This window comes from Miniopterus natalensis, chromosome 4 (assembly GCF_054644295.1).
Source record: "Miniopterus natalensis isolate mMinNat1 chromosome 4, mMinNat1.hap1, whole genome shotgun sequence".
Classification (NCBI taxonomy): domain Eukaryota; kingdom Metazoa; phylum Chordata; class Mammalia; order Chiroptera; family Miniopteridae; genus Miniopterus; species Miniopterus natalensis.
The window spans coordinates 77595181-77658306 of NC_142084.1; the positions used below are offsets into that span (position 1 = coordinate 77595181).

At 50.7% G+C, this 63126-nt stretch overlaps 1 protein-coding gene and 1 long non-coding RNA gene across 4 annotated transcripts; both read left to right on the forward strand.

Annotated features, from left to right (window-relative positions):
* The first annotated feature begins 23095 nt into the window (after nucleotides 1-23095).
* Nucleotides 23096-27734, forward strand: LOC107529873 (uncharacterized). Its single transcript, XR_001602489.2, has 3 exons — nucleotides 23096-23256; nucleotides 23841-23876; nucleotides 27554-27734. It is a non-coding gene; the product is annotated as an uncharacterized LOC107529873 (long non-coding RNA).
* An 8919-nt stretch (nucleotides 27735-36653) lies between these two features.
* ADAMTS10 (ADAM metallopeptidase with thrombospondin type 1 motif 10) lies at nucleotides 36654-57081 on the forward strand. Of its 3 annotated transcripts, none has more exons than XM_087816865.1 (26): nucleotides 36654-36709; nucleotides 38914-38992; nucleotides 40251-40437; nucleotides 40678-41024; nucleotides 41371-41527; nucleotides 42548-42765; nucleotides 44645-44728; nucleotides 44822-44967; nucleotides 45352-45395; nucleotides 45544-45649; nucleotides 45737-45883; nucleotides 46080-46221; nucleotides 49065-49172; nucleotides 49514-49659; nucleotides 49747-49810; nucleotides 50745-50847; nucleotides 51104-51237; nucleotides 51327-51450; nucleotides 52244-52324; nucleotides 52398-52561; nucleotides 52655-52781; nucleotides 52868-52997; nucleotides 53365-53569; nucleotides 53831-54007; nucleotides 54082-54241; nucleotides 54985-57081. In XM_087816865.1, exons 3-26 carry the CDS (start codon nucleotides 40350-40352, stop codon nucleotides 55092-55094), a joined length of 3312 nt encoding a protein of 1103 aa, XP_087672991.1. In that variant the 5' UTR covers nucleotides 36654-36709; nucleotides 38914-38992; nucleotides 40251-40349; the 3' UTR covers nucleotides 55095-57081. The 3 variants fall into 3 exon arrangements, with proteins under 3 accessions (XP_087672991.1, XP_087672992.1, XP_016058950.1); XM_087816866.1 differs by having other exon boundaries at nucleotides 52872-52997; nucleotides 54985-55096; XM_016203464.2 differs by lacking the exon at nucleotides 36654-36709 and having other exon boundaries at nucleotides 38840-38992.
* The last annotated feature ends 6045 nt before the right edge of the window (nucleotides 57082-63126 follow it).

Here is a 63126-nt window from a genome sequence, read left to right on the forward strand (position 1 = left end):
AGCTGGGGGGGGGAGGGGGCGAAGCGGGGGGGGGGGGGAGCAAAAAAGAAAAGAGAGAACTCACGGACCTGGACAACAGTGTGGTGATTGCAGGGGTGGAGGGGGATGGGTGGAGGGGGAAGTGGGCATAGTAGGGATAAATGGTGATGAAAAGGTTAAATTAAATTAAAATTTAAAAATTTAAAAATTTTAGAAAATAAAAAGTCCTCCAAGGATGAGCAAGGCAGAGAGGTAGTACCCTTGCTGCTGGATGCTCATGTGAGGGCTTGTGCCACCTGGAGCCATCCAAGCAGTAGTTGGGACCCCTCGTCCCTACTAGTGATGCTGGTGGCCTTGCTCTCACTCCCCTGTCCCACAAGCCACTGCTAGGAAGAGCAGCAGTGGCCACCCCCTCACGGTCTCACATTCCAGTCACAAAGGCTATGCCAGGAGAGCAACTGCAGAATCTAATTCTGACTGTATCGATCTCCCCAAAATCTCTTGAACCAAAACCATACTGACAGGAAGGAGAAATCCAGGAGGAAACCAGATGGGGGGGCAGAAAAGAGAGGAGAGTCAACATTTTGGAGAATTCAGTATCATGGCTTCCTGCACAAGGAAGTAGGAAATTTCTTAAGGAGCAAATGCTATTAACATTTTCTTTAAATTTGATGCTTTGACTCAACATGACAGAGGGCATTTGGCGTGGACCGTACTTCCTGTCACAATTTATTTTGGAGCTAGAAAATGTTTCTGACTCAAAAACTAACTGGAAGCCTATTTCTCCACTGTCATAGGTCAAATCATCCCACCGATCTCAGTGGGACTTGGGCCCTACCCAGGAGTTGCATGAAGAACAGAGGGAGATGACTGGCTCCTGAAAAGGGCAGGTGCCTCCTGCAGCCAGCAGAGTGAGGGCGCAGGCGTTCCCAAGGATCTGGAGTAAGTTCCCGGAGGCCAGGGTTGGCCTCGAGTCATCTGAGACTCTCTCTTCCCATGTCAACCTCCTTTAAGGGTTTGGTCAGAGTGTCAGCATGCCTGTGGGGTGAAATAAAGCGATCTGATCGTTTCTACAAGTGTCAGAGCTCTTCTTGTGGATTGCTGAGGTTTGAAGCCCGGTGAAGGCAGAAAGCACATCGTGTGCTCCTTCTGGATGGCTGCACGTCCCAGCGTGCCGGCCAGCTGTGAGGGACAGCACCCAGGAGACTTCCTGGGACAGAGCAGGCCCTCAGTAAATGCTTGCTGATTGACTGACGTGTCACATCTGCTGTCATAAAATTTGATTTCTGCATGTTTCTGATGTGCCCATCAGTTTTTATTACTATTTAGGCATATCATTGAACACCATCAAATTTTCCTCCACTTCATAATTTCATAGCCAAAATGTTCATGAAGCCACCAGTGCCACCCCCGTGCTCTTCTAACAGCCACACTTATGCCACTGATTACACTGTGCTGTGATCACCTTTGCTGATCTCTGCCACCCTCGAGAGGAGGAGGGAGGGCGCCGTCTTATTTATCACTGTCACCCGGGCCCAGGGTAGTAGACGGCCCTTGAGAAGTGTTCAACAAACAGCTATTCCATGTACAAAGTTCATCGCCTGGTTTCAAGGCTTTTTTGAAGCATTTAAATTGACATCTATCAATTATAAGATTCCTGGAAAAGGAATTTTTTTATCATGAATTAGAACTGGATTTTGCAATTTGCCTAAGACAAACGGCATTTTCATGGTTACCTTCACTCCCTATTATGTGCCCTACTCCTCCATGCCAATTGTGCTGTCAGAGGTCCAGGAGGAGAGTGAAACACTGTCATTATGTCTCCGTTGCAAAAATTTAAAACACAAATCAGGATTTTTAAGCATACTATTTTTTCAAGTGTATTTTTTTGTTTGTTTGTTTTATTGATTTCAGAGAGGAAGGGAGAGGGAGAGAAAGAAACATCAATGATGAGAGTCATTGATCGGCTGCCTCCTGCACGCCCCCTGCTGGGGGTCGAGCCTGAACCGGAGCCTGTGCCCTGACCTGGGATCGAACCTCCATCTCCTGGATCACAGGTCCATGCCCAACCTCTGAGCCACATCGGTTGGGCCAGGTGTATTTTTCCTTCCCCCCCCTTTTTTTCTTTCTCTCTTTTTTTCCCCCTCTTTTTTTGAGAACTGCCATTTCTTCTTTAAAAATGAACTCTAGAGTGCTTTGTTTGGGCTTATGGTACAAAAATGCATGTCTTTCTTCAACATTTTACAAATGTTTGTTGAGTTCCTATTACTGCAGGACACCGTTCCAGGAACTAATGAGATGGAAAGACGGACAAAAGCATTGCTCTACTGAGTTTATATTCCATTGAAGGGGATATAAGTAATAAGCAAGAAAATGGCAGGAAATGGTCAATGCTCTAAAGAAAATAAAATGAGGGCGTGATAGAAAAGTCCGCACGGACTACTCTAGAATGATTGGTCAGGGAAGGGCAGTCTAAGGAGGTGACATTTAATCTGAAGTCTAATTGAGCCACATGAGTCAATACCGGGACCTGAGAGAACAGAGTTCCAGACAGATGGGCTGACAGGAGAGCCCAAGGTGGGAACAAGTGCGGTCTGTGCAAGGGACAAAAAACTATCTTCTTCCTCTATAGGAATCTGCTGGCCTGCAGGCTTCCCCTAGGTAACTGCCACAGACTGAATGTGCATTGTCCCCTCCAATTACATGTGTTGAAATCCCAGACCCCAATGTGATGGTATTAGGAGGTGGACCCTTCAGGATGATTAGGTCATGAGGGTATAGCCCTCATCAATGGGATTAGTGGTCTTATGAAAGAGACCCCAGAGGGGTCCCTTGGCCCTTCCACCATGTGAGGACACAGTCAGAAGACGGCCATCATGAGCCAGGAAACGAGTCCCCACCAGAAAATGAGTCTGCCAGTGCCTTGATCTTGGACTTCCCAGCCTCCAAAACTGTGAGAAATCAATTTCTGTTGTTTATAAGCCACCTGGCCCCTGGCACTTTATTATAGCAGCCTGAACTGACTAAGACAGTAACCCTTAGGGAGCTGACTCCCAGGTTTACGTTGACAGGTCTAGCTCTCTCCGTGTTTGCAGGAAATCTTGGCTCCACCAGAGACCCCCTGACAAGGAAGACTGAATAAATTCCCCTGAGCCAAGCCGTCAAGCATCTATATTTTAGTAGGCATTGGGCATTTATCAAACTTATTATCCCACCAAGATCATCAATAATCTCTACAACCTTCTCTGTTCCTGGTACCCTAATACTGGAATTATCAACTTCCCTATTTCCTATGTGTATTTTGGACACGCACATACATGTCGGTTTAGAAGGGCATGATTTTCTTTGTGGATCCTGACTACATTTCTGTTAAATTATGTGTTTATGGTTCATGGTTTACACGGTGGAGAAGCAAGGAGGTCCCAGAACTCCTTGCCCTAGCCTTCCTCTTAGACACATGCACATAGGAATGCTCTCTGTACTTACACTAAGTTAAGCCCTTAATATCCCACTCAGACCAACCAGGAGTTTTCTAGCAAGTGGATTTCCCTGGAAGGCAGTGACTGGTCTGTCTCCCCAAGGTGGACAAAGAGGCTTGTGCACCCTGCGCCCTCCCTCAGGGAAACACAGGGTCCCCAGAGTTCAGTGTTACTGAGCAGGTCAAATTTTTGCTTCCCACCCCTAAGCCTCCCTAACCAAAAACTGTAAACAGCTTTGGCCTTAAATTGTGTTTTAAATAAAGAGTTCATCAGCACTTACAAAATGCAAAGAACTATTGGTGGTGCTTTCCCATGTTTCCTCATTTAACGGTGTGCCAGTCCTGTGAGGCAGGCACCCCCTCGCCTTAAGGAAGGGGCAAGTGCAGCCCAGGGAGGGTCTGCAAAATCCCTCTGCTCACTCAGCTGATTCCTTCCTGCCTGAGCTGCAATCTGAACGGAGGTCTCATGCCCACGTCCACTTGCTTCTGCTCAAGCACGCTGCCCGAGCCCAGAGCACCGAGGGAGCCTTGTCCAGGCTCACGTGTGCCCTGACTCACTTCCCCAGGGGCACAGTGCACTGTGACTCCTGAGTTTGTTGGTGGCATTTTGCTTGCTCGGAAATTGCTGGGTTCCTAAGAAATTTCTTGACACATTGACAACACACTTTATAGGTGGCAGAGAGAGGGAGACAAAGTGGGGGTGGAGGCAGGGAGGGCCGGGGAAGGAGAAAGTAAAAAAGGAAAGTTCCCATGTATGAAGCTCCTGCTACGTTCTAGATCCTATTCCGAGCTCTTTACAGGTAAAGGATCTCCTTAAAATTCTCCACCCCTGAGCCTTTACCTCCTGTCATTACACTGATTATCAGCAATCTAAGGCCTGCTGATCCATGTAAAGTCCCGGATACTAACGTGAAACAGCCACTCAATCATTTTTTAAGGCCAGGACTAGCACTCCCAGGAAGAGCAGGTTTGCTGCTCTTGTGCGCCCCTGTGTGGCCACCAGCAAAAACACTCCAGAAACCATTCAAACGGGCTGTTGAGAGGCTCAGAGCCTGAAACTCTTGGTTTTCTTCCTGTCCGTCTTTTCCGCTTCCTGTCATGTTAAGACTGTAAATGAATAACAGAAATGTGTTTCTCAAATATTAGTGACTGTCCTCTGAGTGCTTCCCAACAAAAATATATGGTGAGAGGCTTTGGAATCATAAGAGATCTGAGTGGAAACACTGCCACTCAGTTGCTCATGGACCACTTAATCTGTGTCTCAGTCTCTTCATCTGTAAATTGGGACCAACAATTCCTGCCTCCTGGGCATGTGGAGGAGATTAGATGATTTGATGTGTTTGAAAGCATCCAGCTCACCACAGGGATTAATGAGCACTAGCTCCTTTCCTTTCCCTGTCCTGTTCTCCATCCACAGAATTATTTCCACATGTAAGTCTGGCATTAAGCGCTCAGATCACAATAAATGTTGCTTTGTGTCCAAAACCCTCCCCAAGTCTAGGGGAACAGCACATCTCTAGGAAAACAAACAAACAAAAAAAAAAATGGTAAAGAAATCGGTGAGAGCAGGTTCGCTTTAGCGGCCTTTCGGAAGGAGAGACCTGATCCAGCATGTGAAGCTGCAGAAAGGGAGCGTTGACCGCACGCGCTGCGGGGGGAGCCCTGCGGGGTCAGCGCCAGCTCAGCCCCGGTCCCCCCTGCTGCGCGCCTCACTCCCCAGCGCAGGAGAGGCGGCTCTTCCTCCAAAGAGCCAAAGCAAACACCGGGGGCATTGTACTCTATTTGTATATATTTTGTTGACTGCAGCAGCCAGCAAAAGTCTACCTGTGGCTTACCTTTCACCACAGACGCTTTTCTGTTTTTAGCTGCAGGAATCTTTCCGAAGCAGATGCGCACTGCACGCTGGTGCACAGTGTTTGCAAAGCTTGAAAGAACCAGCAGAAAATCTCAGACCCCTGGGACACCACCCAGGGAGGGAGAGCTGGACTCAGTTTGCTCTGCTGCACCAAGGGAGGAAGGGGGTGAGCCCGCAGGAAGTGAGAGCATGCAAAAGGTGAGCCGACGTTGCTGAGAGGACACCAATACCATGCACATAGATAAAACAAGTTAATATAAAGGTACATGGGTTCCCAAACCTTTAGCTACAGTGGTGAGTAAACAGCATATTCAATATCTCGTAATGTTTCCAAACCACCTTGTGTCTGGCTTCAGTCTCCTTAGCTCACTCTGCTTCTTCGGCCCAGAATTCCTCCTCTGCCCTCTGCCCTCTGCCCTCTGCCCTCTGCCTTCTGCCCTCTGCCCTCTGCATGATGCTCTCTTATCCTCTATCCAGCAGGGGAGCATCTACAAATCAGCCAGGATTCAGCCCAATTTTTCCGCATCTGTGAAGCCTTTCCATGCATTTCCTGGCAGACCTCTGTGATTCCCTCGGTACCATGCACAGAGGCCCATGGAAAAATCTACAGCATTTTACTACACTGATTTGTTCACATATCCATCTTCCCATCTCAAACCACAGGAACTGCGTCTCATGCACCTATTTATCCTAAAACCTAGAAAAGTGGCTGACATATAATATGTGTTCAATAAATGTTGATTAAGTAAATCATTTGCTCAGAATCCTATTTCATACCTACTTTAGGTAGCTGGTCTAAATGCCTGCCATTCTTAAAGTCAGGTTATTGGGAAATTTTAGGCCAAAATTACAGTTGTAAATCTGTATCACTAGACCTTGTAGCATTAACCAAAGTAGAGACAATGAACTCAATTACTAATATTGGAGATAAACTAATAGTGATTTATAAATTTAAAAGCAGGATAGTAGCAAATAAAAGCCATGACCATATCCAGGCAATATGAAAAAAGTAATCATTAAAAAGAAAAGATATTCATTTGCAAAGCATCCTTGTGCTAAATTAAAAGAATTCCAGCTCTGTGTGCTTGTGCAGAGGAGGAGCTTCCTGGCGCCGTGAGTGCGTCTATGATTTTACCAGCTATTTACTTTTTTTCATGTCTATTTCATTTTACTCCATATCTTTACTTTCCTGAAGAACTTGAGAATTTTAGAATACTTCAGTTTTAATTCTGCACCCACTCCTATCCCCATCATTCCAAAGAGTATTATTGTAATTTTATTAACATTGGCTTTATAGCTCCAAATTATTCGTTGTCATCACTATCCTAATTATCACTGTTATTATGCCCTACTTTCATTAAGTAGTAACAAAATCACTATTAACATAAAATATTTTTTCTATTATTAATATTGTCTTTAATACAAAAACACAAGAGAGGAAAATAAATATAAATATTGAAAAATGAGGAGGTAAAATTGCCTATGGTGATATGATTATATATTATATTATGTTATATTAAATTATTATATGCCAGATAAAATAGGATAGTAATAATTAGGTATCTAAAATATCCAAGATAACAACCAAAAAAAAATGGTTAAAAAATAAGAAAATTCAGTAAGTTGGCTGGGACTAAAAATAGGATAATCAATATCTTTGTTATTTATTAAACAAAAACAGAAGATATAATGGCAGAAAAGACACCACTTATAATAGCTACCAAGTAGGTAAAATAATAACAAATAAGCAAGAAATGTACAAAAAAAAAATGAAGAAAATGTTTAAATGTTATGGAAGGCCTAATGTAAATAAATTGAAAGACATACCCTGTTTTGGAATAGAAAAAATTAACATCATAAAGAAATCAAGTGTCCCTAAACAAATTTATAAATTCAAGGCGACTCCCCCACATCAAAAATAACACCAACAGGAATATTCACATACTGCATTACCTAATAGTAAATTCATATGGGGAAAAAACAAGAATACACAGGAAATTTGTACAAAAGAAGATGAATAGAAAAGACTAACTCACTAGGTATCTAAATATATTATGAAGCTACAGTGATTAAAGCAGTATGGTATTGATGAATGGATTAGACTAGGAGTTGGAAAACTTTTCTATGAAGATCCACATGGTAAATATTTTCGGCTTTGTGGGCCAAATTGTCTCTGCCATAATTAGACAACTTTGATACTGTAGTACAAAAACAGCCATAAACAATACATAATCAAACGGGCAAAGCTCTATTCCAATAAAACTTTATGAAAAAAGGTAGCTATCTGGATTTGGCCTACTGGCAATAGGACCATAGAAGTAAGAAAAAATACAAAAATAGACACAAATATATGTGGATAATTAGTATAGCTAAAGACGGCACTCTATATATCAATGGAGAAAATATACATTGCTCCATAAACTTTTCAGACAAATGGTTAGACATCTGAGAAGAAAAATAAAGTTGGATCCACATCTCATTCTTTAATTTCAAATGGATCAAAAATTTAAACATAAAAACAAAAATCATTAAAGTACCAGGAAAAAATCGTAGGTAAAAAATATTTTTTTATGAACTTAGAACGGAAAAATTCTTTCTAAGCATGCGCTCAAACCCAGAAGCCACAAATGAAAAGACTGAAGAATTAGACTTCACAAAAATTAAAATTTCTGCAAGGCACCATTTACCACCAATAAAAACATAAGGGAGAAATGAAAAAACACTGTCAATTCATATCACAGATCCTACAGCTAGTGATTAAAATAATAGTTTCTGTCATTTTTTGTAATCAGGTTTCCCATGCTGTTTTTAAGTATCAATAAATACCAATATTTTTGTTATGTTGAAACCAGTATCTTGACATTTTTAAAATTTAAAACCATCTGTATCTTGAAATGAAAATCAAAGACTCTATTTCTCAATTAATATAATAACACAAAACAAATCGCACTCTGTAAATCTGGACATGTGCAAGTCCATGCAAAGCTCAATTAGCAAAATTAATTCCTTTTTCATCATTACCCATGAAATGATTGGCATAGTACCCTAGTGGAATTTATGTTTATGAAATGACAGGTTAAGGAGCTTTCCTCCCACAATCGCTATTATGCAATTTTTGATGAAAATGCTTGCAAAACTCTACTCTATAAAGAGATTAAACACTTTGTTAAAATTATAAATTGGACAGTTACACTAATTTAGAAAGCTTTCTTCTATACCACCATAACCTTCAAGAGAAGGAAGATGACTTAGCAAAGAAAAGCTTTTATTGCAAGAATAATATTTATTGTAGCTCAAAGACTTTCTAAACCAGTGAAATACAAATACAACAATACTGGCATTAAAACAGGTAACTGTATATCAGAATTTCCAACTCTAATGATGAAACAGATTAACAAAGATTAAACAAAGAAAGCTTCCTCTGAAACAAACATTTCATGCTCACTATAATGATTACATTTCCTGCTAAAAAAACCACACAAAGGGTTGATTAAAATTGTCTCACCAATAAAGAGAGAGGATTATTTGGAGACAGATTCCAAGAAAAAGACTTGAAGATCCCCATTAACCCTCACATTGCTATGGAGCCAGGAAGAGGCATGTGAAGGAACTTTGCTCAAGCCTCGCCCAGGGGCTGGGCTGTGCCATGCCCTGGGAGCGTGTGCCTGGCAGTGACAAGGAGCCAGTGTCCCTGTGAATCTGTTCAGGGTGGGCTCGTTCCTATTTGATGGGATGATGGAGACCGTGACAGGCCCTCAGCCCACTTTGGGGAAGGCTGAGGCCACTGGCAGAGCTGGTAAACAAAGGGGAAACGCCTATGTTTGAAGCCACGGGGGCAGCCGCAGCAACTGAGTTCTCTCTAATCAAAGTGGCCAAAGCCCAGGAGATAAAGAGGCCGAGGCCCACAGTCAGCAGCCCACTGCAAGCGACGGAGGAGCTCAAACCACCGCTTGGGTTCGGCTTCTCTCAGCTGATCCTAGATTTACAGCTCCTTGTGCATCACACCCTTGCTTTATTTTTCTCACCTTGTTGTCTTTTTATTCTGTTACACACAGAAATTTATTTTATTTAAGACACTATAGTCCTCACTAAGTACTAGGCGCTGAGCTAAACTCCTTTAATTTTTAGAACAGTTTTAAGTTCACAGCAAAATCAATCAGAAAGTACAAGAGTTCCTACGCACCCCCTGACTCCCCCACCCCCTGCACAGCCTCCCTTACTATAGACATTCCCACCAGAGGGGTACATTCGTTACAGTCAATGAACCTACATTGGCTCGTAGTTATTAACCGAAGTCCATAGTTTACATTACGGTTCACTCTTGGTGTTGAACATTCTGTGGGTTTGGACGAATGTATAATGACATGTGTCCACCTTGCAGCACCATACAGAGTAGTTTCAGCGCCCTAAATCCTGTGCTCCACGGATTCATCCTTCCCTCCAGCTCCTGCAACCACTGATCTTTTTACTGTCTCCATAGCTTTGCCTTTTCCAGAAAATCATACTGTGTGTAGCCTTTTCAGATTGGCTTCTTTCACTTAGTAACATGCATTTAAGTTTCTTCCATGTCTTTTCATGGCTTGATAGTTTAGGGTGTTGGGGGGGGGGGCTCGTTGTAAATGCTGACAATATTCGACTGTCTGGATGAACCACAGTTTATTTACCCCGTTGCCGTTGCAAAGACATTCTTTTAGCTCAGTTGGTAACTTTTCCCATGACTCTTTAGCCCTGCCTATTAGGCCTGCTACCTTGTGCAAGACTGGCAGTGCAATGGTTAGGAGCCTAGTTCCTCACTCTCAGCTCAGACCTGGACTCCACGCCACTTTCTTTGGCAGGCCATTTACCCTCTCTTGACCTTTAATGCCCCAATCTCTAAAGTGAAGGACAGCATTATCACTTTTCTCATTAGGCTGATTTAAATGAAATAAGACATGTTAAGTATTTGGCCCAGGGCCTAACTCAGCACATGTCAGAAATGTAACTGATGGCCTGTGGTGGGTTTTTTTTAACTTTCCTTTTATTGTTGACACTATTAAGATGTCCTCATTTCCCTCACTTTGCCACCTCCACCCAGTCCCCAGCCTCCTTCCCTCCGATCATCACCACACTGTGGTCTGTGTCTATGGCTTAGCATATATGTTCTTTGGCTAATGCCTTCACCTTCTTTCATCCCGTCCCCCCTCCCCCCTCCCTTCTGATCTCTGTCAATCTGTTCCATGTATCCATGCCTCTGCTTCTATTTTATTTGTCAGTTTATTTTGTTCATTAGATTCCACATATAAGAAAGATGGTATTGTATTTGTCTTTCTCTGACTGGCTTATTTCACTTATAATAAGCTTCAGGTCCATCCACGCTGTTGCCAAAGGTAAGAGTTCCTTCTTTTTTATGGCTACAAAATATTCCATGGTGTAAATGTCCCACAGCATTTTTACCCACTCATCTACTGATGGGCACTTGGGCTGTTTCCAGATCTGGGCTATTGTAAATAACGCTATGAGCACAGGGCTGCATATATTCTCTCTGATTGGTGTTTTGGGGTTCTTAGGGTATATTCCCAGAAGTGGGATTGCTGAGTTAAAAGGCAGTTCTATTTTTAATGTTTTGAGGAAACTCCAGTTTTCCACAGTGGCTGCACCAGTCTGCATCCCCACCAACCGTGCATGTGTCATTTGTTGATGTGTTGATCGGAGCCGTTCTGACAGGTGTGAGGTGACACCTCATTGTGGTTTTAATTTGCATCTCTCTGATGATTAGTGATGCTGAGCATTTTCTCATATGTCTCTTGGCCATCTGTATGTCCTCTTTGGAGAAGTTTCTATTCAAGGTCCTTTGCCCATTTTTCAATTGGATTGTTTGTCTCCCTGGTGTTGAGTTGTATGAGTTCTTCACATATTTTGGAAATTAACCCCTTATCAGATGTATCATTGGCAAATATGTGCTCCCATTCAGTGGGTTCCCTTTTCATTTTGTTGATGGTTTCTTTTGCTGTGCAGAAGCTTTTTTAGTTTGATGTAGTCATTTATTTTTTTCTTTATTTCTCTTGCCCTCAGAGATATATCAGCAAAAATATTGCTACAAGAGACTTTACTGCCTAGGTTTTCTCCTAGGATTTTAATGGTTTCGTGACTTACGTTTAACTCTTTTCTCCATTTTTAGTTTATTCTTGTGTAGTTTTTGTTTGATTTTCTTCTGAACACCAACTGATATAAGAAGTATCCTCATCTAAAATTTCTGGAAGTTGTTAGGTGTGTCTACCATGTTACTCCACATAAATGGAGAATTTATAAAGCCAATGTATTGTTGCCCTGGCCGGTGGATCAGTGGTTAGAGCATTAGCCTGCGCACCGAAGGGTCATGGGTTCAATTCCCGGTCAAGGGCACGTACCTGGGTTGCAGGTTCGATCCCCGGCCCCAGTTGGAGCGAGTGCGGGAGGCAGCCAATGGACGTGTCTCTCTCACATCGATGTTTCTCTTTCTCTGTGTCTCTGCCTCTCTCTCTCCCCTTCCACACTCTCTCTAAATATATGCAATAGTTTGCCGGGCTTATGCTATACTTCTGAAACCAATTATAACCTATTTCTACATCTTGTAGACATGGGCCAGGTGTTCATATCAAATCAATAATGAGAAAATGTCACTTAGGTCTCATCAGTGTCTCCCACTGGAGCTCTGACAGCACCCACCTCAAGGAGACTAGCAGCCTACAATCTCTGCAGCTGAAATGTCTCCTCAAAATATGCCTGAGTGAGTGCATGTAATGACATCTTTAGCAAATAAATAGCTACAGAATATGTTCTGTGAATGGCATGCCACTTCAAGACTGTGGATCAGCCCAATTAAAACATCAGCTGCAAAACATTCACTCTGCACCTTGACAGGAAATGCAGAACTGAATAATAATTGTCTAATTTGTTGGGTATGGTTATTAAAAAAAAGTTCCCCAGGGCTTCAGGATTCTGAAGAGCTAGAGAATAAAACTGTCTGGCCTCTAGCCTCTGGGAGTTCAGTAAACATATTACAGAGGTCTGGCAAGATTTCAACATTAAAAAGCTCTTTCTGACTCCTTGGTACTAATCTCAGTCCTTTTTAAGGGAGCTTTTTACTCAAACTCCGTCTGAAGAAATGAAAAGAACGTATCTAGATTATTGAAAGGCAGTTATCTCTCTAGAGAGAAAAATATTCATCTACACCTAAGAAGCTGATTGATTGGTTGCTTTTTTAATTTTTTAAAATTACAGTTGACATTCAATATTACATTCATTTCAGGTGTACATCACAGTGATTAGACATTTATATAACTTACAAAGTGGTCCCCCCCACCATAAGCCAAGTACCCACCTGGCACATACATAGTTATTACAATATTACTGACTATATATTCCCTATGCTGTGCTTTACAACCCCACAGCTATTTTGTAACTGCCAACTGTATTTCTTAACCCCTTCACCTTTTTTCACCTTAATCGCTTTACCTAAGAAGCTTATTTCGAGAATGTGCTAATGATTGCAACGTTGAGAGGGTAGAATGCAATGGAAAACACACACCTCCAATGAGCTAATAAGGTTTAGGGGAGTGGGACAGAGTGGTAAACAGTGAATCTAAAACAGACAATGAATTGGCTAATCAGTAAGCAGATTACTCTTTGGCAGGTTTAGGCCTAAAGAACAGACTGCGACCAGTGGTCCCAGAAGAGCGGCAGTATGTCCAGGGGATGCCTCTTTGAATGTGCAGTGGTTGGTTTGTTGAACTTCAGTTATCAAGGAAGGAAATGGGGACAGCATTAGTCACCAGCTAGAACATGAGATGACAAGACACAAAGTGGCAATGGGTGGAGAAAAACCTAAGAAAATTAGAAGATGAATGTGGCACCGAGACTGATGGATGGGTTCCAAAAATGGGAACTACCAACAACTTTTTCTATGGTTAGTTCTACAGATTTAGAGCATGAGTTTCTACAACCAGGTGGGAAAGGATGGGACACCTCCTTTAGGCAATTCCCTCCCCTCATTTTACCCTGAATATTACATGTAGTGTTGTTTACTTAAGTGACTGACACAAAATGCCACAGCTAATGAATGACTGGTGGAGTCCAAATGGGGTGCAGGTATCTTGATTCCTGGGGTTCTCTCCCTAACACTACACTGTCCATAAAAGGTAATATGGCCCCTTCCCTAACAACCACCAGCGTTTCACATGACCCATTTCTCTAATTATCATTCTTGGATGCATGACTCTCAGCCAGGCCACTGTGGTCATTTGGGAAAATAATGTGAAAATTTTAAAGGCAGTATCTATAGAACCTGCAGGAATGGAAATGCTGCTAAGTTCTCAAGCTTCCCCTCTCACTCACTGGGGACATTTTTAGTTTTCCCTGCTCTGCAGCTTGCCAAGTATCCACGGCACCTAACCACAACTGAAAAAGGCAGTCCCCTCCGATCGGATGCTCGACCCAACCAACATTCCCAGGCAGCCTTGGAGCCATCACAGTGCCCTTCAAGTTCGGGGTCGTGCCTTTTGAAACACAGCATGTAGGGCTCAAAGCCCTCACGTTCCTTCAGTGTGCATCAAGCTCAAAGCCTTCAGGAAGGGCCAGAGCAAAGCCAGGCAACAAAGGAGCTGATTTGTTCTTTTAATCAAAGACAAGTCATTTAGTTCTTCAACCACCAAGCGTTATGCATCTAAAGATGAGAGTTCTTCTTTTTCGTGAAGCTCCCTATCTAATTAGAAATCTCTTACAGCTTTGCTCCTCTTATTTCCTTCCTCACGTCCTACTCTTTTAGCATTCATTCCACAAACATTTGTTCAGAACCTATCTTGCGATGCTAGATCCTGGAATATGAGGGGCGATGCAAAGATAAATAGAATCGTTTCTGCCTTGTGGGGAGTTCACTGTCTATAAGGGAAAGTACAGCATGTAAATGGAGAATTAAAATACAACATGATGAATGCAGGGCGATAAAGGAGTTCAGGGTGGGAACAGAGTAACTTTCCAGACGTGGTGCAGCGATGCGGTGATGTTTGGTAGGGGTCGTGGAGGAATATGGGTCTCTTGGAAATGCTTGTTGATCTGTTCCTTCTAGTCTCTTTCCCACATGGAGAGGGGACACCATTTAAGGTCTGTGCCGGCTTTTACTCTTTCTTGGAGAACCCATCTCATCCATGTTCCTGGAGGAAGTAGCAGCCCCCTCAACACTGGGCCAAATAAATGGGAGACAAAGAGACAGAGAGAAGGAAGGAGCTGGGCTGCAGGACGGCCAGGCCTTGCTCCCGGTAGGGACATGGAAAGAAGAGTAGGAATGAGCCTGTGAGAGGTTGCATGCAGCGGAGCAGAGAGGAGCAAACATGCTGCAAAGCCACGAGGTGCCGGAATGAAAGTGGGGAGAACTCCCTACGAGGCCCCTCTGTCCTCCCAGCCCCTGAGTTCTGGGTGCTGCCCTGGGACAGTCTTGTTTCACTCGAGCTTCTGGGAATGGGTTTCTAGTCTTTGCAACTAGACATTTTTATTTCCTTTCAAATTCTTAAACACCTTATTTCAGCCCTGTACATTGCAACTTCACCTTACAATAAACCTCCATATTTTACCAAAACAGCCGAGCATGATGCTGGGAGAGAGAGAGCAGGACAAGAGGCAGCGCATCGCAAAGCACCAACAGGACGAACCTGGGGAAGCGGGCTGGCGAGAAGGCCCGTGCTGAGCGGTGCAAAGATCCAGGAAGAAGCCCGGCAGCTTCTGTGTGTTGACTGTCTTTTTTGTCTTCTTTTAAATATGTTTTTATTGATTTCAGAGAGAGGAAGGGAGAGGGAGAGAGGGATAGAAACATCAATGATGAGTCATTGATCAGCTGCCTCTTGCACGCCCCCTACTGGGGATCGAGCCCGCAACCCCGGCATGTGCCCTGACCGGGAATCCAACCGTGACCTCCTGGTTCTTGGGTCAGTGCTCAGCCACTGAGCCACATTGGTTGTGCTGAATGTCTTTTGAAAGGCACAATAACAGCAAAAACAGCCAGGCTTTTCTCTGCATTCTAGAGCTATAGGTGGTTTTCATTTTCTTCTTTAACTATTTCTGTTTTCCAAACATTCTACAATGAGCATGTATTTTGTATTAAGGAAAAAAACATTATTTTAAAAAATAGAAATAATTTCCTGACACCTTTTTTAAAATAATGCCTCTGAGAGTGCTATGTTAACTAAAATATTTTTAAAATTTAAACTAACAGAACACAAAATAATTTATCTCCAAAGAGGTCCTTCCTGAGTGGGACAGAGGAAGCTAAGTGAGGCATGGCTTGGGAATGAGAGCTGGAGTCTCGAGTATAAGGAAAATTGCCCAGATGGAGTGAAGGGTGAGGAGCTAGCAAGGGCCCCTCACATGGTGCCCATCCCCTGAGCTCTGAGAAGGAGGCTGAGGCACTCTCCGCTGAGGTTCATGTGGCCTCACGCCCCCTTCCCCAGGCACAGCAAGCTGTGTCATCACTCCTGAAGTCCGAAACCCTGGCCTCCTTCAGTCAGCAAGCCTCTCAGCCTCCTTCCTGATGATCTGGGTGAATTAAGAATGTAAGAAATTTGAAGACTCAGTTCAGTAGATCTCCATTTGCTGCACACTGAGATCTCCTAGGAGCTTTTACAGATCTCTGAGACTTGGCCTCCATCTGCAGAGATTCAAATTCAGTTGATTTGGGGTGCAGCCAGGACATGGAGATCTTCTTATACGTTCCCCTGTGATTCTAATTTGCAACCAAGGTTGTGAACCCCTGAGCAGAACAAAGGATTTAGCTGAAGGAAAAGAAGCTCCTGGTCTTGGTCGCCCCCTGCTGGCCCACGCTGTACACTTCATCTCCCAGCGACCTCAGATGCCGGTGGGAAGATGTCCTGGCCCATCTGGGCTTCCAATGAGTTCCCAGCACACATCTCAAGTCCGTCGATGTCTGCACAAGAAAAGCCCTTTCAAGAGAAATGTCTATTTAAGTCCCTAATTCCATTTCAAAGCTATTGCTCAGATGCTTCCAGTTATCATTTGCTCACACACACCTATCCCGAAAAACCGCACTACCTGTAATTTATGTGACAGGACTTCATAGAGCAGTTACTATGCCCCATCCACTGGCCTAAAAACTTCACAAGCAACTCATCCATCTTCATAGCTTCCCTTTGAAGCCAGTACTATTATTACTTCCAAGGTGCTGAAGGGGAAATTGAGGCACAGAAAGGATTATAATTTGCCTTGGCTATTAAGTGGAGGAGCCCGGGTTTAAACCCCAGCAGCTGGCTCTGGATCTGTGGTCTGAACCACATCGTTGCCTTGCTGCCTCTAATCATGACCCCTCTGCCCTGTTCTTTGTGGTACCCCAGAGTTGAGCATCTATTATGTGCCAGGCACCATATCCACCTTTTTACCCAAGAAAAAGTTGAGGCTCAGAGAGTCATCCACTGTTCTGGATGGATCTTAGTCACCACAATCAATCATTAAAATATCTCAACAATCTGGGTTCTTACCCTGCTCTGGCCTCCATCCCAGCTGTGTGACTTCGGGCAAGGTACTTCACCTTTCTGAGTCTCTATTTCCCCATCAGAAAAAAATAGACCTAGTACCCATTTCTAAATCATCAAGCTGCAGTGAGAATTTGCCCAACCCCCATTCCAAGCTGTCATCTGACATCCCTTTGACTTACCATGGTGATTCTTTGAAGGGAAAAAATGTTTACAATCGTCTTAAGTGGCTGTAACCTAAATTCGCAAAAATACTCTTTCATAGTGTCCTCCTTGCAGATGTGCTGAATAAGGTGGAGTAATGCGAGACACCTCCCCTTCTGCACACAGCTGCGTGACGATCAGTACCCAAAGGTGGGCTCTGAGCATAGCCTATTCACTTCTTTATGGAATGGTCCATCTGAACCAAATGTGTCCTAATGCGCTGATGCTTAAAGCTCTATTGCAGCCTCACACTCATACCTCACACTCACTAGGATGGCTATAATTTTTTTTTAAATACGGAAAAAAAAGTGTTGACAAAGATGTGGGGAAAATGGAAACCTCTACATTGCTAATGGGAATGTAAAATGGTGCAGCCACTGTGGAAAACAGTCCTTCAAAAAATTAAAAATAGAGTTACCATATGATCCAGTAACCCACTTTTGGGTTTTTGGCAAGATCATTGAAATCAGGGTCCCAAAGAGACAGTCATACACCCATGTCCACAGCAGCGCTATTCACAGTAGCCAAGAGGTGGCAACCCAGGTGTCCATCAATAGGTAAATGGATAAATACAATAAATAAACACAATTCCAGGCAGTGGAATATTTAAAAAGTAAGAGATTCTGACCCATGCTACAACACAGATGAACCTTGAGAATGGACCTTGAGGGTATTATGCTAAAGTGAAAAGTAACCAGAAAGTAACCCTGACCCCTCTATGCACACATATTGAAGGACGAACCTGGAAAGCTAATGAATATTCTGTTAAGACCCTCCCCTGAGGCCTCTTCTAGGATTCCCTCAGCTAAAGAAAAAATCTCAAGACAAAAGACCCAGCATGCTCGCTCCCTCTAGAGTATGTCCATGCCTTTCTCCCTATGTGTGTATCTCAGCTCTTTCTCCTAAACTCCAAGACTCCTCAGGAGACTTGCAACCAGGGGAACAGTGGGCAGCAGCAGCTCATCCCGGGCTCACTCTGTGAACCTGTCTCCAAGGTCCCCTTTTTCTCTGACTTTTTTGTTGTTGTTATTAATCCTCACCTGAGAATATTTTTTCATTGATTTTTTTCTAGAGAGGGAGGGAGAGAAGGAGGGAGGGAGGGAGGGAGGGAAGGAGGGAGGGAGGGAGGGAGGGAGGGAGGGAGGGAGGGAGGGAGGGAGGGAGGGAGGGAGGGAGGGAGGGAGAGAGAAACATTGATGTGACAGAGATACATTCATTGGTTGCTTCCCGCACGCGCACCCACCAGGGCCGGGCATTGAACCTGCAACCCAGGTATGTGCCCTTGACCAGGAATAGAACCCACGACCCTCTGGTGCGTGGGCCAATACTCTCATCACAGCTACACCAGGGCCTGGCTCACTTCTTTTACTGTGACTTACCTCTCAGCGAGTTCATGCAGCCCAGCGTGGCCAACGTCTTTCCTATGAGGTTTCTAAACAGCCAGAGCGGCCCCACCTGGGCTCTCCTGTCGCTCCTTCTAACCTAAGCCCTTCCTGTGTTTCCGTGGCCCCAGCTGCAGCAAATGTACTCTCAGAATCCCCCAGACTGATGAGAGAGCTCTGAAGAGGGACAGTGGGGATGGTTGCACAACAAGGTGAATTTACTGAATGCCCTGAGATTTACACTTAAAAATAGTAAATATGGCCTTAGCCAATTTTGCTCAGTGGTTAGAGCCAGACTGGCAATAACACACAAAAACATTGGTGTGGACACTGTTTCAGTGCCATGAATTCTGCTTGATTCACCACAGAACTGCTAGGTGGCAGGAATTCTTTGTCTGGTTCAGACTTCCCCTTAAGTTAGAGTACAGGCTAAGAAATCAACTCTTATTATTATCTTGATGTTACAAATGAGGAAACTGAGGCATGGGGAGATTACATCTTTCTGTAAGAACCTGAATCCAGTTCGGATTCTACAGTTCATTGCAATGTTGGGCTGACACCCAGCTCTGTCACTGATTTTTTGTGTAACCCTGAGCAAAGCGTATGCTCTTGTGACTCTGTTTCCTCTCATGTAAAGTGAGAGAAATGAACTAAAAAAATATTTTGGGTAAATATATTTGGGGGAGGTAGGAACAGGCAGTGGGTCAGAGGCGGTCTTTAGATTGAGTTAGAACCTCCAGTGAGTTTATGATCCATGAAGGGTTAAGAAATGCCAGACAGCCTGGCTGTGTGCCTTGGTGGTTGAGTGTCAACCTATGAACCAAGAGGTCACCTGTTCGATTCCTGGTCAGGGCACATGCACAGGTTGTGGGCTTGATCCCCCGGAGCGGTGCAGGAGACGGCCCATCAATGAGATTTCTCTCTCACTGATGTTTCTATCTCTCTATCCCTCTCCCTTCCTCTGTCTCTAAAAAAAAAATCAATTATGAAAGAAAGAAAGAAGAAAGAAAGAAAGAAAGAAAGAAAGAAAGAAAGAAAGAAAGAAAGAAAGAAAGAAAGAAAGAAAGAAAGAAAGAAAGAAAGAAAGAAATAAATAAATAAATGCTGGGCAATATGCTCTCAAAGGTCCGTGCCAAGGGTCAAGTTTCTAGTCAAGTTGACACCAAATGATACACTTACCATTGTGTGGAAAACCAAGTGTGCCTTACAGAGAACAGTCTTGGGTACAATTCAGTCTGACCTGTGGTCAAGGCTAAGCATGATATTGATGACATTGGTCTTAATTCTAGGCTTGAGTAGAAGGCATCTTTCTAACATACCTCGTACTCTTGTCCTGGAACTACGCAGTCCTGGGCTGTCCCCCATGTCCTAACTTGCCCAGGGAAGTTCCTCTCACCCCTGCCCCACACAAGGTCCTGTTGCTACAGCTTCAATCTCTAAGCCCTGACTATTCACACCCTGAGAAAGCAGTTAGTAGTTATTACAGGAACTGCCAAGAGAATCGATAGCAGATTCTGTCTGAAGCAGCCCTTGCCTAATTTTCCAGGAGTCTGGCTCTTTGCAGCTGTATCTGGTCTCGATGTTTCCCCGGAATAGGTTGCTGTCCTTCTGCTCACTGCCAGCCTCACTATCAGTTCTGTGCTAACTCCCATCTCCTCCAGCCTTGACATCCAGCAGCCAACTCTGCTCCTCCTACCTGCCTCCACATCAAAGGCACTGACAAGCTGTTCACAGCCATTGGCCTTGAGCATCCTGAGTGACAGTCCTCCTCACATGACAGCCCAGTTAACTCTATGCAGCTCATAAACTTTGCCAGGTTGTGTGAGAAGTGTGCAAACCGCTTTTGAGTGCTGTAATGTTTGTCAAGCAACATCTTACAGAAGCTCAACCCATGTTAAAACCATCAGAATGGCAGGATGTTAGGGAGAGCACCCACATCTTGTGGGGAACTTGTGGGCAATCGGGTAGTGTGCCAAGATCACATGTAGTAGTCTGGAGGAAATGAAGGGTTGACCCCAGGAAGGTAGGTGAGAGTGAGAGTTCAGTGGGCAGGAACTCAGGCCAAGAAACAACATGAGAACACAGGCTCTGGGAACGCAGGCTTCTCGGGGAGGGCACTGGGCTTCCTGTGGTTGTGGGAGAGAGGCAGGCGCCAAAACTCTGAGGCCTGAGTGACCCCAGCTGACATCTGGATAACATCTGTTACACAAAAGGGCCTGTCCCAGCAAGAAAGCAGTAACCTCAGCAGAGCTTTCAAACACCCAGGAGGATTTTTTTAAATAGCTTTAGAGAGATTTTTTTCACAACAACAAACTCACTAACAAGCCACCCAACTCAGCTGTGGCTCAGACATACCCCAAGATATACATGGCCATCATATTTAATCATAACCTAATATTTAATGCCATGTTTAGTATGAGCCAGTCACTACATTGTGATTTTACACATAGTCATTCATCTAATTCTTATAACAATTCCTTGGAATAAATACCATTATCATCCACACAGCAGCCAGAAGGAGTTGCTCCAACACCCTCCCAGGGTCAAGCCCAACCCCCCAGGCCCACAAGGCCGAGCACTCCTGTCCCCCCACCCCCTCCCTGCCCTCACGTCCTCCCTCTCTCCTCCTTCCTCACTCTGCTCCAGCCACTCAGGCCTCAGGCCTCCTCACTGTTCCATGAACATGCCAAGTAAATCCTTGCCCCAGGACCTTTGCACATGCTCTTCCCTCTACCAGAGAGGCTCTTCCCCCTGAAGCACAGCACAGCTCACCCCTCACCTTCTTCCATTCTTTATCCAAATATCACCTTCTGAGGGAGGTTTCTCAATCTAAAATGATAACCCCTTCACCACATGCACATACATAAAACTTACCACCATCTGACATACTACTGAATATATTTTATTTCCTTATCTTTACTGTCAGCCTAGCCCATCAGAGCAGGGATTTGTGTCTGGTTGATTCACTGCTGTGACCCACAGTGTTTGGGACAGTGACTAGTACACAGTAGGTGCTCAGTAAATGTTTGCAGAATGAATGAATTTGTAATAAAAGAAAAGACAGGAAGAAGTCGGGCCAAAAGCCAAGCTCCACAGTCCTTAAGTGGCAGAAGCCAGATTCAAACCCAGGCAGTCCAACCTTGCAGGCTTCCTAACCACTGTGCTCCTTTCTCCTAACACACCCTTTTGCACAGTCACAAAGGCACACATCAGCTAACACACTAACATACTCATAAACACACATAATCCTTTGCAGCCAGGAGCATCCATGAGGACTGACCCACAGGCACCCCCCACACTCAGGCCCATCCTTAGCACCTAGGCTCCTGGTCCCAAGCCCTCACCTCCTCAAGGGCCAGGCCCAGCACCCCAGGCAGGAACTAGCCCTTGGTCTGCATCCTGTGGTAATTTACATTCAGCTTTCTGGGGCAGCTCAGGCTGTTGTGGCACCGGGACATCCGCTAGTAGGCCACTACAACTATTGGCCACCCACGGGGGTCCAGGCTGGTGACGACCAGGTCCAGTGCCTCACACTGGGAAGGGAAAGCTGGGGAGAGTTGCTGGTGTGGCCAAGGGTGCAGCCACACAAACCCTCTTGCCCCTCCTGGGCCCTCTCAATGGGTGGCATCTCCGCAGCACCCCATAGCTGGCGAACCTGGGGAGCGTGGAGCAGGCTGTTGAGGACAGTCCCCACTGAATCCATGACCCAGGCCCGCACCCCAGCCTGGCCCCGCGCTCCTCCAGCTTCCAGGTCGGATGCTGGCAGCCAGGCACCTTGGCACAGCACAGGCTGCAGGAGAACAGATTTCCCCCACCACCCTCCCCCCTTTCCCTTACATCCCCCCCTTGGAGCCCCGGATCCACTCAGGCTCTCCCCACAGCCCGCCTTCCTGGCCCGCTCCTGCCCCCAACTGCTCCAGGCTGGGTGCACAGTCAGGGCCAAGACCGCGCCCCGCCCTGGAGACCACGCCCCTAGGCCGCCCCAGTCCCCGCCCCTATCCAGAGCCCCGCCCCGTGGGGACACGCCACACCCCCTACGTCCCGCGGCCCCGCCCCGCCCCGCCCAGGCCCGCGCTCTGGCCCCGCCCCCTCATCTCCAGCTTCCAAATGCAAAGCAGGTGGTCACGCACCACCGCCGGGCACGGGCTGGCGAAGACCCCCAAGTCCCCCCATCCTGGAACCTTCGGCCCCCGCGAGTTCCTTCTGCCCCTCAGCCGCTTCCGGACTCTCGCAAGCCCCGCCCCAGCCAAGCTCCCGCGTTCTCCCGCGTTCTCCCGCAGCTTCCACCCGTGGAGCGCGCATCGCACCCACCGTTTGTTTGCACAGCAGCAGGCACCCAGCCTGTGGTGCGAGCAGAGGTCGGAGGGTGCGCTGCGCTCGATGGGGAAGCGGGGACGCGCGGGTGTCGCCCGCGTGAGAGCACCTCCCGCCCCAGCACAGCCCTGGCGCAGCGGGAAGGGCGCGCGGACCTGGCCCACCGCGCACGTGAGCTGGTGAGCAAGACGGGTGCGGGCCCGCGTCCCTGCCGCCTCCCTGGGCCTCAAGGACCCCTGCGGGGTAAGAGGAACAGGAAAGCCAATAGGATTTGGAGTAGGGCACCAGCCTGCTGGGCTCCGATCCGGGACGCCCAACCCACCCCTGGCCTTCCAGGCATCTTGCACGGAGCGCACGGGCCCCCGCTCTGGTCACCGCGCCTCGGCACCTAGCACTGTGCATTCCTTGCACAGGCACATGTTGAGTTCTTACTGTATTTTAGCCCCGGTGTTGGGGGTACAAGCATTGTCCCCTCCCTCTTGAAGCTAACACTCCAGGAGGAAGAAGGGAGTGTGATGAACAAAGAGCCAAAACTATTCATAACAGATTGAGGTAAGTGCTGCAAAGGAAATAAGCAGAGAATGGGGAGAGAAAGAAACGCGTCTTTAGCTGGGATGGTCAGCTTCTCTGAGATGGCATTTGAGCTCAGATCTGAAGGGTGGTGCAGATGGCCATTCAAAAAGCCAGGGGAGAGCACACCAGGCAAGGGCCCCTGCAAGTGCAAAAGCCCTGAGACTGGAACAAGCTTTGCCCATCAGAGGGACTTGCTCCACAGCCTTCCCTCCTTCCTCTCCATGGACTGTTTCCCCTCAGCTTTAGAAATTCTCCCCATCATCCTGAAAATCCCTTCCTTGCCCTGCCTGGCCCCCACCATGAACAACTTGTGTCTAGAAAGCATAAGCTAACCTGAAAGTCTATCAACAGGGGGTGGGAATGAGATGTGTGATTGAGGGTTGGAATGGAAACAAGTCCACATCTATTCGTAGAGTAATAAAATAGGACATTTATATGATCCTGTTTGAGGGCGGGTGATTAAAGGTACCTGTATATCTAAATATACATCTAGTAAGGCAGATAACTTAAAACTACCCTCTACTTCCTGGGGTAATGGTAATATTCTATATATCTTGATCTAGGTTGTTACACCGGTGTCTGCATGTCTCAAAATTCAGGTAATGTATACATAAGACATGTCCATTTCTTGTATGTAAGTTTGGCCCCTCCCCAATAAGCAAGAAACATAAAATACTAAACTCTAGGTTATGTGCACGCTTAAGTGTTTAGAGGTGATGGGTTCTGATGATGCCTCCAAAAAAAAAATAACATGGACTGATGGAGGGAGGGAGAGAGGGAAGGAGGCAGGGTTGGATAGTTAGGTGATAGAGTGAATATAGCAACATGTTAATTGTAGAATGTAAGTGTGGGCAGGCCAGGGTACAATTCTTTCCATTTTTCTGTATATTTGAAAGGTTTTATAATGTTGAGAGAATTTTTCTCCCCACGGCAGCTACCAGTCATTTTTCTATTAAAGCGGGACCAGCCAACCTGTGTTGGGGAAGGGTCCTTCTTACTTCTGCAAGTGTTAGGGGAGTGTGAGGATCTGCAGATTGAGATGGACTGCTAGTCTCCTGGGTGATGGGGAGCATTTAGGGATGGACCTGGGGCACAGGGGAAGCTACAGGAGTGGGAATTAGGTGAGATCAGAGCCAGGGTGGCTAAAAAGGAAGCCAGAATCTTCATTCTAACCAGACATACCAATTAAAAAATGGGCAAAGGATCTGAACAGACATTTCTCCAAAGAAAATATGCAAACAGCCAATGTGAAAAGGTGCTCAGCATCACTACCATCAGGAAAATAAAAATCAAAACCACAATGAGACATCATTTCACATACACTAGGATGGCTGGATCAAAAAGTCAGATAATTATAAGTGTTGGAGAGGATGTGGGGAAATCAGAACCCTCGCACACTGCTGATGGGAATGTAGAATGGCATAGTCGCCATGAAAACAGTTTGGCAGTTCTTCAAAATGTTAAACATAGAGTTTCCATATTCCATATGAATTGGAAATTCCATTCATTGATATATACCAAAAAGAATTGAAAACATGTATTAAAACAAATACCTGTACAGGAATGTTCACAGCAACACAATTCACAATAGCCAAAGGTGGAAATAATCCAGTGCCCATCAATAGATGGACAGGTAAACAAAATGTGGTCCATCCATACAATGGAATATTATTCAACCACAAAAAGAAATAAAATACTGATTCACACTACAGTATGTGAATGAATATCAAAAACATGATGCTAAGTGAAAGAAGCCAGTCACAAAAGACCACATAATATATGATTCCATTTATGGGAAATACCCAGAATAGGCAGAACTATAGAGACAGAAAGCAAAGGTGTAGGGGGTGGGGGAATAGGGAGTGATTGCTAATGGGCACAGGGTTTCTTTTCAGGCAGATGAAAATGTTCTAAAATTAGATAATGGTGATGGTTGAACAACTCCGTAAATTGTACACTTTTTTCTTTAATGTATCTTTATTGATTTCAGAGAGAGGAAGCGAGAGGGAGAGAGAGAGAGAGACTCATCAATGATGAGAGAGTCATTGATCGTCTGCCTCCTGCACACCCCCAGCTGGGGATCGAGCCCGCAACCCCGGCATGTGCCCTGACCGGGAATTGAACCCCGATCACCTGGATCCTAGGCCGAAGCTCAACCACTGAGCCATGCCGGCTGGGCTATAAATTGTACACTTTAAATGGATGAATTGCATGGTGTGTGAACTATATCCCAAAGCTGTTTAAAAAATGAAGAAGAGAGAGAGAGTCAGGACTTCTAAGTATTGATTCAAGAGAAATGAAAACTTACCTTCATACAAAAGCCTGTGCAAGCTTATAGCAGCTCTATTCAAAACTGCCAAAAATTGAGAAGAACTGCAATGTGCCTCAAGAGATGAGTGGGTGAAAGGTGGTACAGTCATACCGCACAACACTCCTCAACAATAAAAAGGAATGAAATACTGATGCACAGCAACGTCATGGCTGAATCTCCAGTGCATTCTGCAGAGTGAAAGAAGCCACACTCAAAAGGCTGCATAGTGTCTAATTCCATGGGAGAGACAACACATAGTGCCAGAGAGCAGATAGTGGTTGCCAGGGGCTGGGGAAGGGAAACTATTCTGTATGTTGATTTAAATGGTGGCTCTACGGCTGTATTTGTCAAATATCATAGAATTGTGCACTAAAATGGATGAACTTTACTGTATGTAAATTATACCTTAATTTTTTTAAATGAAAGGGGAAAAAAGAGCCAAGAGGAAAAGGCACACTATGCAGTAAAAATCATAGCTGAACAGGAAAAAAAGGGCTGCCTAGCCTCTCCCATCCTCTCATCCAGTCTCAAAGTCTGTGTTTGCTGAGACCCTACTCCACTGACAGGCTGAGTGCCAGGCAGATGACTAGGACCCTCCTTACCCCATTCATTCCCTTTGTTCTCCTTGTCACTAAGTCCCATAAGCAGGGGACACTGATGATCCCTCTCCCCTGCTTGAGACTCACAGCTCTCTCTCTAAGGTCCTTATGCCACATCCCCAGCTTGCCTCCTCTGTCTCTGATGACTCCTGCTCTGTCTCTTTCCCCAACTCAACTCTCTCCTTCCCCAACTCAACTCTCATCCTGTCAGTGGCTACATGGGCTGCCAACATCTCCACCCACACACCCAGGTCTCTCTCTAGAGGCCAATTTGTGCTGACATCACCTCCTTGGATCTCCACAAGCTATTCCTATTAACAGGGCCTGGAATCCAGATCTGACTCACAATGTGCCTGTGGCTGGCTAAACCCCCCGTCTGTTTCCCACAGGAGTTGTGCTCTGGGGTCTCAAGATACTGCTTGGCAAGTCTTCCCTGATCCTTCCTTGCACAGGAACCTGCCATAGTATTAAAGACCTAATCTTAAGAGCTAAAATTATAAAGTTTTTAGAAGAAAACATTAGGGGAAATCTTCATGACATGGAATTTGGCAACAATTCCATGCATATGATCTCAAAAGCACAGGCAACAAAAGACAAAATAGATAAATTGGACTTCATTCAAATTAAGAACTTTTGTGCATCAAAAGACATTTAGTAAGAAAGCAAAAAGTCCTGGCCAATGTGGCTCCGTTGGTTGGAGAGTCGTCCCATACACCAGAAGGAGGTGGGTTCCCTTCCCGGTCAGGGCACATAGCCAGGCTGCCTGTTCCATCCCTGGTGAGGGGAGCAACTGATTGATGTTTTTCTCTCTCCCCCTTTTTTCCTCTCTCTCAAAATCAATAAATGTTTTTAAATTTAAAAAAAGAAAGCAAAAAGACAACCTACAAAATGGGAAAAAATATTCTTAAATCACGCATCTGACAAGCGACTGATATCCAGAACATTCCATGAACAACTCCTACAAATCAACAACAAAAAAACAACCCAATCCAAAACTGAATAGACATTTCACCAAAGAAGGCATATAAAATGGCCAATAAGCTCATTAAAAGATGAGTAACATTATTAGTTGTTAGGGAAATGCAAGTCAAAACCACAATGAGACACTACTTCACATCTACTAGGATAGCTATTTAAAAAATAAAAACAAAATAATGAGTGTTGGTGAGAATATGAAGAAACTGGTACTCTTGTGCAATGTTGGTGGGAATGGAAAATGAAGTAGTCACTGCAGAAAACAGTTTGGCAGGTCTTCAAAAAATTAAGCTGAGAGTCACCATATAACCCAGCAATTCCACTTCTAGGTTTATACTCAAAGGAGTTGAAAGTGGGGACTGGAACAGATATTTGTACACCCTGTTTATAGCAGCGTGATTCACAAGGGCTTAAATGTGCAAGCAACCCGTGTCCATCGACAGAGGAATGATTAAACACAATACGGTCCATCCAGACAGTGGATTATTCAGCCTTGAAAAGAATGAAGTTCTGATACATGCTACAACATGGATAAACCTTGAAAACATGTAAAGTGAAATAAGCCAGACAAAAAAAGGGCAAGTACTGTGTTATTCCACTAAAAATTGTTTAAATGGTAAACTTTATGTTAATGCAATTTACCACAATTAGAAAAAAACAAGAACCTGCCATGGCTCCCTCTTGCCTGCCTCACTGAATCTAAACTCCTCAGCCCTCTGCTGCGCCGGCCTGGGCTGTCGCCGTCCTTCTGATACAGCTCCAGACTTTTATCCGTGCTGGGTCCTCCACTGGTTCACCGCCTCCACCGTCTTCCCAAATCCACCAGACCTGCCTTGCGGATTCACAGAGCTGCTCCACACCCACACACCCCACCCCCTGCACTCCTATCCCTCACCTCCTTCGCCCCACCCACCCCACCCCTCTCACCCCACCTCTTACCCTCCTATCCCCCACCCCTTATTCCCACCCCACTGCACCCCACTCGCCCCACCACACCCCCTACCCCACTCCCGCACCCCCCTATTCCCCACCCCCCACCCCGCTCACTCCACCCCCAGCAGAGAGTCAGGGCCAAGCAGTGAGGTCCCGGGGCCTGTCCCAGGACAAGAGAAAAGGTGGGAATAGCTAAGCTGGTCTTGGATCAGGAAGCTGAGCGGGAGCCCCTTCAGTGTAGTTCAAGGAGCTCCACACCGTGGTGGCCGCAGGTGCAGCTCCAGCAGCCAGAGGTGGGTGAGGCCGAGAGTGGCGGGGGCTGACCCTCCAAGCCCTGTGAAAGGCCCAAGTTCAAGGTGTCCCAGAGACATGCATTTCTTCTGCGTCCTCAGCTCTGTCCCAGCTTCCCTGTCTCACTGACAGTAACAATGACAACAGTAATCATAACAACCACCCTGCAGGGCAGCCGGCCCACATCTGCCCCACTTCCCTGTGCCTTTCTAGACTGTGTCCATCAGGACACATAAGGACAAGGCCTGGAGTGACCAAGTCCCCAGGGTCCCCACAGTCAGAGATGCTGGGAGAGGCCAGACGGGTGAACAGAAGGAGATGGGTATGAAGGGGCGTGGGGGCTGACAGTCTGGAGCCTCCACAGAAGGGGGCTGGGTAAGGCCCTGGCAACTGGACGAGGGGAAGCCAGGCCAGCACTTCGTGTTTACTTTCGAAAGAGCAGGGCCAATCTGTGGCCTCCCACTGTGACCCTGGACTGGGCCCTGGCGTGGATTAGATGTTTCTCTCCTGAGCTAATCGCTGGGCTTTGTCCCAGGGGACTCCACATCCTTCCCAGAAGACACAGCCCTCCCCCCTGGAAAACCCTCAGAGATCAAGGGATGCTATGGGTTCAGGAACTGTGCCTCCCATCCCTCCTTAGCCCCTCATCCCCACAACCCCAGCCCCAGCTCTGCCTGGGCTGACCCCATCCAGCCTCGTCCTGAGCTCCTAATTTGGCTGCACAGAGTTTGCAACCCCACTGGGCCACCCCAGAGAGAGCAGTGGGACACCCGCCTTGTTCTCAGTGCCCAGGTCCTGGGAAGAGGAGGCCGGAGGAGAGCTTTGATGCTTAGCCAGATGTCTGTGCCTGAAATTCCACCACTCAAGTTTCCCCTTTGGGTTAAGGCAGTGTTTCCTTTATCTGTTCCAGAAACCCCTAGTGCCCCACAAATGCTTCGAAGGAAAAAACATCAAGGGGGCAGATAAGTTCTGGAAAGCTGCACAAGGCACAAGAGCATATGAAAGGCTCTGAGAAGACCTGCACGGACCATCACCATTCAACTTTGCTTGACCCCCACACTCGGCCACGATTCCAGGGAACATACTACGAGTATCCAAGGCCACAGTTAAATGTCCACTGAAAGAGTCCAGAGGGCGCCGGGGCAGTCAAGCTGCAGAGGGAATACCTCAGTTTGGTTGGACCTGGAAGGAGGGGACAAGGGGGACACAAGCCAGGCCCAGGGGCCCTGCATGCCACCCTCAGAGAGATCAGGCACTGGAAGGGGACTCAGCACCCACAGCCACCATCTTGGTCCTCAGTCCAACTCTTGGCTCTCGGACCAAACCCCTGCCCTCTGCTAAGCCCTCAAATCCCCCCAGAGCCCTGTTTCCTGCTCCGCCGCCCTGGCCCTAGCGGAGGCCACTGCGCTCATCGGTAGAGTTATAATAGATGCATTGTGAGCCCACAAAATTCAATGTGGTTACTTTATAAAGACAATAACAGGAGTTAGCTTTTCATGCATATTCTTGACACCAGGAAGGCAGAAGGGTGTGAATTCAAATCATGGATCACCCCTTAGCGGTGCTGTGATCTGGGAAACACTGCCACCCAAGGCATCAACCACTGAGCGACTATGCGGATTCTATGAGACACAGAACCCAGGGCCTGGCCTGCTCTTTCCCTCCTCTGCCCACAGCCCTCTAGGCCACCCCACCCTCCCGGGGTAAAATCCCAAATCCCATCCCCTCCCTGTCCCTCCCTCACCCCCTTCCAGCCTCTTAGGCCTCAAGACTTGCAGAAGAGCCTTCACAGGTAGCACCTAAGGACACTCCATCCCAGGAATCTTGGTCCTTAATGGCTGAGCCAGGTTTTATTAAGTACCAACTGTGTGCTCAATGTCCTGGATGAGAGGGAAATAATGAAGCTGGTCTGGAGCTGTCGGCCTTCCTACCGTGATTGCCTAAGACACCATTCCCAGCCTCTCGTCCAACAGGTGAGCCGAGCACACACTGAGTGTCAATATTGGCATTTGCATTTCACAGATGCAAAAAATGAGGCTCAGAGAGGCCAAGCAACTTTCCAGGGACACACAGCAGTTAAGCAAGAGTCAAGAGGTTCCCCTCCACCTCTCCAGGTCCCCCTTGAACCTTTGGAGCCCCCACACCCAGGGCCCCTCCTGGCAACCAGCCGCATTTTGTTTTCCAAGTTCACAGTCCCATTGAAGCATCCCTGTATGCAAAGTCTAAGGACCAGAGCACACATTTGTTTCTCTAGAGGTGTCTCTGCTCCCTGGGGCCAAGGACACAGCCCTGATGGGGCCCAGCAGAAGGCCAGGGACTGGTTGTCCATTGGGGTCTTGGTTTGCCCTGGACACTGCCCCTTAGCTGATCCCCTAGAGTGGAAACTGCACCCCTCGTGGTGTTCCCCACATCTGCTTCCTTCTCAAACTGGACCCCCATCCCAAGCCCCCTCATCCCTCCTGGTCTTCCCCAGCAGCACCTTGGCTCCCACTTATCACTCTGGCCCCCTCAGAGAGGCCAGCACCACCCTGGGAAAGGGAACGCATCTGGACGAACGCTCTATCTGGGCCTGACTTTCCTGGGGGTGGTAAGATGGCTGTGCAGGCAAACAGGCCACCTGGGGGCCTCTGGTCCCCAAAGCTGACAGACAGCTTGTTAAGGATGAAGAATCAGAACCCAAGAAGCAAGGTTGGCCTTGCTGAAGCCAGGCCCCCAGCCCCGGAGCCCCCCTCACTCACCCCCTCCACACACACACAGACAAGCTTTAAGGAAGTCACACCACACTGGGGCTTCTCATTCAGGCACGAGGGGGGATTTTATTCGCACTCTCCCAAATGCCCGGACACCTCTGTGATGCCCACGGGGCAGGACACAAGCAGAAGTCCAAGGACCGCCACTCACCTGGGTGTGCTGGGTGCAGCACAGAGGGTCCATGTGAGGCAGAACAAGAAAGGCAGCCGAGTTTGAAGTTTATATCAAGGTCACAGCTTGCTGAGCTCTAGAATAATCGCTGGCCGTGTACACTGGGGGTGGCCCAGGGGTCCAGTTGAGCCATGTCTGCCCCAGCAGTGGAGGGGAAACTGAGGCCAGCCCTCAGATCATCACTCTGAGATCAAGAGTGACAGTCCCAACAGCAGGTCCCAGAGCTGGATAGGGTGAGGGGGGGACCTGTGGGTGCCAGAATGCAGGGATGGGAGCTGCAGGTAGGAGGGGAATTCAGGGCTCACTGGAAACTGAGGAGGCAGGTGGAAGGGTTGTGCTGCATTTGCAAGGTGGAGTTTGTTTTTTTGTTGTGTTTTCTCTTGCCCCAGCTTTACTGGGATATGATCGGCATCTAACATTGTGTAAGTTTAAGGCCTACAACGTACTGATTTGATATATGTATGTTTAGGCGGCGGGAAAGGCACTGGGTGTTAGTCTGGTGGGGTCAGACCAGGAAACAAGTTATAGAGGCAAAAGAAGGGCCCTCGGAGCTTGGGAGTGAGGAAGCTAATGCTAAGGCTAATGCTAACATACCTGGGAGGGTGGGGGGCAAAGGGGGAAGTCCCGGCGTGCTCCCAGGAGGGACAGTGCACTGGGTCCTCCATCCTAATGATTTTGAGCTTGGAGATCTTAGGGGAGGTTCCAGGGAAAGATCTTATTACAATATTCAGCAGCTTTCCAGGTGTGTCCTTTCAGAGTTGCGGTCTCTACTGATTTATTGGTTGGCTTTGGCATCGGGGTGGGGGGGGGGTCATTATACAAGCAGCTGGTCCTGAGGTCAGCTGTGGCTGGTTTTGTTGCTTTTCTGGGCCTGGAGCTGAAATACAACTGAGGCCTAGAGACTATCTCTAAGGAGGAAAGGTTAGGGAGTCCAGACCACATGACCAGTGATATGCTAGGGGAGGAAAGGCCACCGTGGGGGCGAGGTCCCACCCTACAATTGTCCTTTGCTAGGCATCCAGGGTTTTCCATCCTGGTGACCTTCTGTACCTGTCCCATGTCCTTGCTCTGCTCATGTCTGTCTAACTGCCTATCACATATGTCTACACTGTATTGCACAATGATCACCACTGTAGCATCAGCTAACACCTTCATCGTCTCACATAATTACCTTTTTATTATTATTATTGATTTCAGAGATAGGAAGGGACAGGGAGAGAGAGAGAGAAACATCAATGATGAGAGAAAGTCATTGATGAGCTGCCTCCTGCACGCTCCCTACTGGGGATCAAGCCTGAAACCCGGGTACGTGCCCTGACCGGGAATCAAACCATGACTTCCTGGTTCATAGGTTGACACTCAACCACTGAGCCACGCAGGTCAGGCATCAGTTCTTTTTTGTGGTGAGAACATTTAAGATATAGTCTCTTAGCAACTTTCAAGTACACAATACAGTATTATTAACTATAATCGCTCTGTTGTACATTAGGTCCCCAGAATTTACTCATCTCATAACTGTAAGTTTGTACCCTTTGACCAATATCTCTCTTATTGCCCCCTCCCCTAGCCCCTGGCAACCACCAATCTACTTAGATTCCACATATAAGTGAGATCACACAATATCTGTCTTTCTCTGACTTGCTGGTGGGGCAGAGTTTGAGTAAATATTCACTCAAGACACAGGAGGAATCCAAAAAAGAAACTGACCAAATGCCCTTCACTTTCCCACCTCCTGCACTCTGCCTATGCTGTGCCCTCGGCATGAAATTTCCTTCCTCACCTCTTCAACTGCCCAACTCCTATTCATCCTTCAATGGCTTATTTAAATGTGACTTCCTCTAGGAAGCCTTTCCTGACGCCCAAACCGGGAGAAGTGAGGCTTTTTGTCAGTTTCACTTGACCTTAGGCAGGTGTGATTCATCTCAACGTTTAAAGAGGCACCAGTTCCACCGCTGGGAAAAGCATCCAACAGGTGGGCTAGAGATGGGGGCTCCAGCTTCTGGCAAAGCCCCCACTCCAGAGCCCCTAGAGGATTCCCTCCCATCCTGGGGGGGTCTTCAGCCTCCAAGGCCACCTGCATTTCCCCTGGTAGTCAGATAACCTGTGACTTTAATCTAGGTTGTTCTTTTCTGATTCTGCCCCTCCTAGCTGAGCAACCTTGAGCAAGTGCCTCTGTTTGCTCATCTGAGAAATGGGTATGGTGCCTACTTCATAGGGCTGATGTAAATTTAAAACAGGACTCAGGCCCTGGCAGGTGTGGCTCAGTGGTTAGAGCGTTGGCCAGCACACTGAAGGGTTGCAGGTTCATTCCCTGGCCCCTGTCTGGGCACTTGCAGGCAGCAACCAATTGATATGTCTCACACTGATGCTTCTCTCTCTCTCTCTCTCCCTCTCCCCATCCCTCCCTTCTACTCCCTCTAAAAAAAACCAATGGAAAAAAATAGACTCGGGTGAGGATTAACCAAAGTAAATAAATAAATAAATAAATAAATAAATAAATAAATAAATAGGACGCAAAGCAAGTGCTCCATCATCTTCATCATCATGGTTATATTCTCTTCCGTTTCTACAGTCCAAGGACAACAATGGGATTCCATTGCGCCCTCCTGTGGCAGTACCGGAGTACTGCATCCCTCTAGGCACAACCCATTACATCACTCAGGATAGAAAGGTTGCAAATTACCCCCCAAAAAATTTTTTTTTTAAATCAGTCCAAACTGGTTTAAGTCAAAAGAGAAACTACTGGCTACAGTAGCCTTTGAACTTGCTGTGCCCTCACCCCACCCCACCCCACCACCTTCTTGACATTCAAATGTCAATGCCAAACAGGGAGCTTTTCCGGGTTCACTATTGATTCAATACTGTGCACAACTGTGTGCCAGACCCTGTCCTAGGCACTAGGGATAACGTTGTGGACCATACAGGTGAAGACCTCTCCCTCAGAACTGACATTCCTGTGAGGGAGACAGAGAATCTACAAACATAAGTAAGTTATTCCACAGAGAATGTCAGGTGGTGATTCATGCTAAGATTAAAGTAAACCAAGGAATGAAAGAGAAGGCTTGTGGGGTGTAATCTTGAAGTGTTGGATGGGTGGGAAGGCCTCATTGAGGGGGTAATGTTTGAGTTGAGGCTTGAAGTATGAGACGGAATAGGCCACGGGGATATCAGAGGGAAGAGCATTCCACACAGAGGGAACAGCAAGTGCAAAGGCCCTGAGGCAGAGCCAAGACCTTCAGAAGATGGGGGTGGGGGATGGAGAGTGGTGTTCTTGGTTGTGTCCCCAGTACCTAAACCAGCACCTGGCACCAAAGAGTGTTCAATAAAAATTACATGAATGAAAGCCCAGCTATGGGCTTCAAGAACAGTTTGCTCAGGGCTGAAATGATGCCCTTGGGACCATTAGCCTCCTCTACCTGGTGGCTTCATTCTTACAAGAGGTTGTCTAAGCTGAGGACTCAGCTTCAAATGCTACTCAAGATCTAAAAGTCTGTTTCCCAGGATTCCCTGCAAAAGTCCTGACATGCCCATCCCCCAATCAATGGTGAGCCCAAGACATGGAAGGTAGAAGTGGCTTATATGCCAAGTCTAATGCTCCACCCAGACCACACCCAGAGGGGAAACGGAGAGAGCCCAAGGGACCTCTGGGGCTGCGGCATGGGGCGAAGGCCCGTTTAGAAGAGGTTTACAACTAGTAAGTGACAGAGCCTGGAACTCCCAGCTCAAAGCAGCCCTGAAATTCCCAGGGCTGCCAGTGGCTACGCCATCACCAGACTAAGGACTAGTAGCCAGAGCAGCCACTGGGCTGAAGGCGGGAGCTTCTAGCATTAGGGCAAACAACGCAAAGGCAGCCACCTCTTGGATGGAGAAAGAGGGCCATAGAAGGCAGCTCAGGGCAGGCTCCCAGTAGGCCTGAGGGTAAAGAAGGGCCCTGTGGCCCAGCCCAGAGCTGGCTTACTGAGCCTTTTCCTCTTGGGGGCTCAGGAGGCCCTGGGAATAGTGGGTAGAAAACACCCTGCCCCTCTAGCCTGGCCTGGGTTGAGGACAGGGAGGAGGTGGAGCTACAAACTAGCAGGAGCTCCAGGAGACTGTTATTTGTGTTGTGCCTGCTGCATGCAGGAGCCCTGACCTGTCATTCCAAGTTCAAGACAAACAAAACAAATGTTTGCTGTTGATTGAACCCCACCCCCAGCGGCCCTATAAAGGTCCCATCACCACCATGGATGAGGCAACAAAGACTCAGAGAAGGCCAAGGGCAAGGCCAGGCTCTGCCTAGCTTCCTGGGGGCCAGGCCTGGAAAATGCCTGGAATTGTTAAGTCTGGGAAGCACCCCCTTTCCCCCTCCGGGAGAACCAGCCCCTGGCCAGGCACCTGGAAGCCTGTGGGGCAGCTGGCCACCTGGGGTTCCCATCTCACCCCTTCTGCAGTCATCCCCACTCACGCATTAGCTCCACATCTTTTTAGCTATGACCCAGAGTTTCCCCCGACCTCGACCCTCCCCCTCAGCTTTCAACCAACAACCCCCCTCCCCAGCTTTCACTCTTCCCCACTGTCCTCAGTTTCCTCTTCTGCAAAATGGGACTACCCAGGCCCAGAGCAGATCCAACCCCCAGAGGAGAGCTCGGGAGAGCAGGGAAAATTGAGATGGATTCAGCGGCTCTGGGCACAGTGCCTGGCACACGGGAGGCGCCCAATAAGTGCTTGTTTGAGGGAGGACTAGCTCTCAATAAATAACAGCTGTTGTCGATGCTGTAGATGCTGGCCAGGCAGCGGACTCTCTCCTCCCCCAGCCCTCCTCCCATTTCTTTCGCACCCCATTCCTTACCCTGACCCTCGACCCTATCTGCCTCCTCCTCCAGGCCCCCACCTCCTCCCCCCTTTCCATTCAACCTTCCCCCTCCCCCACCCACCCGGTTCCTCTTTTCCCCCAGGTCCCCTTACCCCCACCCAATTCTCCCTCCCTCTCCATTCCTCTAATCTTTCTCCCCTCCCCCACCCTCCCACCTTCTTCTCCCTCCCACCCCCCGCCCATCATCCCCGCCCTTTTCACCCCTCCCGGCCCATCCTTTCCTCCCCCATCCCCGCCCGCCCGATTCTCCCCATCCCCGCGGCGGGGCGCCAGGCCGGGCGGGGGGCCGGAGCTCCCGGGTCCCTGGCTCGCGTCCAGCCCGCGGCCCAGGCCGGGCGGCGGCGGCGGCGGCGGCGGCGGGCGGGGTTCTGGCGGCGCGCGGTTTGGGGGTTTTTTATAACCCTGGCTGGCGGCTCAGGAAGTGCCGTCCCCGCGCCCCCTCCCCCGGCCACGCCGCCGCGCTCGCTCCCTCCCTCCCTCCTCCCTGCGCCCGGCCGGCGAGACTGCGGCGGAGACGCGACTGAGGCCCCGGCGGCGGGCGGCCGGCCGCGGGTAACGGCGCAGGGGCTCGCGGGCCGGGCGGGGGGCCTGACTTCGGGGGACTTTGTGTGTCTGCGTCGGATGGGGACGGCCATGGCAATCGTCCCGCTGTGGGGGTTGTGTTGGTGCGCGGTGTCCCTAAGAGTGTGCGACACTGAGCTCTAGTGAGCGCCTGGTTGTGGTGTGTATGTGATGTGTGCGTGTGGACATCCACGTATGTGTGAGTGTGTCTCTGCATGTGTGAGTCTGCATGAAAATGTGTGTGTGATTGTGTGGGGGTGTTGTGTGTCTGCCTAAGTGTGTGTAAGCCAGCGTGTGTGCATAAATTGTATGCTGTGTGTGTCAATGTCTAGATGAGTGTGTGTTTGCAAACATCTGTGTTTTTCTCCGGGTGCATCTGAGTGTAACAGTGTGTAAATGCCTGTATGTAAGTGCCTCTGGGGTGTGTGTCAAGGTTTGTGGGACTTGGTTACTTTGTCCCTGGTCTGGTTGTGTGAATGAGTGTATACATGTCTGTGTGTGTAAGCCCGGGTGTGTGTTTGTGTGCCTGTGTTTGTCTCAAGGTTGTCTGTGTGTGTGTGTGCACGCACATAGGGCTGGGAGTGTGTAGTTGTGTCTCTGGGGTGTGTGTGTGTATTGAGTGTGGGGAGGTCCTTTGAGGGTCTGTGGCGTCCAGTTGTTGGTCCCCAGCTGCGCAGGTGGGGTCACCTACAGTGTCTGCCAGTGTGCATTTGTGTGTCTGGGTGTGAGAGTGGCGCCGCCCACTTCCCCCAAGTTGGTCAGGGAGGATACAGCCTTCTGTCTCAGGGTGTCGCCAGCCCATCCGGCTCCAGGCCTTTAATTAGTGGCTGGTTAGGGGGGACCCACTGGGCTGTGGGTAGGGTGGGGTGGGCAGCCAGCCTTTGTCTGCTGGCCTCACAGGGTCTGCCCGGCCAGATGTGCAGCGCCCGGAGGCAGCTGGCAGCCTGGGCTGGCGAGGCCTCTGCCTGGGCAGCTGAGGTCTTGGCCTCCACAGGGAGGCCCGGCAGCCCTGTCCTCCTAGCTGGCCCAGGAGGTCTGGGTGTGGAGCCACGGGTCCCTCCAGGATCCCGGGGAGGGGATGGAGCCTCTGTTTCCGGGCCTTTTCCGCCGGCATTTCCTCCTCCAGCTGCTGGCACCCTCCCCCAGGCTGGCTGCCTCCCTCCTGCCTTCTGGGAGGAGGGGCTGGGGGTTTGGCCTGGCCTGGGTATACATACACACACACACACACACACACACACAGGCACACAGGCACACACAGCCTCACATGGGCACATACACCCGCACAGTCACATAACAGTTACACCCATACACAGTCACGCTCTTGCAGCCACACACACACACCACAGTAAATCCCCTGCTGACATCTGTTGTCCCAGGCAGGCTTGGGCCCTGGAATCCCCTACCCCCCCCACCCCCCCCACCCCCACCCCCGCACAGCTTCATATTCCCCCTTCATACCCAATGACCCTCTAGTGGCCCCACCAATGCCTAGGGCAGGTCACACTTCCCAGCCACCCCAAAGGCTGGGCCACTGCCCCAGGCCATCTCCCCTGCCTTGCCCTACAGACACCTATGTGCCCTCCCCCTCCAGACCCCTATCCGCCCATCGGCATTCCCCCGCTTCTTCCACCCACTTATGCTGGATCCTTCAGCACTGCACCCCACATCCCACCTGAACTGGAAGCACAAAGGGGGTGTGAGGTTGTTGGGAGGAGGGGCTCAGCCTCAGAACAGGGATGAGACTTGAGGTGGGAGCAGGAGAAGAGGCAAAAAGACGGGGCAGCCAAGATCAGAGCCACAGAACCACTTAGGGAGGAAGATTCTCCACCACTGGGGGAAGGAGAGGGATAGGAGTGGGGGAGGGGTTCCAGCCTCTTGCAATGAAAATGCTGCCAGCTTGGCTTGGGGGAAGGGCCTTTAAGGCAGGAGGGGGCCCAGGGGAGTCCACCCAGGAAGGGCTTTGATCCCTGAGCTAGTCAAGGTCTCTCAGGATGGTATAGGGGAGAGGAAGGAGGAAATGGGGGGGGTGGCAAAAGGGGAGAGGAGGGAGCTTTGAAGGGTGGTGTGCTGGGAAAAAGGAAGGCTGAAATCCAAGAGGAAGTTCACTGGGTCCAGAGAGAAGGGCAGCATTTTCTCAGTGACCCCTGAACTCCACACCCAGCCTAGCTCCTTTTCACTTCCCTGCCCCTGTCCAGGCTCTGAAGAAGAAACAGAGGCCCAGAGAGGCTCACACACAGGGATCCCACACCGTGGCACTAACTGAAGCCCCCAGAGGTAAAAAACAAACAAAAAAACAAGGGGTAAACATCAGCCAGTTGAAGGGAGCAGCTGGGTCACAGAGTGCCAGAGAGTGAGCTCTCCATCACTGGAGGAGTCCAAGCAGAAGCGGGAAATGTTGGCTTCTAAGTCAGTATCTTACAGAAAACCTGGCTCTATCCCTCTGGAGTTGAACTGCACTGTTTGAGGATCAGCTCCCAGACTTGGCCAGGCTGCAAAGAAAACAAGACAGTGTGTGATTAAGGGGGAGGAGGGTGGAGACAGGAGGGACAGCAGGGTTTGGCACAGACTGGTGGCCCAAAGTGGTGTCTGTGTCAGGCTGGCCTGGGGCAGATACCAGAGGAATCCTGGAGCTCCCAGGAAGAATCTGAAGGGAGAGGAAGCAGGACTAGGCCTAGCTGGAAATGCAGGGTGGAACAGAGGTCACAGAGACTGAGACCATGATGTAGGGGATTCCAGCTCTGCTGGCATGGTAAACAGTGTTACCTATGGCAAAGCATCCAAAGGCATAGCCCCCAAAATGGGGTGGGGAGGGAGGAGCCAAGCACTGGCCTCAGGGTTAATCTAGGCCGAAATCTTACACTGACCCGCCTTGAAGTGTATGCTGTGCCAGTTTCCCCTTGCTGGCCTCCTGCCCCCTGTATATGAGCCTTGTGGTCCAGGATCCACAGCAAGCTCCTCCCTGCCTCCAGGCCTTTGATCCTGCTGTTCTCTGCCTGGTGCACCATCTCCTCTTCGTATGATTGGTGCCTTTTCATCCTTCACACCTCTGCTTCTGAGCTTCCCCATTATTTCTTTTAGAGAATGTGTCACATCTGAACTCTTGTTTGTTCATCTCTTCATTTACTTGTCTGTCATCTCTCACTCCTAGGAGACTGAGCCCAAAAAGGGAAGGCAGGGATTGTGTCCCTGTCATGTATAGTCATTACCCAGTGAATGGATCCTCCCAGGGTTATTGCAGAAATGAAGTGAAATGGTGTGAAATTGCTGAGGCCTATAGCAGGCACATAGTAGGTGCTCATGGAGCCAAGGTCCCTCTGTGTCCTAAGAGTGTAGGGAGGTTGCGGGGGATGGGATGGGGAGCTGCAGGGTAAGGAAATGTGTTTGGAATCTCCCAACCAGGGGAAATGCCTTGGGCATCCTCTAGACTAGGAGGAAGGAGCTACAGGTCACCCTGTCGGCCCGGTGAGGGACCTTGGCAGTGTGTGCTGGGCAGCAGGATCAGGCATCCCCTGACCCAGCTCCTCCCTCCTAGGAACCCAGTGATGCTGCCCAGGCTGTGAAAAGGGAAGGCGGCGCTGTGGGGGCTGCCGGCAGCCGGGGCTGGGGAGAGACATGTGGACACGTGGCCTCTATGGCTCCCGCCTGCCAGATCCTCCGCTGGGCCCTCGCCCTGGGGCTGGGCCTCACATTCGAGGTCACATACGCCTTCCGGTCTCAAGGTAGGGGTGGTCCAGGGGTGGTGGTGGGGAGGGAGCAAGGAGCTAAGGAGGGATCAGTGAGACTGGGACTGTAGTTGGGGGTGAGGAGTGCAAAGCCCTGGGGTCAGTCCAGAATCTTGGCAGCCCCATAACCTGGATTCAGGAGCCAGTGAAGCTAGCATCGTCTGCCCTGCAGCCAAGCAGCCAGGACACAGAAGTCCTTCCCAGGGCCCACCGCAGGCCTCTGATTCTCGCCTACAGATGAGTTCCTGTCCAGTCTGGAGAATTATGAGATCGCCTTCCCCACCCGAGTGGATGACAACGGGGCACTGTTGGCCTTCTCTCCCCCTGCCCCCCGGAGGCAGCGTCGGGGTACAGGGCCTGCAGCAGAGTCCCGCCTCTTCTACAAGGTGGCCGCACCCAGCACCCACTTCCTGCTGAACCTGACCCGCAGCTCACGCCTTCTGGCAGGGCACGTCTCTGTGGAGTACTGGACACGGGAGGGCCTGGCTTGGCAGAGGGCTGCCCGGCCCCACTGCCTCTATGCTGGCCACCTGCAGGGCCAGGCTGGCAGCTCTCATGTGGCCATCAGCACCTGTGGGGGCCTGGTGAGCAGAGGATTCTGGGAGGCAGGGAGGAAATGCCCATGAGTTTGGGAGTTAAGAAAAACACTTCCAAATATAAGTCAGAGAGGGAATCATAGGGGAAATGTTTAAAGCATTCTGATCTAATCAAAAGGATTAGCTAATTTAGGGTGCAGCTAAAGCAGTACTTAAAGGAAAATGAATATCCTTTAGGTCAGGCTGAAATATAACCAGCTGAACGTCACTCTTGAGATTATAAAAGGAATAGGACCTAAACCCAGGAAGGCTGAAGGAACAAAATAAAGAAATAGGGCACCTGAGGGCCTGGAACTGATCCAAGCCCTCTGTCTCATTCCCTCCCTACCAACAGCATGGCCTGATTGTGGCAGATGAGGAAGAATACTTGATTGAGCCCCTGCAAAGTGGAACCAAGAGGGGCCGGGGCCCGGAGGAGAGTGGCCCCCATGTGGTGTACAAGCGTTCCTCCCTGCGACACCCCCATCTGGACACAGCCTGTGGAGTGAGAGGTACATCTGTCTCTCTGGGGATGGGCAAAGGGGCTACACAACATCTTTACCTTGAGGCAGAGGGGGCAGCAGTGTCTCTTATCCAGAAGGTCAGCAAGCAGCTATGTGAGGGGAGAATTGACATCAGTCAGACAGTGGGGCAGGGGAACAGCCCATCCATCACTGGTGGTTCAGCAGTGAAACAGGCAGCTAGACAGCCATACAGGTGCTTGGGTATAAAACCATCTATCTCCAGGATTACTGTCTGATCAGACAGTTGAGCAGCAGGGTGATTGTAGCAGATATTCGAGCAGTTGCACAATTAAAATGCTAGGCAAAAGAAGGGCTCATCCACCATTCAGAAGGTCAGGTTCACAACCAGACTTGCAGGAGGACAGCTGTACGATTAGACATTTAGGAGATGGGAGAGTAAGAAAGCTAAACAATAACAAAATATTTACCAGGACAATCATACAACTAGAAAACTATAGCTGCCTGGTGGAAATGCAGAGCTCTGGGACATTCAATGAGTTGTGCAATTAGAGAGATTGGGAGTAGGATACTATGGCAGACAGACAGCCAGTCGGGTAGGTGGTCAGTGGACAGTCAGGCTAGAGTACAGTTGGGCAGTAAGACCATCAAAGGCAGTTGGTTTGTTGTACAGTCATATAGTTTTGCAGTGTGTTGATTATAAAGTTCCATATTTGGAAGGCCGAGAAGACATGCAATCGCACAGTTCCGGCAGTGAGTCCAGCTGCTACACAGACGTGCAGGTCGTGGGACTGTCAGGAAGTTGTATAGTCACACTAGTTGTCATGGTGTACTGGGCAGCTGTTCAGCTAGTTTGGCAGTAGGGCAGCCACATCGTTGTAGAACCAGATATCTAGTTAATGGGGCATTTCTAGAAACAGACATTGTACAACCGGAATGCCCAGTGGCAAAAGAACAAGATATTTGACAGCCCGTTGGGCAGGTGGACCAGCAGGCAGGGAATTGGACCAAAAGTGCAAGCAGTGTAGTGACCAGAAATTCTCCATCCAGATGAGAAACCATGGAAGGGGCGGCCGTGGTGGCTGCGCACCCTGAAGCCGCCGCCTGCCAGGCCCGTGGGCAATGAAACAGAGCGCAGCCAACTGGGTCTGAAGCGCTCCGTCAGCCGAGAGCGCTATGTGGAGACCCTGGTAGTGGCGGACAAGATGATGGTGGCCTACCACGGGCGCCGAGATGTGGAACAGTACGTGCTGGCCATTATGAACATTGTAAGTGCCTCCCCCTCCCTGGGAGTGAAGCCGTGAGAGTGTCACCATCCCACCTGCAATTCCTGACCTGAGGCTAGAGGAACAGAATACAGCGGGGACGGGGTGAGAGAGGAGGACTGCATAGCACAGTGCTTAGGAGCATCACTCTGAAGCCAGCCAGCCTGGGCTGGAATCTCAGCTCTGCCACTTTTTGGTTGTATGCCTTTGGACAAATGACCTCACCTCTGCCTTGGTTTACTCATATGTAAAGTGAGGATAATCATAGCACTCACTTCATAAGACTAAGGTGGATGCAGTGAATTGATAAAGCGCTTAGGACAGCACTTAGTGCACAGTAAGGGCTGCATAATTGTTTGCTATAGAAAAATCAGCATGGCCCGGGCCCGCTTTTCTCAGCGGTTAGAGTGTCAGCTCGTGCACCAAAGGGTCATGGGTTTGATTCCTGGTCAAGGGCACATACCTGGGTTGCAGGTTCCATCCCCAGCCTAATCGGGCACAAGAGGGAGGCAACCAATCAATGTGTCTCTCACGTTGATGTCCCCCATCTCCCCCTCCTCTCTTCCTCCCCCTCCCCCATCCCTTCCACTCTCTGAAAATCAATGGAAAAAATATCTTCAGGTGAGGATTAACAGAAAACAAAAACAAAACAAAAAAATCACACAGCCTGCAGGTACTTGTTGAGGTGACCGGTACACACATGGGCACACATCCATATGCTTACAGAGTTCTTGCTCATGCACCCACCTATGAATTCACATAGCTGACCTCACTGACCTACACTCAAGACATACTCAATACCTGTATTAGATCTCAAGACTCTGGACCTCTCTGAGCCTCAGTTTCCCCCTCTGTAAAATGGGGTTATAATAGTATCTGCTGCAGAGCATGAGAGTTGGTGGGAGGGAAACCAGATAGAGCACTTGGCACATTATAAGGGCTTGATGAGTGGTGTTCTTGTTGTACTAAAGCAAAAAGGGAAAGAAAAAGTTCAGACAGCCCGGCTGGACGTGCCTCAGTGGTTCAGCATTGACCTAGGATCCAGAAGATCTCGGTTTGATTCCCGGTCAGGGCAGGGCCAGCAGGAGGCAGCCAATCAATGACAACTTTCTCATCATTGATGTTTCTGTCTCTCTCTCTCCCTCTCCCTTCCTCTCTCTGAAATCAATAAAGATATAAAGAAAAAAAAAAAGTTCAGACAGATGCCCAATGTGTTGACATGATATCTTGTCTGATTCCACTACTTTCTTCCCCAGCACCCCCTCCCTCCTTTGGGTTTTCAAAGTTTCCTAAAACCTGCCGGGGTTTCCATGGGCTTCCACATTGGGGCAGTGATGTCCTAGGGCCCCAGGATCACTGCACGGTGTGGCTGCATCATTGATGCCCACTCACCCCGGGCCGCACCCTCCTTCCCTCTGACCACTGTTTCTAGAGCTTCGTGCCCCCGTACTGTAGTGATGCTCAGATTGGTACCTTCAGATAGCTATGGAATGAGGCACATCCCTCAGGCCACCTCTGGGCAGAGACACTCGAGGCGGCCAGGGGTTGGCAGGGGAGGGTTGAAGGACAAAAATACTGACTAGCTGAGCAAGGGTGAGTCAGAAAGAAACGTACTGGCAAGCATCCAGTGCTTTGCAGGCAGGCTTACCAGACTTGAATCCCACTTTTGACACCTACCAGCTTTGTTTCCTAACCTCTCAGCATCAGTTTGCTCATCTGCAAAATGGGAATGATCGTAATCATTCAAAGATATATGCACAGACTTAGCCTGAGGCCAGGCATACAGTAGGTATTTGATTAAAGTGAGCTATTGTCATTGTATTTCCATTTGCTACCCTGGACCCCTCTTAAGACTCCGTTTCTCTTGTTTCTTGGAGGTCAGGTTGCCAAACTTTTCCAAGACTCGAGTCTGGGAAACATCGTTAATATCCTGGTAACACGGCTCATCCTGCTCACGGAGGACCAGGTGCGGGGGCCCCACCCCTTCCCCTGCACTCCAGTGCTACCTGCCCTCTCCAGGGTGGTTGGCGCCCATGCACCTCACTCTGTCCATCCTCAGCCCACTTTGGAGATCACCCACCACGCCGGGAAGTCACTGGACAGCTTCTGTAAGTGGCAGAAATCCATCGTGAACCGCAGCGGCCATGGCAACGCCATTCCGGAGAACGGTGTGGCCAACCATGACACAGCGGTGCTCATCACGCGGTGAGGGGTGGGGAGGACTCCAAGATGTGGGCCAGGGGAAAAGTAATCCAGGGGACCATCCAGGTCCAAGCAGGGGATCAGCTGGTAGATAGAGAAGCTGGGACTGTTCAGCTGTCCCCTTGGGGACCAGAGATGGGAGGGGCAGCTGGGAGCCTAAGAATATGGGAAGGCGGGTATTGGGCCATCTGAGTGCTAATGCACTCCTTCACTCAGTCGGTCAGTCACTCATGCCCCCCGTTATCCCCAAGGCCAGCTGGAGGCAGAGCGTGAGGTTTTGGGTGAGCACCTCCCAAGCAGACCTTAACCCCAGAAACAGGCATTGTGGCACCATCAGGGCTTAGGGAGGCACCCCAGCTTCCTCATTGCCCTTCTCTCCTTCCACAGCTATGACATCTGCATCTACAAGAACAAACCCTGCGGCACACTAGGTACCCATGCCCCCTAGGTTTCAGGCACCTTTGAAGGCAGTGGGCTGGGTGGCCCTGGCCCTGGTGGGGGTGGGGACTTCACAGGGTGGATGGGCCTGGCCAACATAGCCCTGAGCCCCCAGCCCCACCCCACGTGCCTATTTCCCAGGCCTGGCCCCTGTGGGAGGGATGTGTGAGCGAGAGAGAAGTTGCAGCATCAATGAGGACATTGGCCTGGCCACAGCGTTCACCATTGCCCATGAGATCGGACACACGTGAGGCCAGGGGACACAGGAAGGGGAGGACAGGAGGGTCCAGGCAGGTTCATCGGCATCCAGCAGAGTCAACACTCCTCTCCCCAGGTTTGGCATGAACCACGACGGCGTGGGGAACAGCTGTGGGGCCCGGGGCCAGGACCCAGCGAAGCTCATGGCTGCCCACATTACCATGAAGACCAACCCATTTGTGTGGTCATCCTGCAGCCGTGACTACATCACCAGCTTTCTGGAGTGAGGATGGATCCACCTATCCTGCCTGGAAGCTCACACTCATGTTGCGGGGCAGGGGTCCTCTGGATACCAGGGCTGCCTCTGAGAAGGGTTGTGTCACCTGCAGGGGCTGCTCCCCGGGACCCCCACCCAGCTGGACCCCCTGAGCTCTTGGCCTGCAGCCCCCATCATGACAGCTGCTTTCCTCTTGCCACAGCTCAGGCCTGGGGCTCTGCTTGAACAACCGGCCCCCCAGACAGGACTTCGTGTACCCAACAGTGGCGCCCGGCCAGGCCTACGATGCAGATGAGCAGTGCCGCTTCCAGCATGGAGTCAAATCGCGTCAGTGTAAATACGGGGTAGAGAGAGCCTTCCTGCTTTCCTTCCTGGGAGGGGAGGGGGCTGCAGGGGTGGGTGACTCTACATGGGCACCCCCACCCCAGACAGTGGGTTTGGGAGAGCCAGGAAGGGGAGTGAGCTCCATGTGGCCTGGGGGCACAGAGGGGCCTGGGGTTATACAAATGTCACAGTCAGACAAGATTGGAGACAAAAATGGGATCTCCTGGCTCTCCAGACCCCTGATTTGGAAACTGGGCTGGGGAGAGACTCAGGGGCCACCTTCGGTGCAGCATATCAGGCTGCAGCAGAACTAAGGTCCCAAGAGCCCTAAGTGGGCCATTTTTAACCAAACATTCAGACGTGGTGGAAATAGTTTCCCTGGGGAAGAACCATTTTCCCCACTTGGCAAAAAACTGGACAGAGTCTTCCAGGGACACCCTGTCTGCACTCCCCACATCCCCTACCAACTGGTACACAGATCTGCTGGCCCCAATCCTTAGCTGGACAAGCTCTGAACCTCATGACCACTCCCCACTCTTTCCTGAGATTTAGACTCAGCTCCCAAAGCTCCGGCTGTGCATAAAGAAGTGAGCCAGGGGTCCTGCTCCCAGCTTCCCCCAGGGGGCTGGAGGTCTGCTGGCTTCCTGCTTCAGCCACCAGGGCCACCAGTTCAGCTGGGGTCTGCCCCTCTACTACCCACCTCTTCTAATTCCCAAAACACACCCCCCACCGCCTCACAGCCTCAGCCCTAGTAGCCTGACCCAGCCCCAATACTTCACACCCTCCAGACTCAAAAAATCAGAGTTTGCAAGGCCATGTCCAAGCTAAGGCCATGTTAACTCAAAACGGGGAGTAGACAGTTGTTAAAATGCCCTCACTTCATTTCAGTGCAAGACAAGGCGATAAACCCTGGATCAATTTACATGTAATTGGCATTCCTCTCTCACCCTCACACCCTAACTCAACTGGTAACTACATCACCCTCTAATGGATTCTAAAAGAATTCTGAAACTACCTTGAGCATCTTCTGTGCCCCAGGTATCCTAACGATGATGACAATGGTTGGCATTTACTGAGCATTCACTATATGCTAAGTACATGATATGTATTGTCTCATTTAAGCTCTTGATGATCCTATTATACCCACATTACAGATGAAGAGACTGAGGCATAAGGAGGCTATCTTTCCCAGAGTTGGTATTTGAATCCAGGTCTCTCTATGACTCCAAATTTTATAAAGGGGTGGGGATGGGGAGGAAGTGCCAGAATATCAAGCATGGGCCAGTGCTAGCTGTAGGTTGAATTGATTCTCTCTTTTATTTTTCCAAGGAACATGTTCCTGGCCCTCCTGGCAAAGGGGGAATTGTTGACTACATGTAAATTGGTTAATATGTGTAAGGAGTTGGGCTTACCTAGTGTCCTGTCCAGAGTTAGCTATGGTCATTATTATTCAGTGACAGGGCATTTGTGCAAACTCTTTCATATCTACTCTGTCACATGCCTCTCACCCTTTTATGTAGGCAAGGCCCATCTTGTAGATGAGGAAACTGTGGCCCAGAGAGGGCAAATGTGTTACAAGTGAGTGGCAGGATTGAAGCATCCATACATTCCACAGTGTGTCCTTGTGGGGAGGAGGGAAAGCAGGACTGGAAGAGGCGTTCTCTTTAAGAGGTGTCAGAAGTGGGATTGGAACATGTTACATTTTTACAAATGGCCAAGAGGACAGAAGCCAAGTGAAGCCAGAACACTAGGCTGAGTTTTTAGCTGAGAAGTACCCTCTGAAGGGGCAGAAGGCAGGGACTCTGGATGATGTTTGAGGGAGCAGATCTCAGGACAACCCTCCAAACTCTTTATGTGTGTACAGGTATCTCTCAGAAGCTGACCCCGAAAAGGTCCTTTCCTATGGCCACTGAGTGGTCCAATCCCAAAACTTGGAAGGATTACATTCAAAGAGGAGATTACATGTGATTATAAAAAGGAGACTGAAGGATCTCCACAGGGGGAAGACCCTGGGGGCTGGGCAGGATCTAAGCTAAAGAGTCTAAGATTTGGCCACACCTGAACCCAGTAGGGTTTGTCCAGGGACATTAACCTGGACCTAAAGGGTCAGAGTGACTTCCTGGGGCTGGTATAGGACTTGCTGCTAGGTCCTGGCCCAGCCCAAGCGGGATTCAGACAGTAAGAATGCGGACTGCTTTTTCACTGATGGAAACAGGAATGTCCCACACAGATCCAGCCTGGCCTTGTCCTCTCCTAACCCTCCATAGATTAAAACCTTTGGGAACTTCTCCAGTTCAAGTGAAGGGAACCACCCACTGGAAAGAAGTTAGAGATGGAGCCCTGACTTGAGCCTTCTTCCAGGCCTGATCTCTCAGAACCACTGCTCTTCCGTGGGCTGCTTTGCCCATCCCAAAAAGGAATCCAGAATCCTTCCTCTTCCTTCCTCAGCAATCCCATGTTTCCTTCTAGAAACTCAGGAGGTGCCAGGGGCTGAACTGAAAAGGGGCTCCATCATAGACCCTTCAGAGGCCTGGGTTTAGTAACCAGGCTGCCCTTTAGTAGCTGTGTAATCTTCAGCAAGTGACCCTACCTGTCTGAGCCTTGGTGTTCTCACAGTAAAATTGGGATAATGATGTCACGGGAATTTATGGCGCACGTAGGTGTTCAGTGAGTGCAGTGCACATGTAGGCAGAGAGGAGGTCCCAGGCCATGCCCTGCTAAGGTAGCCAAGAAGATTCCCTGAGACCCAGGAGAGGAGCGTTGGGGCCCCGCTGCCCGGCTGGCAGTGAGCGGGTCGCCTGGGTCCCGTGCCCCCCGAGGGAGGACTGGGGGGGCGAGCTTGAGCGGGCGTCTTGGCCCGCAGGAGGTCTGCAGCGAGCTGTGGTGTCTGAGCAAGAGCAACCGGTGCATCACCAACAGCATCCCGGCGGCGGAGGGCACGCTGTGCCAGACGCACACCATCGACAAGGGGGTGAGCGCGGGCCGGGCCCCCTGGCCTTGGGCCGGCCCCTCCCACCATGTCTCGCTGCCTGTTTCAAGTTGTCACTTGGGCTCTGGCCACGCCTGCTCCCTGCAGGCCCCGCCCCTAGCCTGGGTCCGACCCCGCACCGTCTCCAACCCCCGCGCCCCCCGAGTGGAGCTTCCTGCCCCTTCCTTGACAGCTGTCTGGTTCCCTGGCCACACCCCTGTGCCACCCGACTGCGCCCTGGTCCCCGGCTGAGACCTCCGGTGGGGGGAGGGGCGTGCAGGAATGGGCACCAGTCCCCCGAGGGCCTGCTGGGCTGGGCTCACCCTTCCCCGTCCCCCCCACAGTGGTGCTACAAGCGGGTGTGCGTCCCCTTCGGGTCGCGACCTGAGGGCGTGGATGGGGCGTGGGGCCCATGGGCCCCGTGGGGCGACTGCAGCCGGACTTGCGGCGGTGGCGTGTCTTCCTCCAGCCGGCACTGCGACAGCCCCAGGTCAGTCCTCAGCACCCCCTGCAAGGAGATGGAGGGGACGGCCCCCTCCTTCCCCTGCCCCATCCCCTGTTCCCTCACCCTTTCTAGGCCAACCATCGGGGGCAAGTACTGCCTGGGAGAGAGACGGCGACATCGCTCTTGCAACACTGACGTGAGTTCCCCAAGCCCCATCCCTCTGGAGCAAAAGGCATAAATCAGTTTCCAGTGAGCCCCCGCAGGCCGCAGGCCTTCTGTCTCTGCCCCTCTACACATGCCCCCCACCCCAGTCCCAGTTACCCCCTGGCACCTCCCCAGGGATCTGGCTCCTTCCAAATCTTCCAGTAGATGAGTCTTCCACGTAGAAATAATCGACCCCACCCCCATCCCCTCCCTTCAGAGCCCAATTTCCCAAAAGAGCCCTGCCCCAAAGCTGTTCCTGAGCTCCCTGTCACCAAACCCAGTAGCCACGCTTTTCCGTCTCTGCTTGTGCCCTCTTCTGACCAGGGACTACGCCTCCTGTCCAAAACTCCCGCCTCGCCTGCGTCACCAAAGTCCTGTGCTCCCAGCCCCTCCTAGGCTGTGCTTTCTTGTCTCCTTTTCTCAGCTTCCCTGCTGCCCCTTTTCTAAAGCTGGGGTTCCCCATGGCTGCATCCGGGTATAAATGCATCATGTGTGCACACCCAGTAAGCACGAGGCTTACTGCATAGGGGGTGCAGAGCTATTGAGGGGTGGGCTCGTGTCTCTGAGGAGTCCACATGCCCCTCACACTCACAAAGAGCTGGGCACCTTCCCCAATTTGCCTCGCTCCTTCCTAGTTCCGCTCTCTCAAGAAAGGTCCCAGGGTCTGAAACGAGAAACCCGGGCATCATCCCCAGCTTGCATCTGACATCTAATGGGTCACCTAGTCCCATCTCAGCCCCACTGCCTGGACCTAGCCCAGGCTACCATCCAGTCCTTCAAGCCTCCTCCCTGGCCTCCCGGCCTCCAGCCTCCTCCAGCCCCTCTCCCCATCTCTGCTCTGAGCATTAGTTCCTCACCCAGGGCCTCTGCCCTAACTCCATCCCTGGACACCTGGCCTCCCTCCCTCTCCCATCTCATGCCCCCAGGACTGTCCCCCTGGCTCCCAGGACTTTAGGGAAATGCAGTGCTCCGAATTTGACAGTGTCCCCTTCCGTGGAAAGTTCTACACGTGGAAAACATACCGAGGAGGTGAGTTGGGGCTTGGGAAGCCATGGGAGCATCCAACAGCAGGTGGATACAGCACCATGGGGTCTGCCCTGAGCCCTCCTCTCGCCCAAGGAGCCAGAGTGCCAGACTGGACGCTGGGAACCCCCATTCCGTCTACCTAGCCTGCCCAGTCTTCATGGATCTGGGGTCTGTCCCTCTTGGCCTTACCTCCCCCAGGGAGCAAGCAGGGAGCCCCAGGGCCTCCTGGCCCTTGGTCTGATGGGACCATGCCCCCCAGGGGGCGTGAAGGCCTGCTCGCTCACCTGCCTAGCAGAAGGTTTCAACTTCTACACGGAGAGGGCAGCAGCCGTGGTGGATGGGACACCCTGCCGCCCAGACACGGTGGACATTTGTGTCAGCGGCGAGTGCAAGGTGGAGGGGACTCCCAGAGAGAGGGAGAGGGATGGGGGGATGGAGGGATAGCACCTCACTGAAACCCCCACCACTGCTGGTCTCCCCAGCACGTGGGCTGCGACCGGGTCCTGGGCTCCGACCTGCGGGAAGACAAGTGCCGAGTGTGTGGGGGTGACGGCAGTAGCTGTGAAACCATTGAGGGGGTCTTCAGTGCAGCCTTCCCTGGGGCTGGTAAGATACTCTCACTTCCCTGTCACACTCCCCCCGGGCTGGAGGCGACGCTGGCCCCACCACAGTGGTCAAGATTAGCAAGTTCTCAGATCCAGGGACCCAGTGGAGTGCTGAGACCCCAAAAAGTCTTGGGGACCCGACGATGCCTCAGATCAGGGTCAGGGACTGGCTTGGGCTCTGGAGTCTAAATGTTGACAATTAAAATGTCCAAGGGCGTGGGAACCCAAATCTCTCCCCTCCCCCATCCAGGGGGCCTCCTGCTCAAGTGTGGTTCAGGAGACAGTGTGAAGGTCCAGGCAGATAACCCAGGACTGGGGACACAGGCAGGCAGGGACAGCGGGTTCCCAGGGGCCCATAAGTGGTGAAGCCCACTGCAAACCCTACTCCAACTGAAAAAACCACCATGTAACCCTGTGTGGGTCGGGGCCTCCACAGTGCCCTCTCCTCTCTGCCCAGGCCTACACCTGCTGCTTATTGGGGTAGGTGGCGGAAGGTGGGGCAGATCAGGCCATTTTGGTGGTTAGAGAGGCAGGAAAGTTTGGTTCAAATCCCAGCCCAGCTACTTCCTAGCTGTCAAACCTGAACAAGTAGCTTTGCTTCTCTGAGCCTCAGTTTTGTCATCTGTGTAATGGGCGTGATGACATGTACTCCCTGGGGCTGGAGCTAGGGACACAGTGTGATGTCCCCGTAAGTGCTTAGTAGAGTAATGGTTAGCCGCTATCATTCAGGGCTGAAGGAGGCAGGCAGGTGTGGGGGATGGACCGAGTGGGTGACACCTAGCTTCACCGTCCAGGGTACGAGGAAGTCGTCTGGATCCCCAAAGGCTCCATCCACATTTTCATCCAGGACCTGAACCTCTCCCTCAGTCACCTGGGTGAGATGGAGGTGAGGGGATGAGGCTTGGGGGTAAATTTGGCTGGAATTTTGACTCCTGCACTATCCCCCAGCCCTGAAGGGGGACCAGGAGTCCCTGCTGCTGGAGGGGGTGCCCGGCACCCCTCAGCCCCACCGCCTGTCCCTGGCTGGGACCACCTTTCAGCTGCGACCGGGGCCGAATCAGACGCAGAGCCTAGAAGCCCTGGGACCCATTAATGCATCTCTCATCATCATGGTAATGGCGGGAGCAAGGTGCAGGAAGACATTAGCACCCTAGTGGAGACTCCAAACTTGACTTCCTTTTGATGGACTCCCACCTCACCCCAAGGTGCTGGCCAAGACAGAGCTGCCTGCCCTCCGCTACCGATTCAACGCGCCCATCATCCGTGATGCACTGCCCCCCTACTCCTGGCACTACTCGCCTTGGACCAAGTGCTCTGCCCAGTGTGCCGGTGGTGAGGCCGGGGTGGGGCCAGGGGGTGGGCACTAGTCAACTGACCTGAACGGGGCAGGGCTGAGTGGGCCTCTCCCCTGCCCCCAGGCAGCCAGGTGCAGGCAGTGGAGTGCCGCAACCAGCTGGACAGCTCAGCCGTGGCCCCCCACCATTGCAGTGCCCACAGCAAGCTTCCCAAGAGGCAGCGGGCCTGCAACACAGAGCCCTGCCCGCCTGAGTGAGTACCTGCCAGGGTGCAGGGCGGGGGTGACAGGTACTGCTGTGACAATGCTGCTGAGATCAGAGGAGCAAGTGGTCCCAGGATTGGGGTGATGTGTTCCCCAAAGTAGAGTCAGTGCTCTCCTGGAATCGGAGTCCATACTCCCTAGTCAAGTGCAGGTGGTCATTTTCCTTTAGGGTGATGTGCCTCCCTGCCCCCAATGTGGGGACAGGGAAATGATGTTCCAAGTGCAGGCTTGGGGCTGCTCCTTGCAGGAGCAGCAGTGATCCGGGTGCCAGTTTCCATATGATGCTGGCTTGCGGGGGAGGCTATGCTAGTGCCCCAGGGTCCGGGCACTGCTCTCAGACTCCCATGTCCCCCGCAGCTGGGTTGTGGGGAACTGGTCACGCTGCAGCCGCAGCTGTGATGCGGGTGTGCGTAGCCGCTCTGTTGTGTGTCTGCGCCGCATGTCGGCTGCCGAGGAAAAGACCTTGGATGACAACTCGTGCCCGCAGCCGCGCCCACCCGTCCTGGAGGCCTGCCACGGCCCCACCTGCCCCCCGGAGTGGGCCGCCCTCGACTGGTCAGAGGTCAGCACCCCTTCCCACCTTTGCCCAACTCGTTCCCTGTGCAGCACAGGGCAGGATCTGGGTACCGGGTGCCCATTGAGGTGCCCCTCCGTTGTCACAAGCGCCTCCTGCTAGCCCTAGTGGACCACCCTTGACTGGTCCGAGGTTAGCTGGCCCCTCCTCCCCACCCACTGGACCAGCAACATCCACTCCACTCCCTGTGCTTGTGGGGAAGGGAGGGGTGACGGCCCACTGAGCATGAAACGCCCCCTCCAACTGCAGTGCACCCCCAGCTGCGGGCCGGGCCTCCGCCACCGAGTGGTCCTTTGCAAGAGCGCAGACCACCGCGCCACGCTGCCCCCCGGGCACTGCCCACCCGCAGCCAAGCCGCCAGCCACCATGCGATGCAACTTGCGCCGCTGCCCCCCTGCCCGCTGGGTGGCAGGGGAGTGGGGTGAGGTAGGTGGGCGCCCCTGGGGGATGGATGCCAGGACGGGGTGGCTGGGTGGTGGCTCATCCTAGGTGCCCCACAGTGCTCCGTGCAGTGCGGCCTCGGGCAGCAACAGCGCGCGGTGCGCTGCTCCAGCCACACCGGCCAGCCTTCACGAGAGTGCGCTGAGGCCCTGCGGCCACCCGCCACGCAGCAGTGCGAGGCCAAGTGCGACAGCACGCCCCCTGGCGACAGCCCTGAAGGTATGTGAGCCAGGGGCCAGGGGGCACCAGGAGGGCCCTGTCCAGAGGAAGCAGCGGGAGACCTTCCCCAACCACCGAAATGCCTTTTTGGCTCTTCCGGGCCAGCCTCACTGTCCCCTCACTACAGACATTTATTAACTGCCACTGTGTGCCAAGTGTTTCAGGCACCTGATCCTTTAAGGGGGCTCAAACTTGGGTCACACCCCCAGCCACCTCCATGATCTCCGACTTATTCATTTCCACCGATAGCATTATGTGCCTAATGCTCTTTCTTTAAAGCAGAGTTTCTTAACCTCAGGTACTATAGACGTGTTGGGCGATATGATTCTTTGTCGTAGGGCTGCCCTGTGAATGCAGGATATTTAGCCGCATCCCTGACCTCTACCAGCCTGATGCCAGTAGGACCCCTCCCCCTAGTGGTGAAAATAAAAAATGTCTCCAGACATCGCCAAGTGTCCCCTTGGTGGGGGGAGAGGCACATCCTCTTGAGAACCACTGCTTTAAATATACCCATTTTTTCTACCTAAGTAAAAGTTTTTGTAGCAATGGATAACTTATTCCAGGCACAGGGATCAAACTGCCTGGGTTCGCCTTCCACCTCTTGCTCTCGTTTTCTCATGTATCAGCGGGTAAAAAATACATTCACTTGAGAGGATGCCGCATTAGAAGGGTGGAATGAAATAATCCACGTGAAGCGCAGGGGCTCCCAGACCTGATTTCCAACCCCGTCCCGCCCTCTACAGAGTGCAAGGATGTGAACAAGGTCGCCTACTGCCCCCTAGTGCTCAAATTTCAGTTCTGCAGCCGAGCCTACTTCCGCCAGATGTGCTGCAAAACCTGCCACGGCCGCTAGAGGGCAAGCAGCCCCTTAGCCACAGCTGAGCGCCAGCTTGGGGGTGGAGGGGCCGGCTGCCCCTGGCCAGCCTGCAGGAGCCCGGAGGGCAGGCGCTGGGAGTGAAGGGTGAGATGGCACCGGAAGTTATTTATTGGGAACCCCTGAAGGGCCCCTGGCTGGGAGATGGAGAGGGGCTGGCCACCCCCAGGGCCCCTCCTCAGCTCCTTTCCTAGTTCACAGTGAGACCCCCTCCAGGGTGGGCTGGAGAAGGGAACAACTGTTCGACTTAGCGCCCTTTTCACCCACCCCTAGGGAGCACCCCAAACTCCCCCACCTTTGATCGGAATACATACTGTGAAGAGTGGGGGTAGGGAAGGGGGGTCAGCAGGTGCCCTGACCCCCAGCACTGCCCTATCCCTCCACTCTGGGCTGGAGGGGGTCTATGTCTGCCACGGGGGAGAGGGGATTAGTGCCACCTCCCTGATGCCCTCCCCTTGACAACACCAGCTACAGGGGTGGGTTAGAAGAGGTGGTGCCCGGCCTGCTCCAGGGGGACCCCAACATCCACACCACCCCCATGATGGTGCTACAGGCCCTACCCTGGGGTCCACACACCCCTTGCCAGGAAGTGCTACATCAATAAAGTTCTGTCTTGTGTAGATTTCCGAATGTGGTGTGTGTGTGTCCCTACCCCAGACTGGAGCAGCCCCAGCATCCTGGAAGGGGGCTTTTACCAACACAGACTAGAGCCCAGTGATCTTAGGACAAATGTACAGCTTCTCTCAGAGTCTCTCACAGTCTGAGACACTAGCACCTGTCATCCCGGCCACCACACTCCTGGTCACTCCAAAAGCTCCAGCCATACCTGCCTTTGTTGAGCTGTTTCCTCAGCGAGGTGTACCTTCCCCTTCCCTCTTTACCTGGTTAACTCCACCTCACCCTGCAGCCTCAGCATAAGGTTGCCTTCTCCCAGAAGCCTTCCTGTATGCCCCAACAAAGTGGGGGTCCTCCTGCCTGTGTATTGACTCCTAGTGCCTGGAGGCATTTCCTGAGGTTGGCAGATGCCAAACCAATCCTGGTAGCAAACGTGCACAAGACTCAGAAAAGGGGCCTCAAAATATGAAGCCACAAGGGGGCAAACACGTCTTGGCGACCTCTAGGTAGATGCTGTGCAACACTGGACTGCAGGGATATCCGGGTCCTCCCACCTCCCTGCCAGGCTTTCCCAGCCACTTGGCTGCTGCCTCTGGCGCCTCCTTGCTGTGTGGTACTGCAGGGTGAAGACCTCTCAGAACTTCCATTTCCTCAATTATCAAGAGACCAGTACATGGCCTGCTGATTTCCCCAAAATCAGGCCATGGGCTCACACGTGATGGATCCAGTGTCTGCCAGATGCTGCTGGGAGGGCCTGCATCCCCGTTTTATGATGAGAAAATGGGAGGAAGCTGGAAGTAGCAGAGCTGAGGGTTAAATCCATATCTGACCTCCAAAGTTGAACCTTTCAGGTACACCCATCTCCTGGTACCCTCCACTCCCGTTGCCCTTCTCCTGACACCCATGTGTGCGTGCGAAGACTGTTCTAAAGGAAGGACCATCGCAGGCTGCTCTGGAAGCAGGTGTTCGTTCAGGGACCCCAGAGAAGACACATGTCTGAAGTGGTTTTATAGAGACCTGGGCAGCTCAAATGCTTCCTGGGGCCCACCCTTAACAGAGCGGTGAATCCTGTAGCCAACTGACCTGTGTGTTCCTTCCTGTAGCCCCTGTCCCCAGAGGGTTGGAGAGGGGGCCTTCTGGGGTCTGGTAGCAGCTCCCATCAATCCTTGACCTTTTCCTTCATGCTCAGAGCCTCAAACTGCCAGCTCCCTCGGCCCTGCCAGTTCTGGAGCTCTCTCCCCGCCCCTGGGCCTCGCTTCCCTCCCCTGTAGCTGCTGGCCCCTCCCGCCAAAGGAAGTGAAAGGGGGGGCGCTGTAAGAGGAACTAGGGCTGGGAGTCTGGTGAAGGAGAGGGAGCAGGGCCATGCCTGACCTACCCCCCGGAGCCCCCTGAGCCTGCACCCCTGCCACGACCCATTCAGGCACCCCCCAGAAACCCAGACACCACCTCCTACCATGGTAAGTCCTTCAAGGCGGTGGGCCCTGAAGTGCAGGGGTGGGGGTTACCAGGGGAGGTGCCCTAGAGGCCATCATCAGAAAGTGGAGCCATGGGAAGGGGCACAGCAGGCCCTTTAGGGGTCCGTCCCTCCATGCAGCTCAGGTGCCCTCAGCATCCTTCACCAGGACCAAACTCCCATGTAATGGACAGGATGCCAGGATAATGATGGGAGACCAAGAAATAAAGGACAGAAGGTGGCCCTGAAGGATCACACAGTGTCTGCTAGGAGAGGGACATACCCCTTTCTTGGGACTTAGGAAATCTGGTTTTCAGCTCAGCTTGGTCCCTTATCTCCCCATGTGGTCCTGGGCAAGTCACTTCCCCTCCCTGGGCCTCAGTTCCCACATATGTCATATTTGGAAGTCAACAGAGATGTGGAAAGTGTTTTGGGAACCTCAGTTGAAACTTCAGAGGGTCTGGGTTCAGCCACTCTGAGTCCACATCTGCAAGGGGAAGCTGTGTCAAATGGGCGGTGGGGTGCAGTGACGGTGTAGTGACAGCATGCCTGTGCAGGTGACAGGTGGTCTAGCTGTAGCGAGCACAGAAGCAGATGGTGAGATACAGCACATCTACACCACCACTGGTACCCTTCCTTGTGAAGGTGGCAAGGGAGACACTGCAGCCAAAGGCATCCTTGCCTGGTGAGGTGGAGGTCTAATAATGACTGTGACGACAGGGTGGGGAGCCTGTCACGGTCATGGATTTAGACCCCACGGCATCATAACATACACATTGAGAGCCTGAGCTGGTGATAAAAGTCACCCCCACAACTCCATGCATCTGCAACCACTTCAACTTTCATTTTTTGTCATTCTGTCAATGAGGGCGTGTGGTTGGAACAGTCACAGAGCCAGTGGTGACAACTGTGGAGCTTCTGGCAGTTGCAGCGAGCAGCTGACCAAGGTGGAGGCAGGGAGGTAGACCAAGAGGCAGGCTTTGTGTTAGTCTGAGAGAGAACATCTTACTTCACAAAGCTGATGACAAATCAGGCATCATCGGCCAAGGATCCATCTGGGTAATTCACAACTAAACCATCAGCTAGAGCTCTGGGCTTGGGACAGAAACTCTTCCAAGAAGGAGCCAAGCCAGGACGACTCAGGAGCTTAGATGGGTAGGCTTTGATCAAAAGAACACAGGAAATGATTTGCTACTTGAGAGAAAAGCAACCCCTCCCAAGGAAGCTGTGTGAAAAATGCTTAGTCAACGTTTGCTTGGCTAATGGGGCCTGGCAAGGGAGAAACTCACCCCAAAGGACCACAGCAGAAAAAAAGAGTAGAACTCATCCATGAGGCCAATGCCCCTGACATCTGCCTGCAGGGGCGATACATGCCAGGAGGAGTGTTGAAAGAGTCAGTGAAACAATGTTCACAAAGTGCTTTAGAGAGCACAGATATATAGCGCTTATAGAGCAGGCACTCAACACCAGTAACACCGCTGAGGGCGATACTCACGGCTGGGTTAGCGATCGAGGTGGGTGCAGGTGACTCGGTCGATGAAGAGGAGCTGCTGTCAAAAGATGGCTGTTGGGTTGTTGGGGCCACTGGTGATGATGATGTTGCTGTTGGTTGTTGCATGTTGGTGGTCACAGTGGTTCTTGTGGGTGGGTTGGCAGTGGTGATGGTTGTTTTTGGTGCCAGATGGTGGTGAACACTGGTGGCTGGTTGCTTTCATCTGGAGGGTGGACCCGTGGAATAATGGCAGTTGTTAGTCACTGTTATTCAGAGTTGGGTGACTGATGTTGGTAGTGTTTGTTTGCTGTTGTTCATTTTTTACTTTGGGCGACCATCTCGGCAGTAGTGCTGATGACTGCTGGGTTCTGAAAGGGGTATTGTTGATTGTGGCTCCAATGGCAGTTGGCTATGTGTGGTTGCTATTGGCTAGTATTGTGATCATGTTGCTGTTGACTGTGGTTAGTTATGGGCTGCTGGTGCTAGTGAGGACAGGTGGATGGTGGTTGTGGGTGATGGTAGGGACATTGGTAGCAGAATCAACCATCATTTCTGTTTGATGTTGGCTGATGGTGCTGCCATTGGGGTTATCAGCAGTTTGTTTGGCTTTGGTGGTGGTTGGGGGGGTGAAGGATGCAATTTGTTGTCTTTGCGTGGTAATGGCGGAAAGGTGAGGGTAATGATGGTTGTTTCTAAAGTACAGACATGAAGTAGAGAGACCAGTGATGTGGCTGCTTGATCCAGGGACAGTGGCCATGGAAAGTCTGGGGGCCAAGAGAGAATTAAAAGGAAGTATTCTGGAAGGACAAGGGTCCCCACTTGTTGGAGAATGGTCTGGCTAGGATAAAAGGAAGCTGAGATCTCCCCCCAAAGGGAGGGGGAGACCCTGGGAGCCTTTGGCGGTAAGAATGTTGTTTGCACAATATAGGAGCACAGGGTGTGGCCCCGGAACCCCACTGAGTTGGGGGAGGAGAGGACACCAAGGCACCAAGGGCACACTAGGGGACCAAGGCAGGGGCTGGGGGTGTCTCCAGCAGCCACAGCAGCTTCACAGCTCCTCTTGGTTGGCAACCACAGCTTGCAGGACCCCAGCAAGGAAGGAAGTGGCTGTTTTGTTGCTCTCTCCAGTCTGGGGCTCTGCTCATCACCACCCAAGGAGGCCAGAGCAGTTGGGGCAAATTGCAAAAGCTCCCTCATCCAGCCCTTCCTCCTGGCCCTGTGCCCTATGCGTGTGGGACTGGCCAACTTACGGCAGCTGCTGCTGTTGCTGGTGATGGTGAGGAAAGCTAACATTTCCTCTTCACACGCTTTGCCTCATTGAATCTGCACAACTGCCCTGGGAGGTCTATGGCCCTCCATGGTCCCATTTTCCAAGTGGGAAACTGAGGCAGGGAGGTTAGGCAAGCTGTTGTATAACCCAAAAGTGGAGAGGATTTCAACTCAGTGACTCCTGAGGTCACATTTTTAACAGCCACCTTAAGCTACAACCTCCTCCTACAAATGGGAGGCCACCCAGAGGGGTGTTCAGACCCCACATGCCCTGGGCTGCCCATCCCTGCCTCATTTGGACCTGGACTTTCTGTTCCAATGAGACTAGGATCATGGTGTCCTCCACACACCCAAGGCCTTCCTGGCCCATGGCTCCTGCTGCCACCACCAATTCTGCCTGGGAAGTTCATGTTGCAAGAACTGTCTCCTACAGGAAGCCCTTACTGATCACCCCATCTCTCCTTAGTATCAACTGATGTGGACCTACAGTCTCCATTGGGCAATTCATTTCACCCGCTCAGGAAACACTGAGTTCCCCTAGGCCTGGTGCCATCTACCTGCATGCACAATAGGGGCTCAGGAAGTGTTCACTATGGGGCTCCAATGCCCCAACCCTACAGGAGCCCAACACCTTGGTGGCAAATAGCCCCACCCTCCTCTGGCACCGAGGAAGCCCCACCCCCATGCCCTCTGCCTTTGGTTGATGGGACCTCTCTGAAGAGCTGAAGTAAGAAGCTACCTTCCCCTTCCCACCCCAGCCACCTCAAGCCCCTATCTTTCACAAGAACCCCAGCAGGTTGAGTCATACTTGGTTTGTGGTCAACTGTGACCGCAACCTCTTCATTGCACCCCCACATCCCAAGGAAGGGACTTAGGAACAAACAGTTTCAATTTCACCCATGGAGACTTGAGGGCCACAGAGAGATACTCATGCCTATGGTACTTCATTCATTCATTCATCCAACGAGTATATGTTGACCAGCTCCTGTATCTGTTTTCAGAGACTGATCATTTCCACTCAGTGCTCTTGAAACACCAGCTGCCCTTCCTGAGCCGCCCCAATGCATCTGTCGTCTGTATAGGCTCATTTACTCCTCTCAGAAAATCCATGCAGGAAGTGTATTATGGAATTCATTTTACATATGGGGAAACTGAGGCTTGGAGAAGTAAAGTGACCTCCTGGGGTCACGTAATCAGTCAACTATCAAGCCAGGCCTCTCACCCAATTGACCCCATGCCAAAAGTCTTCAGTATCCTCCCACACACTACCCACTTGAGCAAAACCCTCTCTTCCTCTACTGCTAACAACCCATGGATTCTGTGATTACATGGAGCTAGGAGCAGGACATAGGGAGAGATGACAGGGGCTGAAAGAAGCAGAGGGCCACTCAGCCATATGGGGGGAGTGGGGAAGGACAAGAAGAGGAACCAAGTCCTCAGAACCAGGAAAGCCAGTCAGACACAGCCAGCCTTGCAGACTCTGACCTCAGAGAAAGGAAGTGGCTTTGAGTGTCAGCTCTGCCTGAGGGGCCCAAGAGCATGGAGACCAGGCTGACCCCAAAGGGGAAACCCTGGACAGGACTATTCTTGTTTCTGGCCCATCCTCATCTGTCCCAAAGCACCAACCCAGCACCTCTGACCCAGACCAGGCTAGGGGGACAAACAGCCTTGTTAATGCTCATCCGGGTCCCTTCCTTCCTGCTGTATGACCTTGGGGAGGATGCCTAACCTCTCCATGCCATAGTTTTCTCTTGCACAAAGTAGACCTAATCATAGTACTGACCTCAGCATATATTGAGAGAATTAAATGAGGTAATTCACAGAAAAAGCTTAGACCAGAGTCTGGCACAGAATAAGTACCCCATAGGGTGTTAACTATTATTGCTATTGTTGCCATCAGTTACCACAGCCACCACCCAAGGCCCTACCTCTTGAGGTCTTCACAGAGAGAATCCACTTCCTGCTCCCTGAAATAGCCCCCACCCACCCACGTCCCCACCCGCTGTCACTCGTGCCCCACCAGGACCAGCACACTCTGATCTCCCCATCTTGCAAACAGGAAACATGTTCCCTTGACCAGATCCCTCCCCACAATCTCTTTCCCTCCTCCCCTTCTCAGCCAGACTGTCCCAAAGCACCTTGATTCCCGTCTATGCCTCCTGACCTCCCAATCTGAGTTCTGACCCTGAGGTCGCCAACATTCTCCATGGGGTCTCTCTCAGTCTCCAGTGAGCAAGAATGCTCTTCAGTAGCCTGGGTTGCAATCAATGGCTCCAGGTTTCTCCCAACTGGCCCTTGTCACCTGCAGGCCACCCCCCTATCCTGACAGGCCCCTTGAAGCCATGAAATAAAATTCACAATGAAACACACTGACTACCATTGTGTCAAAAATAATTAATGTGATCCCCCTGGAATATGGAGGAGAAAGTCATTTATAATGAAACTCGTACATAAATATGAAAGTGCTCAGGCCAGTGGACCAACAATGCTCACTGGAGCCACCAGGTGCTCACACCTGGACACAGGCGTGTTTCAATATGCTGACAGCCCCACCACGAGCAACATGAGCTTACAAATACTGAACAATTCTTAGTAAAGTGTGAATAAATTCTGAGAAAAAAAAATTCACCTGCACAAAACAAAATCTGAAAAAATAAAATCTGAGCAAAATCTGAAAAAAGCATTCCTGAAAAATGCAATAGGTATCAACCGTGTAAAATTATATAGATTTTCCACTTATAGATAAAATTGAATTTGGTCCTAGGCTTCAATGATTGATTATAAGCAGGTCTGTCACTTACATGAACACCTTCAAGGTGGGGTGGGAAGCTGCAGACAGGATGATTATTTGAATGTAAATCTGCCACCTGTGGCCCCCTTAAAATGCCAGGCATGTCTCCATCCCTGTGACAACCAAAAATGCTCCCACAATTCCTAAAGTGGCTCCAGAGGCAATATGGCCCTGCTGAGAACTCTCCAAGCCATGGACATTCAAATCCAAATTCCTTTGCTTGGCATTAAAGGCCCTTCAGGACCTTGCCCCCCTCCATTCATTCACGCACTCACTCATTCCTTCACTCACTCATTCAAAGAAGCCCTGATAACCTGTTGAGCCAGGCATGGCATGAGCGCCTTAGCTCAGGAGCTCCCACACCAGTTAGGCTAATGTGCGGGACGTCCAA

Coding starts and splice junctions, on each gene's coding strand:
- ADAMTS10 (XM_087816865.1), top strand. CDS start 40,350: ATGGCTCCCGCCTGCCAGATCCTCCGCTGGGCCCTCGCCCTGGGGCTG. Junction 41,528..42,547: donor CACAGCCTGTGGAGTGAGAG/GTACATCTGTCT, acceptor TTCTCCATCCAG/ATGAGAAACCATGGAAGGGG. Junction 44,729..44,821: donor TCCTGCTCACGGAGGACCAG/GTGCGGGGGCCC, acceptor GTCCATCCTCAG/CCCACTTTGGAGATCACCCA.